The sequence below is a fragment of the Prunus avium genome, chromosome 3 (genome assembly GCF_965620075.1).
Source record: "Prunus avium chromosome 3, drPruAviu1.hap1.1, whole genome shotgun sequence".
Classification (NCBI taxonomy): domain Eukaryota; kingdom Viridiplantae; phylum Streptophyta; class Magnoliopsida; order Rosales; family Rosaceae; genus Prunus; species Prunus avium.
Window position 1 is genome coordinate 12,339,631 of NC_142286.1, and position 62,264 is coordinate 12,401,894.

Sequence of the window (62,264 nt, forward strand, 5' to 3'; positions counted from 1 at the left end):
TCTGAAGCACTTCAAGAGCGTTATGATCCTCCACAAGGCTGAAGACGCGTTAATGTGCAAAGTGTTTGCAATGACTTTGCTAGGAACAGCTCAGGATTGGTTCCACACCCTGCCATCAAGGTCGATCAGCAGCTTCAAGGAGCTTGCCTATGTCTTCACCAAAGAGTACACTTCTTACCGGACGATCAAGAAGAACCCTGACCACTTGTTCAACCTGCGCAAGAAGTCCGACGAATCCCTCCGAGACTACATCAAGAGGTTCAAGGCGGAGAGGGCAAAAATCATAGGATGTGATGACCAAGTTGCGTCCTCTGCCTTCAAGAGGGGTTTGCCAACTGAGTGTGAGCTGTATGGTGAGCTGACCATCTCTCCCTGCCAAACATTGGTAGAAGTTTTGGCAACAGCTGAGCGCTACGCACTTTGGGACGACGATCGAATTGCCGCAAAGAAGGCTGCCAAGCAAGCCGATCAACTAGCTGAGCAAGCAAGCCAAAGGAACGGCAACAACAAGGATGAAGGCAAGCGCAGATCACAGCCTGAAGGAGGTACTCTAGCAACTGAGAGCTACACCAAGTTCACTATCCCGATTCACCAGATCCTAGCCCAAGTAAGGGACATGCCTTGGTTGAAGAAACCATCGCCTTTGAAGGGAAACCCAGCCAAGAAAGATACCAGTAGATATTACGCATTCCATGAAGGGCACGGTCATTACACAAACGACTGTTCCGCCTGGAAAAGGCACCTCGAAGAGCTGGTCAGAGATGGCCACTGCACGAAGTTCATTGCAATGGGGTCTATCCAGCAAATCAAGGATTGCAATGCAGTTGCCAATGAGCCTCCACGAAAAAAGTCATACAGATCAACACGATTCTAGCCGACTCCGAGAGTCTGGGCTGACCACCAGGGAGCAGAAGAGAAAGATCAAGCAAGCGACTTTTGTCTCCCAAGCCGTCACCAGCTACCAGTCATGGAAGACGATCCTGGCATCATTTTTTAAGGGAAGGAGGTACTAAGACAATGGAATGCCCATCACCTCCAGGGGTATTATCCACGAAGCTCCTCACCTATCAGCTCGCCTTTAAGCAGGCGGCCGAGCCTCCTTCACCTTCATTAAAGCCAGGTTACTTTTGATGTTACCCGTGCAACTCATCTCTTTTGTTCAATAAAGCAATGTAGTGACATCGACATCAATACAAGTTCAAGCATTTCTTTCCAATGAAGTGTTCACAAAAGCAATCGACACGTTGTTGTTAATATTATGTTAACTCGCAATTGTACGGGGCAATTAGTAGTATAGCAAGACAAGTACGAGGTCGTACCCACGAAGACTGAGAAGTTAAAACTAGTTATGTACTTAGATTACCAAATTCAAGAAAGTAGGAGGTTATGTCTAAAACAGAATTTAAAACAAGAGTGGTTGTGATTGTTGAACAAAAGAAGCAAAATGAAATTGCAAACAAAAACAAGTAAACAAATGTAACAAAGAGTGGTTTTAAGAGTTGGAAAACAGATTTTGAGACTAGGGCATTCGAATCACCATAACAATTCAATTCTGGGTTATAAAGATTCAAGTAACAAGTCTAATTCAGATTCAAAGATTGATTCTAGCTAAAGTATGATTAGGCCATGGTGTTTGGTCCTAACCTTGTGTTCCTAATTCCCTAATTTGATCATTTGTTGTCTAACCTAAAATTAAGCATTAGGAACCCATTAAGCATAGAAGAACATTTTAAACAACCAAGTATGTATCTAATCCCTGTTGTCGAATGTCCATACATACTCTTCCTATTCATAGTTCAATTCGAATTAAAGCATGGTGTATACTCTTAATTCAAACCAAGATAGTTAACAAACAAGTTCTAATGGTGATCAATCATTCAAACAAGCATGTTAACTTATAAGCATAATGAATAAGAACATGAATCATGAATCAAACTTGAAACTCCAAACTTATAAACCCAGAATATTCATGTTAGGTTACATCGAAGCCCTAGTTATGGATTTAGCTACTCAGAATGGAAAAGAGACTTGAACAGAAATGAGAAAACATAATGAATACAATAAGAGTAGAAAAACCCTTTTTCTGAAGTTCTTGTGGTGTCCAAGGCTTCTCCAAGTGCTTCTCCACTTCTAATGCTTCTCCAAGAGCTTCCCCACTTCTAGAAAGATGTATGAAGGATATGGAGGTGATTTGGGATGAGTTTGAGTGAGTGGTGATGGCTAAGGAAGATGAAATTCGTAGGGAAATGGAAGAGAGGTTTGCTGGAGTTGTTTTGGTGATTGTTGGAGTGTTTGGGATTTTGAGAGTGTTTGAGGATGGTTGGAGTGAATTGTGGGGGTTGTGAATCTCAGGATTTGTTGTGTCTTGAATGTGGAATGGATGTGGTATTTATAGGGAGAGGGGAGTGACAAATCTGAATTCAATATGGCTAATGCATACAACACTTGCATTATAAAAGATGAATTGGTTGATGCACTTCACTAATGCATACAACACTTGCATTATAAAATCTGAATTGGTTGATGCACTTCACCAATAGATCCCACCAGCAGCCCTAGCTCATCTTCATGTCACCATGACCAAGCTTCCAACCAGAAATGATAGCTCATACCTAGCTCACCATGACCAAGCATCCAACCAGCACATGCTGAGGTCAGCATAACCAGCAACTTCAAGGGCTTACAACTTGGGCTTCTCTTAATCAAATTAGGACTTTAAGCACTCGAAATTGAAGTTCAGAATGTCTTCTTTCCAGACATATGTCATTTGGGCCAATCCAAGGTCGGAGGAGGAAGTTAAGGCCAAAACAAATTGCTAACTCATTTTGCGCGCTGATAAAATCCATCCTGAGCATGGCTCTGTGTTTGCTAGGTAACAGACTCCATATTTATCCAATGGGGCTGAATTTTGTATATGTTATAGTACACACCCATTGGAACAACTTTCATGAAGAATGCTGCCTCATCCGAGCTGTGTAGGTTGCTGAAACAAAGCTTGCAATATGACCTACGGAACTGGACTGGCAGGGGGCTGTAGCCAAAATGAGTTTGTCTTTTAAGCTCTTCTTCCATTCATCCAAATTAGGCCTTAACATGCTTGAATTGCATGAATTATGCTCTCTTGCTCTATTGGCCTACAAAACACACAAAGGGAGGGAAATAACTTAGAATTATAGGAACTAAGCAAAAGAAGTAAGTAAATTGGGCATGTATATGTATGAAATTATGAGCTTAACACACCCCCAAACTTAGATTTTGCTAGTCCTCGAGCAAAACAAAAGAGAAACAAAGATAAAAACAAAACAAGAAGTTAACTAGACCACTTTCGTAGGTAACTCGATTGCATTGAGCGTATGCAACAAGCCTTTAAACCTCTAGGCATCCCTAGTAGGAGGAGTTGTGTCTCCTGAGGGTTTAACAGATACGATACCCACAAACGTTTTTCTAACTCTACAAAACAAAATGGTTAGAAAAACAACTTTGAAATCAACTAATGAAAATGAAAGAAAGTTTTAGTCATACCTCCAACACCATAGAGTTGCCAAGATAGGTCATCAATCAGTGTGTACAAGTGGAAGCTATAGCTCAAAGGCACACAGTTTCAAAGCAAGCACACTCAAACCTTGAATAGAGAACATGCTTCGACTCTAATTCTCACAGATAACACTCAATCACTCAGAACCTATGTTTTAATTCTCTCAAGAAAGCATAAGTGAGTGTATGAAATAGAAGCACAAATTTGGTTAGATCTCATGAAAGGAATTAAATACTAAGAATAGAGATACACACATACTTACCAGCACCCATGAATACATCCTCAAAGATCAGCTAGGTCTTTCACAATGTTGTAATGAAAGGCTAAGGTTTAGGGGAAATGGAAGAATTGGAAGGAAAAACAAATAACTTAAGAACATACCAAGGTTGCATGCTTCATTAATCTGCAAGGCATCATTGATTTAGATTGGCATGGCAGCAAACTTCATGGTATCTCCTGGCATAGACTTTATTTTTCACACTTAGATCAAATCGAAACACTTTCATCTTCGTTGATTTGATCTGCATCTTCATTAACTTCATTGCACAGATTCACATCATCTTTATTTAGGTACATGGCTGCAACTTCCTTGCTTCAAACTTTATCTTGGCACACCTTGGTATATTTCTAAGCTATAGGGTATGGCTACAATAGGTCAAGTATCTCAGATTGAGATACAAAGGTAGGGAAATGATGAGGGTGATAGAAGAAAAGGCTTTAAGTGTTTGGCTTCAAGAGGGTTGATGGAACACACATATAGGTAGGGTGAAAAGAAAGCACATAGAATGGTTATGCACACATAGCCTAGCATCACTTCAATGAGTTCATTCATGAATGAGAGCAAGCACATGATATCTGCAAAAGAGAATCATCCTTAGTATTCAATCAAAATGGAATAATGAGATCAATTAGAGTGAATTGAAGAAAATAAGTATGGATGAGAAATAGAACACTTTAAACCCTCTCAAGAAAGCAATTAGGCTCGATATAGCTCACTAGGGTAGTCTCCACTATTTTCCTTCAAGAATTTGAGCGTGGTACTTTAGCCACCAGAATTCTAAGAGCAAAAGCTTTGTGAAGTGCAAAATTCTGATATGAAAACCTCAAATAGCAGCTCCATAGCATTGATTGTATGACATTCTTTAAAAAAATAATAATAATAAATAAAAATAAAATAAAAAAAAAAATTGTGACAAGAGAACGAAAATTGAAAACACAAATGGATAAGAAAATTGAAATTGAAAACCTTCCCCCCAGACCTGAATTGAACATTGTCCTCAATGTGAAAGCATACAAAAGATGATTGAGAACAAACAAATGATAAAGGGAAAAGTTTAGAAGAAGGTTTAGGAAAAATAAAAAATAAAAAAAATGAATATATAAGCAACTCATGGATGACCAGTTAAGGGCCTCAGAAAACACAGCCAGGGGATCCGGGAAGGTTGGAGGGGTCACAATGGTCCCGCTTAAAACCCAAACTTCTTAGACACCGAAGGTGTCGCCTAAAGAACTCCTAGACACTGTATTGACGGAAGTGCTCACTGGAGTTACCATAAGTTAGCTCATATGAAAAATCTTTTTAAATTTTTAAATTTTTTTATTTTTTTTAAATTTTTATAAAAAAAAAAAAAACAGAAATTTAAAATAATAACAAGTAAAGAGAAAGGATTGAAATGCTCCCCCTTGATGCGATTAGGTCGATTGCTACCAAGCACATTCTTCTTGAACACATGGGTTGCCTCCCAAGAAGCGCCTTAGTTACTGTCTTGGCAAGACATTGTGCAATCAGCTAAGTTGATGGTACGAAGGGAAGTTGATCTACCACATGGCCAGTTTGGATGCCAGCTGAAACTCCCTCATAGAATGGCTTTAAACGTTGTCCATTTACTTTGAAAGTCGAGCCATCTTTAGGGTTTTGAATCTCCACAGCTCCATAGGGAGAAACATTGACCACGGTGAATGGGCCTTGCCATCTAGACTTCAATTTTCCTGGAAAGAGACGCAAACGTGAGTTAAACAAAAGAACTGACATACCTTCGGAGAACTCTTTCCGTTGAATGTTTCTGTCATGGTAGCTCTTGGTTCGTTCTTTGTAAAGCTTTGCATTCTCATAAGACTCATGTCTAATTTCTTCCAATTCATTCAGCTGAAACTTTCTTGCATGGCCTGCCTTGTCTAGATCAAAATTTAACTTCTTGATGGCCCAAAAAGCATTGTGTTCAAGCTCCATTGGCAGGTGACAAGCTTTCCCAAACACAAGACGATAAGGGCTCATTCCAATGGGAGTCTTATATGCTGTCCTATAAGCCCATAATGCATCATTGAGCTTGGCTGCCCAATCTTTCCTTGTATTGTTCACCACCTTCTCCAGGATGTGCTTAATTTCTCTATTGCTTATTTCCACTTGACCAGAAGTTTGCGGATGATATGGTGTAGAGACTCGATGGGTGATGTTGTACTTCTTCATGAGTGCTTCGAATGGCTTGTTACAGAAGTGACTACCTCCATCACTAATGACAGCCCTTGGAGTACCAAACCTTGTGAAAATATTATCCTTCAAGAACTTCAGCACCACCTTATAATCATTGGTTTTGGTGGCTATGGCTTCCACCCATTTAGACACATAATCAACAGCAACAAGTATGTAAGTATAACCAAAGGAAGATGGGAATGGTCCCATGAAATCAATACCCCACACATCGAAGAGCTCCACAACAAGTATGTTATTCAATGGCATTTCATTCCTGCGACTTATGTTCCCCATCCTTTGGCACCTATCACACTTAACACAAAAATTAAATGCATCTTTAAATAGAGTGGGCCAAAAGAAACCAGATTGCAGAATTTTAAGTGCTGTTTTCTTAGCTCCAAAGTGACCTCCACAGGCCAATTCGTGGCTATGCCTAAGTATGCTTTCTTGCTCTTCTTCTGGAACACATCTTCTGATGAGTTGATCCGGGCAATGCTTGAATAAGAAAGGTTCATCCCATACATAATGTTTCACCATGGAAAAGAACTTCTTCTTATCCTGAGAAGTTAGATCATTTCTAAGAACACCACAAGCAAGATAATTAACAAAATCAGCATACCATGGCTCTTTGACTTGGGCAGCATATAGTTGTTCATCAGGGAATGTCTCATTCAAGGGTAGCACAGCTCCTCCTTTTTCTTCAACCACAATTCTGCTCAAATGATCAGCTACCACATTCTCACATCCCTTCTTATCTCGAATCTCCAAATCGAATTCTTGCAGCAAGAGAATCCATCTAATCAAGCGTGGTTTGGCATCCTTCTTAGTGAGCAAGTATCTAAGGGCTGCATGGTCAGAATAAACAATTACTTTAGAACCAACAAGGTAAGAACGAAATTTTTCTAAAGCAAAAACCACAGCAAGCAACTCCTTCTCTGTTGTGGAGTAGTTGATTTGAGCATCATTCAAGGTCCGGCTAGCATAATGAATCACATGGGGCAGCTTGTTCTTCTTTTGACCTAAAACTGCACCAATAGCAAAGTCAGAGGCATCACACATTATTTCAAATGGTAAAGACCAATCTGGAGCTATGATAATAGGGGCTGAAGTTAGCTCCCTCTTCAAGGTAGAAAAAGCTTCCATGCAAGCTTCATTAAACTCAAAAACAGCATCCTTAGCAAGGAGATTACACAATGGCCTTGTAATGCTTGAGAAATTTTTGATGAACCTTCTATAGAATCCAGCATGACCTAGAAAGCTTCTAATTCCTTTAACAGAGGTAGGGGGTGGAAGATTTGAGATGAGGTCGATCTTGGCTTTATCCACTTCGATTCCCTTGCTTGAAATCACATGGCCTAGTACAATGCCTTGTCTCACCATGAAGTGACACTTCTCCCAATTCAAAATCAGATTTGTTTCCTGGCATCTTTTAAGCACTAGAGACAAGTGGTGAAGACAATTATCAAAAGAGGAACCAAAAACTGAAAAATCATCCATAAATACCTCAATGAATCGTTCCACCATATCTGAAAAGATTGACATCATGCATCTTTGGAAAGTTGCTGGGGCATTGCATAAACCGAATGGCATCCTTCTATAAGCAAACGTACCAAATGGGCATGTGAATGTGGTTTTCTCTTGGTCTTCCGGAGCAATGGGAATTTGATTATAACCTGAAAAACCATCAAGAAAACAATAGTAAGCATTGCCAGATAAACGTTCAAGCATTTGATCAATAAAAGGTAAGGGGAAATGATCTTTTCTAGTGGATGTGTTCAACTTCCTGTAATCAATGCAAACTCTCCAACCAGTGACAGTTCGTGTAGGAACTAGCTCATTCTTCTCATTCTTCACAACGGTGATTCCGGACTTCTTTGGAACAACTTGCACAGGGCTCACCCACTTAGAATCTGAAATTGGGTAGATGATTCCTACATCGAGTAGCTTTAAAACTTCAGCTCTAACCACCTCTTTCATGTTGGGATTTAGCCTCCTTTGGGCATCACGAGATGGTTTGCTGTCTTCTTCCATTAAAATCCGGTGCATGCACATGCTTGGACTAATTCCTTTGATGTCTGCTATGGTCCACCCAATGGCTGTTTTATGCTCTTTTAGAACTTTAATTAAGCTCTCTTCTTCATGTGAGGAGAGACCTGCAGCAATTATAACAGGGAGAGTTTCGTTAGCACCCAAATATGTATATTTAAGATTATTGGGAAGAGGTTTAAGTTCTAGCTTTGGTGGGATGACAATGGATGGCTCCAATTTCGTGGATGATGGTCCAAGAGGCTCGATTGGTGGCCTAAAGGATGGTGGGTATGGCGGAAACACTTCTAAGGCAGCCACCACTTCTTGGAACTCCGGTTCACAAAGATCTTCCTCTTCTTGTGTTAAGACAGCTTCTAGAGCATCATTAGACTTTCTCTGCAAAATTTTGGAAGAAACCTCATGATCCACAACATCAATTGAAAAGCAAGAATCAAGAGAGATAGAAGGTTGAGATAGAGCATTAAGCATTTTAAATTCAACAGTTTCACCCAAAACAGTCATGGAGAGAGTGCTATCTTTCACTTTGATGATTGTGTCTGCAGTGGCCATGAATGGCCTGCCTAGGAGAATGGGATCAACACGATCTCCATTTGGATTGTCTTCCATGTCCATCACTACAAAATCAGCAGGGAGAATTAGTGTATTAACTTGAACTAGAATATCTTCTACAATACCTTTTGGATATTTTATAGAATGATCAGCTAGTTCAAGTCGCATTGAAGTCTTCTTCATCCCTTCTAAGCCAAGCTCTTGATAAACTGAATATGGCAAAACATTGATGCTTGCTCCCAAGTCCAACATGGCTCTTCCAACCTTCTTGCCTCCAATGTTAATGGGAATGTCAAAGCTGCCAGGATCATCTAGTTTTGGTGGAAGCTTCCTTTGCAATACAGCACTTACATTCTGGTCGAGCTTTACTCCTTCATTTGGAGCGAAATTGAGCTTGTGAGTTTTCAAGTCCTTGATGAATTTTCCATATGCAGGAATCTGTTCAATAAGATCAAGCAAAGGCAAATTGATATTAACTTTACTCAAAATATCATAAATCTCTTTAAAAGCCTTATCTTGCTTTGCTTTCTTAAGACGGCCTGGAAATGGAATCTGTGGAACATATGGAGCGGGTGGCACGTATCTATCTTCTTGAAGATGTGGTGGCACAAATTTGTCATCCCTTTTATGCAATTGGAATTGATCGGATTTCTGAGAATCTGATTTGGCCTTAGGAGCAGATTGAGAAGTTTTGAGTTGTTCTCCTTCCGTGGCCATGGTCTCCTCCTCTTCATTTTCTACAATCACAACATCATTTGAAAGATTAGAATCATCTTTATTATCAATGATCTTACCTGATCTGAGCACATGAATGGCCTTGGCTTCTGGGTTCTTTGGATTGATCTCAGTTTGGCTTGGCCATTTCCCAGGCACTCTTTGAGTTATTTCAGCAGCTATTTGGCCTAATTGGACTTCCAATTTGGAGATGGCAGCTTGTGTAGTTTGCTGAAAATTGGATTGGTTGATTGCCATCTGCTTCACTATATCTTCCAATGATGATGATGATTGTTGTGGCCTTTGGAATGAAGGGGGATTTGCTTGATTCTGGGTATTTCTCCATGAAAAGTTTGGATGATTCCTCCAACCTGGATTATAACTTTGAGAGTATGGATCATTTCTTGGACCTTGGTTGTAGGAATTTACCAACTTAGCTTGCTCTTGCACAAATTCTGGATATCCAGCCCCAAGTGGACAAGCTGTGGTAGCATGGTCATGAGATTCACAAATGCTACACACTTCCTTCGGAGGGCTTCTTGAGTTTAATGCAAGAAGAGCATCTAACTTTTGTTCCAGTTTTGAAATCTGCACACTAGAAGCATCATTAGAACCACTAATAACACGTTTACCTCTTGTATCCGTATGTTGGGTCTCCATTGCTATCTCCTCAAAGAGTTCGTACGTTTCTTCTGGAGTTTTGGTTTTAAAAGAACCACCTGCAAAATTGGTGACTATATTATGACTAGAAGGGGTTAGTCCTTTATAAAACATACGCATTTGAAGCTTCAATGGAATCCCATGATGAGGACATTGGTTGAGCAACCCATTGAATTTCTCCCATGCTTCACAAAACGATTCATCATCTTGCTGTGCAAATAACAAGATCTTGTCCCTAAGCATGTCGGTCTTTTGCGTGGAGAAGTATTTTTCCAGGAACTTCTTTTGAATGGCAGACCATGTAGTGAGTGAACCAGGCTTCAAAGAATTCAACCAATACTTCGCCTTATCCTTTAAAGTGTATGGAAACACTCTCATTCGAAGTTGATCTTCTGTCACACCTGTCAAGGGAAAAGAACTCACAACATTAAAAATATCCTTTATATGAGTCAATGGATCTTCATTAGGTAAACCATAAAAGGAAGGCAGCATATTAAGATGAGAAGATTTAAGCTCATAATTTCGAGCTACAGTGGGCAGCAAAATGCTTGAAGGAGATGCTGGAATTGTTGGGATATCAAGTTCTCCCATGAACTCAATGGCAGCCATCATTTCTTCTTCTTCTTGGTCTGAACTTGCTTCCGAATTTGAAAGTGAAGAACCGGGAAGTTCAGTGTGGAGAGCAAGACTTGTAAATGTAGCAAGAGCTTGCTCTTTTGCAGTTGACAACTCCCTTTCTAGACGATTCTGAATTTCAGAGGTCACTCGTCTGGGTTGCAATGATGGTCCTGCGTTCAAAGATCTAGAACGTTGGAACGAAGACCTCACTTGTTCAAGTAATGGATTTTTAGACATAAACTACCTGAAACAGAAAATTAGATTAATTAGAAACACTAAAAAGAATAGGGTAACCTTGGGCACATAACCAGGGAAGAACTTTCGTTCAGTCCCCGGCAACGGCGCCAAAATTTGTTGTTAATATTATGTTAACTCGCAATTGTACGGGGCAATTAGTAGTATAGCAAGACAAGTACGAGGTCGTACCCACGAAGACTGAGAAGTTAAAACTAGTTATGTACTTAGATTACCAAATTCAAGAAAGTAGAAGGTTATGTCTAAAACAGAATTTAAAACAAGAGTGGTTGTGATTGTTGAACAAAAGAAGCAAAATGAAATTGCAAACAAAAACAAGTAAACAAATGTAACAAAGAGTGGTTTTAAGAGTTGGAAAACAGATTTTGAGACTAGGGCATTCGAATCACCATAACAATTCAATTCTGGGTTATAAAGATTCAAGTAACAAGTCTAATTCAGATTCAAAGATTGATTCTAGCTAAAGTATGATTAGGCCATGGTGTTTGGTCCTAACCTTGTGTTCCTAATTCCCTAATTTGATCATTTGTTGTCTAACCTAAAATTAAGCATTAGGAACCCATTAAGCATAGAAGAACATTTTAAACAACCAAGTATGTATCTAATCCCTGTTGTCGAATGTCCATACATACTCTTCCTATTCATAGTTCAATTCGAATTAAAGCATGGTGTATACTCTTAATTCAAACCAAGATAGTTAACAAACAAGTTCTAATGGTGATCAATCATTCAAACAAGCATGTTAACTTATAAGCATAATGAATAAGAACATGAATCATGAATCAAACTTGAAACTCCAAACTTATAAACCCAGAATATTCATGTTAGGTTACATCGAAGCCCTAGTTATGGATTTAGCTACTCAGAATGGAAAAGAGACTTGAACAGAAATGAGAAAACATAATGAATACAATAAGAGTAGAAAAACCCTTTTTCTGAAGTTCTTGTGGTGTCCAAGGCTTCTCCAAGTGCTTCTCCACTTCTAATGCTTCTCCAAGAGCTTCCCCACTTCTAGAAAGATGTATGAAGGATATGGAGGTGATTTGGGATGAGTTTGAGTGAGTGGTGATGGCTAAGGAAGATGAAATTCGTAGGGAAATGGAAGAGAGGTTTGCTGGAGTTGTTTTGGTGATTGTTGGAGTGTTTGGGATTTTGAGAGTGTTTGAGGATGGTTGGAGTGAATTGTGGGGGTTGTGAATCTCAGGATTTGTTGTGTCTTGAATGTGGAATGGATGTGGTATTTATAGGGAGAGGGGAGTGACAAATCTGAATTCAATATGGCTAATGCATACAACACTTGCATTATAAAAGATGAATTGGTTGATGCACTTCACTAATGCATACAACACTTGCATTATAAAATCTGAATTGGTTGATGCACTTCACCAATAGATCCCACCAGCAGCCCTAGCTCATCTTCATGTCACCATGACCAAGCTTCCAACCAGAAATGATAGCTCATACCTAGCTCACCATGACCAAGCATCCAACCAGCACATGCTGAGGTCAGCATAACCAGCAACTTCAAGGGCTTACAACTTGGGCTTCTCTTAATCAAATTAGGACTTTAAGCACTCGAAATTGAAGTTCAGAATGTCTTCTTTCCAGACATATGTCATTTGGGCCAATCCAAGGTCGGAGGAGGAAGTTAAGGCCAAAACAAATTGCTAACTCATTTTGCGCGCTGATAAAATCCATCCTGAGCATGGCTCTGTGTTTGCTAGGTAACAGACTCCATATTTATCCAATGGGGCTGAATTTTGTATATGTTATAGTACACACCCATTGGAACAACTTTCATGAAGAATGCTGCCTCATCCGAGCTGTGTAGGTTGCTGAAACAAAGCTTGCAATATGACCTACGGAACTGGACTGGCAGGGGGCTGTAGCCAAAATGAGTTTGTCTTTTGGGCAATTGTCCTTTTCTGTTGGACTACAAACACAACTTGTCCATTAATGTCATTAACTTTAAAACTTGAAATTGTCCAGTTAAGAAAAAAAAAATAAAGTAGGAAAGCCAAATAGAATCAAACAATGTTACCGATCCCCGGCAACGGCGCCAAAAACTTGTTGCGTAGATTTAGCTCCACCAAAATGGATTAAGCTGCATCCTCAACTTGTGATACTCGCAAGTGCACGAACCGTTGGTAGTATAGCATATGTAAGTGCGAGGTCGATTCCACAGGGATTGGTGATTGAATGATCCAATTTAGTTTCCCTACACAAAATAGAAACAAAAACAAAGAACATAAAACAAGGAAGAAAGAAATAAGTAACTCAAGCAAATAAGTTCCCAAGTTCAATTTAGATTAATGGATTGATTCTAGCTAAAGTATGATTAAGCCATGGTGTGTGGTCATAACCTTGTGTTCCTAATTCCCTAATTTGATCATTTGTTGTCTAACCTAAAATTAAGCATTAGGAACCCATTAAGCATAAAAGAACATTTTAAACAACCAAGTATGTATCTAATCCCTATTGTCGAATGTCCATACATACTCTTCCTATTCATAGTTCAATTCGAATTAAAGCATGGTGTATACTCTTAATTCAAACCAAGATAGCTAACATGCAAGCCCAAATGGTGATCAATCATTCAAACTAGCATATTAACTTATAAGCATAATGAATAAGAACAAAAACCATAATTGAAACTTGGAAACTAATTCAACTTGAAAACTTAAGAAAAGAATTTACATAACAAAGAAAAATAAATTACAACTAAGAAAACATTAAGGAAACTAAGAGAACTTTGAGGAAGAAAGGAAGTGTTTGAGAACTTTGAGGAGGGAGAAGAAAGTGTTTGGGAACTTTGGAGAATTTTGGAAGAACATGTGTTTGAGAGCTTTGAGGATTTTGGAAGGGAATGTGTTTAAGACATGGGGAATTTGGAAGAGAGTGTTTGAGAACTTGGAGGATTTGGAGAAGAAAGTAGAGAGGTGTTTTGAGAGCTTTGTGGATTTTGGAAGAGAGTGTTTAGGAACTTTGAGAATTTGGAAGAGAGTGGTTGAGAACTTGGAGGATGTTTGTGAACTTGGAGAATTTGAGAACTTAGGGAAGGAAGAGAAATGTGTTTGTGAAGTGTTTGAGACATGGAGACTTTTGGAAGAGAAGGGAAGTAGAGAGATGTTTGAGAACTTTGAGGATTTTGGAAGAACATGTGTTTGAAAGCTTTAGAGAATTAGAAGAAGAGAAAGGAAAAGTGTTTGATATTTAGTACAAAGAAAATTTAATAGAATGATCTTATTACAACAATTGAGAACTACAAAGGGAAACTAAGAGAATTTGAGGGAGAGAAGAGAAGGGAGCTCTAGAGAAGTGTTTGAGAGCTCCCCCCCCTTGGGGTGTTATTACAAGCTTAGAGAACTTCCCTATTTATAGGCCTAGGGGAAGTGAAAATCAGAATTCAATAAGACTAATGCATACAACACTTGAATTATAAAATCTGAAATGGTTGATGCACTTGTATTAGAAAATCTGAAATGGGTGATGCACTTGTATTAGAAAATCTTGAATTGGTTGATGCACTTCACCACTAAATCCCACCAGCAGCCCTAGCTCATCTTCATGTCACCATGACCAAGCTTCCAACCAGAAATGATAGCTCATACCTAGCTCACCATGACCAAGCATCCAACCAGCACATGCTGAGGTCAGCATGACCAGCAACTTCAAGGGCTTACAACTTGGGCTTCTCTTAATCAAATTAGGACTTTAAGCACTCTAAATTGAAGTTCAGAATGTCTTCTTTCCAGCCATATGTTATTTGGGCCAATCCAAGGTCGGAGGAAGAAGTTAAGGCCGAAACAAATTGCTAACTCATTTTCCGCGCTGATAAGATCCATCCTGAGCATGGTTCTGTGTTTGCTAGGTAACGGACTCCAGATTTATCCAATGGGGCTGAATTTTGGATATGTTATAGTACACACCAATTGGAGCAACTTTCATGAAGAATGTGGCCTCATCCGAGCTATGTAGGTTGCTGAAACAAAGCTTGCAATATGACCTACGGAACTGGACTGGCAGGGGGCTGTAGCCATAATGAATTTGTCTTTAAGCTCTTCATCAATTCATCCAAATTAGGCCTTAACATGCTTGAATTGCATGAATTATGTTCTCCAAAGCCATCATTGTTACCTAAAGCTCAATTAACTGAAAGATAAACACAAAAAGGATTAAAAGCACAAGTTTAACTCAAAAACATAACCAAATCATAAGCTAGAAGGGTAAGAAATAATATACAATTATGAACCGATCAAATACCCCCAAACCTAGATTTTGCTAGTCCTCGAGCAAAACAACACAAAACAAAGTTAAAAACAAAACTAGAAGTTAACTAAACCACTTTCGTAGGTAACTCGATTGCATTTAGCATATGCAACAAGCCTTTAAACCTCTAGGCATCCCTAGTAGGAGGAGTTGTGTCTCCTGAGGGTTTAACAGATACGATACCCACAAACGTTTTACTGACTCTGTAAAACAAAGTAATTAGAAAACTTAAAGATTGTTAGTCCTTAAGCAAAACCAAAAACAAAAACAAACACAAAAACACAAAGAACTTAAAACAATTTTTCCGAACATTTTCTGAAGAGAAATGACTCATGCACATGACTTAAACGTTTTAACAATAAAAGTTCAATTTTTAGACATTATTTACAAAGCGGCAAAGTTCTAAACACAATATGCTCAAAGTGTAGTAGTGTGATAGCCAAATGCAACAAATTCCCCAATCTTAGTTTTCACACAATTTCAAAAATCATACAAAGCATAAGTTCAACTTCAAATCTCACCAAAGTTGTCCTCTCACAAATGAATCACTCAGAAGAGGGCTATAATGCACACTCAGTTATAAACATGAGAATAGAGTTAAACCATAAGGGACTTAACTCGCAATAGAAATATGAAGAACTTGCATTAATATGATCTCAAGAAGGATGTCAAACACTTAAAAGTAGAAAAATGAATGCAATTCAACCACATGACATTTAAGATCAATTTAGGTCTTTAACATGGGTTGTAATGGGGCCAAGGGTGTAAGGTGAGTAAGAAATGAAGGATATGGATAATACAAAGTCCAAGGAACTCGCAATGCAAGAGCATAAAATAATTGTTTACAAGACTTCGAATCATCACGATTAGATTTTTTTCTTTTACCTGATCAAAACTCCTTATACCCTTCATTTACATTGATTCACTCCTTTCCTGAACAACCACCAATTTATTTTGAAGGCCCAAAAATGAAATTTCATTCAACCACCACTTAATCACAACTTTTCTCTTTTCTTTCACCAATTGTGTGATTTTTTTTTTCTTCGAAATTCCCAAACTTAGTATGAAAAACACATCCCAATTAAAGCTCATGAGTTCTTTAGAAAGGTAAATATTTGTTTTTCAGGCTAAGGCGAGGAAATATAATTGGTTAAATGAAAGAAAATGTTTACATGTAGGCTCAAAATGGTTAACAATGGAAAATCATGCTTAAGCATGCATAAGGTTAGCTTGAAAGGCACAAACGATCCAAAGAGGGCCTTAATATCACTTCTTAAATGTCGTGAAGTCAAATTGCATAAGAATGAATGACTTTTAAGTGTTCAACCAAATCAATAAATAATGAGATCAAACAACAACTTTGATGACAAGAAAATAAGAGTATGTATATAACACTCATGAATTGAAGTACAAGGCTCAAAAGCTCACTTTATATGGTTATATAAGTCTAATTTGTGCTTGATACAATTCTTTGGGTCATGCAAATCCTTTAATTGGAAAATTATGAAACAAATGGCAAGTGTAAAGAAGGTTTCAAACATATCATGCTAGAACAATGCCAAATTTTTTTTTATTTTTTAATAAAGAAAAAAAAACACTAAAATAAAATGAAATCCAATTTTTATTTAAGTCATGCAAACATTTATCACTATCTCATCATAAGTGTTCGGAAAGTGACTCAAAACAAAAACAAAACAAAACAATACTTAAAATAAAAACAAGCAAAAAAATAAATATTTTTTTTTCTTTTCAATTATTATTATTTTTAATTTTAAGAAAAACCAAATTTACTTGCTAAACTCCAATACCCCCAAACCTAGAAATGAACATTGTCCTCAATGTTTAAAAATTAGCCACAACCAATGTCATAACAACAAATGAAGGGTATTAAAGCAAATAAAAATCACAAAACATACAAAAATAAAATAAAACAATTACAAAATAAAAATTACAAAACAAACAATCAAATAAAATAAAATAAAATAAATAAATAAAAAAACACGAAACAGTAAAACACTCAAAACAGTAAGCCCTAACAGATAGTCTTACACAAACTGAAACCCAAACAATTGAAAGCCCAACCCAAAATGAAATTAACCCAACAACGGTAAAACCCGACCCAACATGAACTCTGAATTCCACACGTTTAAATTTAATTTTTTTCTTAAAAAGATAAAACGTAAATTATGAGCGCAAAGCGGGATTTCTAAAAAGAGGGAATGTGGTCCCTGATGTCGTTTCATGGATAGTCACGGGCAGAAAGCAGGAGCCACGTGTCGACGCATAGAGGCGGCGCAGATCCACAAGCGAAAATTACGGGCTCATGGAAAGGCGCGACAACTTTGCTGAACGCGTCCGTTCAGACAAAGCAAGTCGTGACAAATGTGTTTGAAACGGTTGGAAAGTGAGAAGGTTGTGGGACTCGAGGAACGCTGGATATTCAGAAAACGCTTAGACGCTGCAACGGCTAGGGTTTGTTTGTCAAAGACTACATCTATAAGAAGGAAAAAGAAGGGAAAAAAACAAAAAACAAAAAACACACAAACTCAGAAACACAAAAGAGAAAAGAAGCAAGAAAAAGAAAAAAAAAGTGAGAAATCAAATGGCTTCTTCCTACCCCTTTTCGTTAGATCTCAACCTAGCTCCACCGACTCAGACACGAGGCCAAGTAGTAGCACCAGTATGGATGCCCTACTTTGCCTCCGCACGGGGGCCTGTGACTGTCAATGACTCAATACTCCTGGACAACGATGTTGCCATTGGAGTTTGCAGAAATTTAGTGACTCCCAAAGATATACGTGTGTTCGGGACAAGGGATGACAACCGGGTCACGAGTGATGCCCTGGCACTGAGCGTGCAGAGTACAGCATGTGTCGCAAGTTTGGGTCATCGCCTACTTGCGAAGTCCCATGAGGTAGAGGTGCTTAAAGCTCAGTTGGCGGCGGAGCGAAGTTTGGTTGAAGACTGTCAGAGTGCTATAAAAAGCTTGAAAAGGGAGAGGTCAAGGATTGTGGAGGTGAATCGACACCAGCTAGAAGTATTGCGAGACGAGAATAAAAATCTATCAAAGATGGTAGAGTTGTACTCTCGCGACATGAGAAAGCAACTGGAGGACCTAGACCGACCGGGTAAACGCAAGCAAGCGGATCGCGAGAGTAGTTACGCTCAAGCTAAGATTGCGATCTTTGGGAGCTCAAGTGATGAGCCCCAAGAGGCTGTGCGTGAAGCCCCGGAAGAGGACAGCCAGAGGGCCAAACTCAAAGCTCCTATGGTCGAGACACCGAGCGCCAAGAAGAAATGATTTCAGTTTTTATTTATTATTTAATTTTAAAGTGTATGTGTGTTTTTTTTTTCTTTAATTGGGAAATAAAAACGTTAGCTATCTCAAAGAAACGATTGACCCTAAATGTAAAGAACGACAATCAAACAAAAACACGAAGACCCAAACAAGATTTTTTTTTTTTTTTTTTTTTTTTTTTTAGTTAAGTAAATACACAAATAACTGCTTCTTCTTTTAAGAGAAAAACTTAAGGATGACCAGTTAAGGGCCTCAGAAAACACAGCCAGGGGTTCCGGGAAGGTTGGAGGGGTCACAATGGTCCCGCTTAAAACCCTAACTTCTTAGACACCGAAGGTGTCGCCTTAAAGAACTCCTAGACACTGTATAGACTGCGGTTGCTCACTGGAGTTACCAAAAATTTAGCTCCTTCAAAGAATATCCTATGAGTTTTAAATTATACTACCTAATTAAATAAAAAACAAAATAAATAAATAAATAAATAAACTGAAATAAACACGCAATTCAAACAATAATTTAAAAGAAGAGTTGGGATTCTTGCACCAGGTGTCCAAGACGCATCTTTAATTTTGTCTCTTCTTCCAACTACATTATTAAGAAACCAGTCAAACAAGAAGAAAATAATTGAAAATAAAATAAAATAAAATAAAATAAAATAAAAACTGAAAAAGCAAAAACACAAACATCAGAAAACAGGGAGGCAAAAGTAAGTGAAAGTGTAGACATGCTCCCTTTTAAAAAAAAAACGTGCTCGCAATTTGCGCCAGAAATGAAGGGATCCGAGAGAAAAGAGCACAGGATAGCACCCTCGAGATCCGAAGTGCTTTCGGCTCCCTCATCTGCATAAGTCTATTTAAACTCATCTCGGTGAAGTAGAAGAGCACCCCGCATTTCTTCCTGCAAATTTAGAGAAAACATCAAAAAATCCAAAAACAAAACAATGGCATCCTCATGCACTCACCTTGATGATCTTAGCCTTGAACTGTCCCTTGCACCACCGAATGCGCAGATAAGGGCTCCTCAAAACCATGTCTTCCCAAACTCCACATATCATCACGGTACGGCCTCAAACTTTGCTGAGGTAATACCGAACTTTTCTGAGGCAATGCCGAACAGAGCAGCGCTGCTTGGAGGCATGATTGGCAGCAAGCTCACACCGACAGATCATCTGCATGTGGCACAGAGGTCTGACAAAGCAGCGGTGGAGGAGTCCAATAATTTAACTGTTCTCCATGCGGTCTCGGCTACCAATTTGGGTATGCGATTGCTGGCGAGAACACGGGAGTGTGCCGCGATGAGCGAGGAAATAACTTCCTTGAAGGCTATGGTGGCGGACTTGCAGAAGCGGCTCTACTGTGCCAATCAGCACGTGGAAGCACTGCAGAGAAAAAATGAGGACCATGTGGAGCTGCTGCAGATTCTGCAAGTAAGAGACAATAGAGGCATGCCATGAAGATGAAGATGAAGATGAAGAAGTTGTTTTTATTTTTAATTTACTTGAATGTTTTTTTTGTTTTTTGTTTTTTTTGTTTTTTTTTTTTGTTTTACTTTTTTTTTTCTTTGTTTGTAATGTTTGAAATGAAATAAAAATGTGTTTTTAACACTCAGAAATAAACTAACTAACCACACCACGTAAATAAATAAACTAACCTAACAAAACAAAAAAAAGAACATAAAAGAAAACAAAGAACTTCCAAATTGATTTTTTTTTTAATTTATTATTATTTACAACTAACTGACCACACAAAGAAAAAAAAAACAACAAAGAAGTTCCAAATTGCAATTTACAAGGAAAATTAAATAAAAACTCAAATTTCAATTTTTTTTTAAACTTTTTAATTTTTTAATTTTTTAATTTTTGTTTTGTTTTGTTTTGTTTTTTTTGAAAAAAAACACACAAATATACAAGCAACTCATGGATGACCAGTTAAGGGCCTTAGAAAACACAGCCAGGGGATCCGGGAAGGTTGGAGGGGTCACAAAGGTCCCACTTAAAACCCAAACTTCTTAGACACCGAAGGTGTCGCCTAAAGAACTCCTAGACACTGTATTGACGGAGACGCTCACTGGAGTTACCACGAGTCAGCTAATATAAAAAATCTTTTTTAATTTTTTTTTTTAATAAAAGAAATAGAAAATTAAAATTACTGAAGTAATAACAAAACAACTAAAGAGAAAGGATTGGAATACTCCCCCTTGAAGCGATTAGGTCGAGCATGATGCATTTGGAGGTCGCGACTTCTCCCACTGCTCCACACTCCCCATTCTTATGATTGAGGTTGCCATCTCTCTCCATTTTTATTAAGCTATCATAAATTGCTAAAACGAACACAAAAAACTTGAAACAGAATTAAAGGATTACGAAATATAAAAAAAAAACTAAAAATGAAAAGGAAAAATCAACACATGTCCAATTCCATGCTTCAAAGCAACAAGCACCAATGGGTTGTGTAAGCTGGGACTTAAACCCAGTTCTCTTGCTTGTTGGGCAATTGTCCTTTTCTGTTGGACTACAAACACAACTTGTCCATTAATGTCATTAACTTTAAAACTTGAAATTGTCCAGTTAAGAAAAAAAAAATAAAGTAGGAAAGCCAAATAGAATCAAACAATGTTACCGATCCCCGGCAACGGCGCCAAAAACTTGTTGCGTAGATTTAGCTCCACCAAAATGGATTAAGCTGCATCCTCAACTTGTGATACTCGCAAGTGCACGAACCGTTGGTAGTATAGCATATGTAAGTGCGAGGTCGATTCCACAGGGATTGGTGATTGAATGATCCAATTTAGTTTCCCTACACAAAATAGAAACAAAAACAAAGAACATAAAACAAGGAAGAAAGAAATAAGTAACTCAAGCAAATAAGTTCCCAAGTTCAATTTAGATTAATGGATTGATTCTAGCTAAAGTATGATTAAGCCATGGTGTGTGGTCATAACCTTGTGTTCCTAATTCCCTAATTTGATCATTTGTTGTCTAACCTAAAATTAAGCATTAGGAACCCATTAAGCATAAAAGAACATTTTAAACAACCAAGTATGTATCTAATCCCTATTGTCGAATGTCCATACATACTCTTCCTATTCATAGTTCAATTCGAATTAAAGCATGGTGTATACTCTTAATTCAAACCAAGATAGCTAACATGCAAGCCCAAATGGTGATCAATCATTCAAACTAGCATATTAACTTATAAGCATAATGAATAAGAACAAAAACCATAATTGAAACTTGGAAACTAATTCAACTTGAAAACTTAAGAAAAGAATTTACATAACAAAGAAAAATAAATTACAACTAAGAAAACATTAAGGAAACTAAGAGAACTTTGAGGAAGAAAGGAAGTGTTTGAGAACTTTGAGGAGGGAGAAGAAAGTGTTTGGGAACTTTGGAGAATTTTGGAAGAACATGTGTTTGAGAGCTTTGAGGATTTTGGAAGGGAATGTGTTTAAGACATGGGGAATTTGGAAGAGAGTGTTTGAGAACTTGGAGGATTTGGAGAAGAAAGTAGAGAGGTGTTTTGAGAGCTTTGTGGATTTTGGAAGAGAGTGTTTAGGAACTTTGAGAATTTGGAAGAGAGTGGTTGAGAACTTGGAGGATGTTTGTGAACTTGGAGAATTTGAGAACTTAGGGAAGGAAGAGAAATGTGTTTGTGAAGTGTTTGAGACATGGAGACTTTTGGAAGAGAAGGGAAGTAGAGAGATGTTTGAGAACTTTGAGGATTTTGGAAGAACATGTGTTTGAAAGCTTTAGAGAATTAGAAGAAGAGAAAGGAAAAGTGTTTGATATTTAGTACAAAGAAAATTTAATAGAATGATCTTATTACAACAATTGAGAACTACAAAGGGAAACTAAGAGAATTTGAGGGAGAGAAGAGAAGGGAGCTCTAGAGAAGTGTTTGAGAGCTCCCCCCCCTTGGGGTGTTATTACAAGCTTAGAGAACTTCCCTATTTATAGGCCTAGGGGAAGTGAAAATCAGAATTCAATAAGACTAATGCATACAACACTTGAATTATAAAATCTGAAATGGTTGATGCACTTGTATTAGAAAATCTGAAATGGGTGATGCACTTGTATTAGAAAATCTTGAATTGGTTGATGCACTTCACCACTAAATCCCACCAGCAGCCCTAGCTCATCTTCATGTCACCATGACCAAGCTTCCAACCAGAAATGATAGCTCATACCTAGCTCACCATGACCAAGCATCCAACCAGCACATGCTGAGGTCAGCATGACCAGCAACTTCAAGGGCTTACAACTTGGGCTTCTCTTAATCAAATTAGGACTTTAAGCACTCTAAATTGAAGTTCAGAATGTCTTCTTTCCAGCCATATGTTATTTGGGCCAATCCAAGGTCGGAGGAAGAAGTTAAGGCCGAAACAAATTGCTAACTCATTTTCCGCGCTGATAAGATCCATCCTGAGCATGGTTCTGTGTTTGCTAGGTAACGGACTCCAGATTTATCCAATGGGGCTGAATTTTGGATATGTTATAGTACACACCAATTGGAGCAACTTTCATGAAGAATGTGGCCTCATCCGAGCTATGTAGGTTGCTGAAACAAAGCTTGCAATATGAGCCTTGTCTCACCATGAAGTGACACTTCTCCCAATTCAAAATCAGATTTGTTTCCTGGCATCTTTTAAGCACTAGAGACAAGTGGTGAAGACAATTATCAAAAGAGGAACCAAAAACTGAAAAATCATCCATAAATACCTCAATGAATCGTTCCACCATATCTGAAAAGATTGACATCATGCATCTTTGGAAAGTTGCTGGGGCATTGCATAAACCGAATGGCATCCTTCTATAAGCAAACGTACCAAATGGGCATGTGAATGTGGTTTTCTCTTGGTCTTCCGGAGCAATGGGAATTTGATTATAACCTGAAAAACCATCAAGAAAACAATAGTAAGCATGGCCAGATAAACGTTCAAGCATTTGATCAATAAAAGGTAAGGGGAAATGATCTTTTCTAGTGGATGTGTTCAACTTCCTGTAATCAATGCAAACTCTCCAACCAGTGACAGTTCGTGTAGGAACTAGCTCATTCTTCTCATTCTTCACAACGGTGATTCCGGACTTCTTTGGAACAACTTGCACAGGGCTCACCCACTTAGAATCTGAAATTGGGTAGATGATTCCTACATCGAGTAGCTTTAAAACTTCAGCTCTAACCACCTCTTTCATGTTGGGATTTAGCCTCCTTTGGGCATCACGAGATGGTTTGCTGTCTTCTTCCATTAAAATCCGGTGCATGCACATGCTTGGACTAATTCCTTTGATGTCTGCTATGGTCCACCCAATGGCTGTTTTATGCTCTTTTAGAACTTTAATTAAGCTCTCTTCTTCATGTGAGGAGAGACCTGCAGCAATTATAACAGGGAGAGTTTCGTTAGCACCCAAATATGTATATTTAAGATTATTGGGAAGAGGTTTAAGTTCTAGCTTTGGTGGGATGACAATGGATGGCTCCAATTTCGTGGATGATGGTCCAAGAGGCTCGATTGGTGGCCTAAAGGATGGTGGGTATGGCGGAAACACTTCTAAGGCAGCCACCACTTCTTGGAACTCCGGTTCACAAAGATCTTCCTCTTCTTGTGTTAAGACAGCTTCTAGAGCATCATTAGACTTTCTCTGCAAAATTTTGGAAGAAACCTCATGATCCACAACATCAATTGAAAAGCAAGAATCAAGAGAGATAGAAGGTTGAGATAGAGCATTAAGCATTTTAAATTCAACAGTTTCACCCAAAACAGTCATGGAGAGAGTGCTATCTTTCACTTTGATGATTGTGTCTGCAGTGGCCATGAATGGCCTGCCTAGGAGAATGGGATCAACACGATCTCCATTTGGATTGTCTTCCATGTCCATCACTACAAAATCAGCAGGGAGAATTAGTGTATTAACTTGAACTAGAATATCTTCTACAATACCTTTTGGATATTTTATAGAATGATCAGCTAGTTCAAGTCGCATTGAAGTCTTCTTCATCCCTTCTAAGCCAAGCTCTTGATAAACTGAATATGGCAAAACATTGATGCTTGCTCCCAAGTCCAACATGGCTCTTCCAACCTTCTTGCCTCCAATGTTAATGGGAATGTCAAAGCTGCCAGGATCATCTAGTTTTGGTGGAAGCTTCCTTTGCAATACAGCACTTACATTCTGGTCGAGCTTTACTCCTTCATTTGGAGCGAAATTGAGCTTGTGAGTTTTCAAGTCCTTGATGAATTTTCCATATGCAGGAATCTGTTCAATAAGATCAAGCAAAGGCAAATTGATATTAACTTTACTCAAAATATCATAAATCTCTTTAAAAGCCTTATCTTGCTTTGCTTTCTTAAGACGGCCTGGAAATGGAATCTGTGGAACATATGGAGCGGGTGGCACGTATCTATCTTCTTGAAGATGTGGTGGCACAAATTTGTCATCCCTTTTATGCAATTGGAATTGATCGGATTTCTGAGAATCTGATTTGGCCTTAGGAGCAGATTGAGAAGTTTTGAGTTGTTCTCCTTCCGTGGCCATGGTCTCCTCCTCTTCATTTTCTACAATCACAACATCATTTGAAAGATTAGAATCATCTTTATTATCAATGATCTTACCTGATCTGAGCACATGAATGGCCTTGGCTTCTGGGTTCTTTGGATTGATCTCAGTTTGGCTTGGCCATTTCCCAGGCACTCTTTGAGTTATTTCAGCAGCTATTTGGCCTAATTGGACTTCCAATTTGGAGATGGCAGCTTGTGTAGTTTGCTGAAAATTGGATTGGTTGATTGCCATCTGCTTCACTATATCTTCCAATGATGATGATGATTGTTGTGGCCTTTGGAATGAAGGGGGATTTGCTTGATTCTGGGTATTTCTCCATGAAAAGTTTGGATGATTCCTCCAACCTGGATTATAACTTTGAGAGTATGGATCATTTCTTGGACCTTGGTTGTAGGAATTTACCAACTTAGCTTGCTCTTGCACAAATTCTGGATATCCAGTTTCTTTTGGCCCACTCTATTTAAAGATGCATTTAATTTTTGTGTTAAGTGTGATAGGTGCCAAAGGATGGGGAACATAAGTCGCAGGAATGAAATGCCATTGAATAACATACTTGTTGTGGAGCTCTTCGATGTGTGGGGTATTGATTTCATGGGACCATTCCCATCTTCCTTTGGTTATACTTACATACTTGTTGCTGTTGATTATGTGTCTAAATGGGTGGAAGCCATAGCCACCAAAACCAATGATTATAAGGTGGTGCTGAAGTTCTTGAAGGATAATATTTTCACAAGGTTTGGTACTCCAAGGGCTGTCATTAGTGATGGAGGTAGTCACTTCTGTAACAAGCCATTCGAAGCACTCATGAAGAAGTACAACATCACCCATCGAGTCTCTACACCATATCATCCGCAAACTTCTGGTCAAGTGGAAATAAGCAATAGAGAAATTAAGCACATCCTGGAGAAGGTGGTGAACAATACAAGGAAAGATTGGGCAGCCAAGCTCAATGATGCATTATGGGCTTATAGGACAGCATATAAGACTCCCATTGGAATGAGCCCTTATCGTCTTGTGTTTGGGAAAGCTTGTCACCTGCCAATGGAGCTTGAACACAATGCTTTTTGGGCCATCAAGAAGTTAAATTTTGATCTAGACAAGGCAGGCCATGCAAGAAAGTTTCAGCTGAATGAATTGGAAGAAATTAGACATGAGTCTTATGAGAATGCAAAGCTTTACAAAGAACGAACCAAGAGCTACCATGACAGAAACATTCAACGGAAAGAGTTCTCCGAAGGTATGTCAGTTCTTTTGTTTAACTCACGTTTGCGTCTCTTTCCAGGAAAATTGAAGTCTAGATGGCAAGGCCCATTCACCGTGGTCAATGTTTCTCCCTATGGAGCTGTGGAGATTCAAAACCCTAAAGATGGCTCGACTTTCAAAGTAAATGGACAACGTTTAAAGCCATTCTATGAGGGAGTTTCAGCTGGCATCCAAACTGGCCATGTGGTAGATCAACTTCCCTTCGTACCATCAACTTAGCTGATTGCACAATGTCTTGCCAAGACAGTAACTAAGGCGCTTCTTGGGAGGCAACCCATGTGTTCAAGAAGAATGTGCTTGGTAGCAATCGACCTAATCGCATCAAGGGGGAGCATTTCAATCCTTTCTCTTTACTTGTTATTATTTTAAATTTCTGTTTTTTTTTTTTTTATAAAAATTTAAAAAAAATAAAAAAAATTTAAAAATTTAAAAAGATTTTTCATATGAGCTAACTTATGGTAACTCCAGTGAGCACTTCCGTCAATACAGTGTCTAGGAGTTCTTTAGGCGACACCTTCGGTGTCTAAGAAGTTTGGGTTTTAAGCGGGACCATTGTGACCCCTCCAACCTTCCCGGATCCCCTGGCTGTGTTTTCTGAGGCCCTTAACTGGTCATCCATGAGTTGCTTATATATTCATTTTTTTTATTTTTTATTTTTCCTAAACCTTCTTCTAAACTTTTCCCTTTATCATTTGTTTGTTCTCAATCATCTTTTGTATGCTTTCACATTGAGGACAATGTTCAATTCAGGTCTGGGGGGAAGGTTTTCAATTTCAATTTTCTTATCCATTTGTGTTTTCAATTTTCGTTCTCTTGTCACAATTTTTTTTTTTATTTTATTTTTATTTATTATTATTATTTTTTTAAAGAATGTCATACAATCAATGCTATGGAGCTGCTATTTGAGGTTTTCATATCAGAATTTTGCACTTCACAAAGCTTTTGCTCTTAGAATTCTGGTGGCTAAAGTACCACGCTCAAATTCTTGAAGGAAAATAGTGGAGACTACCCTAGTGAGCTATATCGAGCCTAATTGCTTTCTTGAGAGGGTTTAAAGTGTTCTATTTCTCATCCATACTTATTTTCTTCAATTCACTCTAATTGATCTCATTATTCCATTTTGATTGAATACTAAGGATGATTCTCTTTTGCAGATATCATGTGCTTGCTCTCATTCATGAATGAACTCATTGAAGTGATGCTAGGCTATGTGTGCATAACCATTCTATGTGCTTTCTTTTCACCCTACCTATATGTGTGTTCCATCAACCCTCTTGAAGCCAAACACTTAAAGCCTTTTCTTCTATCACCCTCATCATTTCCCTACCTTTGTATCTCAATCTGAGATACTTGACCTATTGTAGCCATACCCTATAGCTTAGAAATATACCAAGGTGTGCCAAGATAAAGTTTGAAGCAAGGAAGTTGCAGCCATGTACCTAAATAAAGATGATGTGAATCTGTGCAATGAAGTTAATGAAGATGCAGATCAAATCAACGAAGATGAAAGTGTTTCGATTTGATCTAAGTGTGAAAAATAAAGTCTATGCCAGGAGATACCATGAAGTTTGCTGCCATGCCAATCTAAATCAATGATGCCTTGCAGATTAATGAAGCATGCAACCTTGGTATGTTCTTAAGTTATTTGTTTTTCCTTCCAATTCTTCCATTTCCCCTAAACCTTAGCCTTTCATTACAACATTGTGAAAGACCTAGCTGATCTTTGAGGATGTATTCATGGGTGCTGGTAAGTATGTGTGTATCTCTATTCTTAGTATTTAATTCCTTTCATGAGATCTAACCAAATTTGTGCTTCTATTTCATACACTCACTTATGCTTTCTTGAGAGAATTAAAACATAGGTTCTGAGTGATTGAGTGTTATCTGTGAGAATTAGAGTCGAAGCATGTTCTCTATTCAAGGTTTGAGTGTGCTTGCTTTGAAACTGTGTGCCTTTGAGCTATAGCTTCCACTTGTACACACTGATTGATGACCTATCTTGGCAACTCTATGGTGTTGGAGGTATGACTAAAACTTTCTTTCATTTTCATTAGTTGATTTCAAAGTTGTTTTTCTAACCATTTTGTTTTGTAGAGTTAGAAAAACGTTTGTGGGTATCGTATCTGTTAAACCCTCAGGAGACACAACTCCTCCTACTAGGGATGCCTAGAGGTTTAAAGGCTTGTTGCATACGCTCAATGCAATCGAGTTACCTACGAAAGTGGTCTAGTTAACTTCTTGTTTTGTTTTTATCTTTGTTTCTCTTTTGTTTTGCTCGAGGACTAGCAAAATCTAAGTTTGGGGGTGTGTTAAGCTCATAATTTCATACATATACATGCCCAATTTACTTACTTCTTTTGCTTAGTTCCTATAATTCTAAGTTATTTCCCTCCCTTTGTGTGTTTTGTAGGCCAATAGAGCAAGAGAGCATAATTCATGCAATTCAAGCATGTTAAGGCCTAATTTGGATGAATGGAAGAAGAGCTTAAAAGACAAACTCATTTTGGCTACAGCCCCCTGCCAGTCCAGTTCCGTAGGTCATATTGCAAGCTTTGTTTCAGCAACCTACACAGCTCGGATGAGGCAGCATTCTTCATGAAAGTTGTTCCAATGGGTGTGTACTATAACATATACAAAATTCAGCCCCATTGGATAAATATGGAGTCTGTTACCTAGCAAACACAGAGCCATGCTCAGGATGGATTTTATCAGCGCGCAAAATGAGTTAGCAATTTGTTTTGGCCTTAACTTCCTCCTCCGACCTTGGATTGGCCCAAATGACATATGTCTGGAAAGAAGACATTCTGAACTTCAATTTCGAGTGCTTAAAGTCCTAATTTGATTAAGAGAAGCCCAAGTTGTAAGCCCTTGAAGTTGCTGGTTATGCTGACCTCAGCATGTGCTGGTTGGATGCTTGGTCATGGTGAGCTAGGTATGAGCTATCATTTCTGGTTGGAAGCTTGGTCATGGTGACATGAAGATGAGCTAGGGCTGCTGGTGGGATCTATTGGTGAAGTGCATCAACCAATTCAGATTTTATAATGCAAGTGTTGTATGCATTAGTGAAGTGCATCAACCAATTCATCTTTTATAATGCAAGTGTTGTATGCATTAGCCATATTGAATTCAGATTTGTCACTCCCCTCTCCCTATAAATACCACATCCATTCCACATTCAAGACACAACAAATCCTGAGATTCACAACCCCCACAATTCACTCCAACCATCCTCAAACACTCTCAAAATCCCAAACACTCCAACAATCACCAAAACAACTCCAGCAAACCTCTCTTCCATTTCCCTACGAATTTCATCTTCCTTAGCCATCACCACTCACTCAAACTCATCCCAAATCACCTCCATATCCTTCATACATCTTTCTAGAAGTGGGGAAGCTCTTGGAGAAGCATTAGAAGTGGAGAAGCACTTGGAGAAGCCTTGGACACCACAAGAACTTCAGAAAAAGGGTTTTTCTACTCTTATTGTATTCATTATGTTTTCTCATTTCTGTTCAAGTCTCTTTTCCATTCTGAGTAGCTAAATCCATAACTAGGGCTTCGATGTAACCTAACATGAATATTCTGGGTTTATAAGTTTGGAGTTTCAAGTTTGATTCATGATTCATGTTCTTATTCATTATGCTTATAAGTTAACATGCTTGTTTGAATGATTGATCACCATTAGAACTTGTTTGTTAACTATCTTGGTTTGAATTAAGAGTATACACCATGCTTTAATTCGAATTGAACTATGAATAGGAAGAGTATGTATGGACATTCGACAACAGGGATTAGATACATACTTGGTTGTTTAAAATGTTCTTCTATGCTTAATGGGTTCCTAATGCTTAATTTTAGGTTAGACAACAAATGATCAAATTAGGGAATTAGGAACACAAGGTTAGGACCAAACACCATGGCCTAATCATACTTTAGCTAGAATCAATCTTTGAATCTGAATTAGACTTGTTACTTGAATCTTTATAACCCAGAATTGAATTGTTATGGTGATTCGAATGCCCTAGTCTCAAATTCTCCAAGTTCACAAACATCCTCCAAGTTCTCAACCACTCTCTTCCAAATTCTCAAAGTTCCTAAACACTCTCTTCCAAAATCCACAAAGCTCTCAAAACACCTCTCTACTTTCTTCTCCAAATCCTCCAAGTTCTCAAACACTCTCTTCCAAATTCCCCATGTCTTAAACACATTCCCTTCCAAAATCCTCAAAGCTCTCAAACACATGTTCTTCCAAAATTCTCCAAAGTTCCCAAACACTTTCTTCTCCCTCCTCAAAGTTCTCAAACACTTCCTTTCTTCCTCAAAGTTCTCTTAGTTTCCTTAATGTTTTCTTAGTTGTAATTTATTTTTCTTTGTTATGTAAATTCTTTTCTTAAGTTTTCAAGTTGAATTAGTTTCCAAGTTTCAATTATGGTTTTTGTTCTTATTCATTATGCTTATAAGTTAATATGCTAGTTTGAATGATTGATCACCATTTGGGCTTGCATGTTAGCTATCTTGGTTTGAATTAAGAGTATACACCATGCTTTAATTCGAATTGAACTATGAATAGGAAGAGTATGTATGGACATTCGACAATAGGGATTAGATACATACTTGGTTGTTTAAAATGTTCTTTTATGCTTAATGGGTTCCTAATGCTTAATTTTAGGTTAGACAACAAATGATCAAATTAGGGAATTAGGAACACAAGGTTATGACCACACACCTTCGATTCCCTTGCTTGAAATCACATGGCCTAGTACAATGCCTTGTCTCACCATGAAGTGACACTTCTCCCAATTCAAAATCAGATTTGTTTCCTGGCATCTTTTAAGCACTAGAGACAAGTGGTGAAGACAATTATCAAAAGAGGAACCAAAAACTGAAAAATCATCCATAAATACCTCAATGAATCGTTCCACCATATCTGAAAAGATTGACATCATGCATCTTTGGAAAGTTGCTGGGGCATTGCATAAACCGAATGGCATCCTTCTATAAGCAAACGTACCAAATGGGCATGTGAATGTGGTTTTCTCTTGGTCTTCCGGAGCAATGGGAATTTGATTATAACCTGAAAAACCATCAAGAAAACAATAGTAAGCATGGCCAGATAAACGTTCAAGCATTTGATCAATAAAAGGTAAGGGGAAATGATCTTTTCTAGTGGATGTGTTCAACTTCCTGTAATCAATGCAAACTCTCCAACCAGTGACAGTTCGTGTAGGAACTAGCTCATTCTTCTCATTCTTCACAACGGTGATTCCGGACTTCTTTGGAACAACTTGCACAGGGCTCACCCACTTAGAATCTGAAATTGGGTAGATGATTCCTACATCGAGTAGCTTTAAAACTTCAGCTCTAACCACCTCTTTCATGTTGGGATTTAGCCTCCTTTGGGCATCACGAGATGGTTTGCTGTCTTCTTCCATTAAAATCCGGTGCATGCACATGCTTGGACTAATTCCTTTGATGTCTGCTATGGTCCACCCAATGGCTGTTTTATGCTCTTTTAGAACTTTAATTAAGCTCTCTTCTTCATGTGAGGAGAGACCTGCAGCAATTATAACAGGGAGAGTTTCGTTAGCACCCAAATATGTATATTTAAGATTATTGGGAAGAGGTTTAAGTTCTAGCTTTGGTGGGATGACAATGGATGGCTCCAATTTCGTGGATGATGGTCCAAGAGGCTCGATTGGTGGCCTAAAGGATGGTGGGTATGGCGGAAACACTTCTAAGGCAGCCACCACTTCTTGGAACTCCGGTTCACAAAGATCTTCCTCTTCTTGTGTTAAGACAGCTTCTAGAGCATCATTAGACTTTCTCTGCAAAATTTTGGAAGAAACCTCATGATCCACAACATCAATTGAAAAGCAAGAATCAAGAGAGATAGAAGGTTGAGATAGAGCATTAAGCATTTTAAATTCAACAGTTTCACCCAAAACAGTCATGGAGAGAGTGCTATCTTTCACTTTGATGATTGTGTCTGCAGTGGCCATGAATGGCCTGCCTAGGAGAATGGGATCAACACGATCTCCATTTGGATTGTCTTCCATGTCCATCACTACAAAATCAGCAGGGAGAATTAGTGTATTAACTTGAACTAGAATATCTTCTACAATACCTTTTGGATATTTTATAGAATGATCAGCTAGTTCAAGTCGCATTGAAGTCTTCTTCATCCCTTCTAAGCCAAGCTCTTGATAAACTGAATATGGCAAAACATTGATGCTTGCTCCCAAGTCCAACATGGCTCTTCCAACCTTCTTGCCTCCAATGTTAATGGGAATGTCAAAGCTGCCAGGATCATCTAGTTTTGGTGGAAGCTTCCTTTGCAATACAGCACTTACATTCTGGTCGAGCTTTACTCCTTCATTTGGAGCGAAATTGAGCTTGTGAGTTTTCAAGTCCTTGATGAATTTTCCATATGCAGGAATCTGTTCAATAAGATCAAGCAAAGGCAAATTGATATTAACTTTACTCAAAATATCATAAATCTCTTTAAAAGCCTTATCTTGCTTTGCTTTCTTAAGACGGCCTGGAAATGGAATCTGTGGAACATATGGAGCGGGTGGCACGTATCTATCTTCTTGAAGATGTGGTGGCACAAATTTGTCATCCCTTTTATGCAATTGGAATTGATCGGATTTCTGAGAATCTGATTTGGCCTTAGGAGCAGATTGAGAAGTTTTGAGTTGTTCTCCTTCCGTGGCCATGGTCTCCTCCTCTTCATTTTCTACAATCACAACATCATTTGAAAGATTAGAATCATCTTTATTATCAATGATCTTACCTGATCTGAGCACATGAATGGCCTTGGCTTCTGGGTTCTTTGGATTGATCTCAGTTTGGCTTGGCCATTTCCCAGGCACTCTTTGAGTTATTTCAGCAGCTATTTGGCCTAATTGGACTTCCAATTTGGAGATGGCAGCTTGTGTAGTTTGCTGAAAATTGGATTGGTTGATTGCCATCTGCTTCACTATATCTTCCAATGATGATGATGATTGTTGTGGCCTTTGGAATGAAGGGGGATTTGCTTGATTCTGGGTATTTCTCCATGAAAAGTTTGGATGATTCCTCCAACCTGGATTATAACTTTGAGAGTATGGATCATTTCTTGGACCTTGGTTGTAGGAATTTACCAACTTAGCTTGCTCTTGCACAAATTCTGGATATCCAGCCCCAAGTGGACAAGCTGTGGTAGCATGGTCATGAGATTCACAAATGCTACACACTTCCTTCGGAGGGCTTCTTGAGTTTAATGCAAGAAGAGCATCTAACTTTTGTTCCAGTTTTGAAATCTGCACACTAGAAGCATCATTAGAACCACTAATAACACGTTTACCTCTTGTATCCGTATGTTGGGTCTCCATTGCTATCTCCTCAAAGAGTTCGTACGTTTCTTCTGGAGTTTTGGTTTTAAAAGAACCACCTGCAAAATTGGTGACTATATTATGACTAGAAGGGGTTAGTCCTTTATAAAACATACGCATTTGAAGCTTCAATGGAATCCCATGATGAGGACATTGGTTGAGCAACCCATTGAATTTCTCCCATGCTTCACAAAACGATTCATCATCTTGCTGTGCAAATAACAAGATCTTGTCCCTAAGCATGTCGGTCTTTTGCGTGGAGAAGTATTTTTCCAGGAACTTCTTTTGAATGGCAGACCATGTAGTGAGTGAACCAGGCTTCAAAGAATTCAACCAATACTTCGCCTTATCCTTTAAAGTGTATGGAAACACTCTCATTCGAAGTTGATCTTCTGTCACACCTGTCAAGGGAAAAGAACTCACAACATTAAAAATATCCTTTATATGAGTCAATGGATCTTCATTAGGTAAACCATAAAAGGAAGGCAGCATATTAAGATGAGAAGATTTAAGCTCATAATTTCGAGCTACAGTGGGCAGCAAAATGCTTGAAGGAGATGCTGGAATTGTTGGGATATCAAGTTCTCCCATGAACTCAATGGCAGCCATCATTTCTTCTTCTTCTTGGTCTGAACTTGCTTCCGAATTTGAAAGTGAAGAACCGGGAAGTTCAGTGTGGAGAGCAAGACTTGTAAATGTAGCAAGAGCTTGCTCTTTTGCAGTTGACAACTCCCTTTCTAGACGATTCTGAATTTCAGAGGTCACTCGTCTGGGTTGCAATGATGGTCCTGCGTTCAAAGATCTAGAACGTTGGAACGAAGACCTCACTTGTTCAAGTAATGGATTTTTAGACATAAACTACCTGAAACAGAAAATTAGATTAATTAGAAACACTAAAAAGAATAGGGTAACCTTGGGCACATAACCAGGGAAGAACTTTCGTTCAGTCCCCGGCAACGGCGCCAAAATTTGTTGTTAATATTATGTTAACTCGCAATTGTACGGGGCAATTAGTAGTATAGCAAGACAAGTACGAGGTCGTACCCACGAAGACTGAGAAGTTAAAACTAGTTATGTACTTAGATTACCAAATTCAAGAAAGTAGGAGGTTATGTCTAAAACAGAATTTAAAACAAGAGTGGTTGTGATTGTTGAACAAAAGAAGCAAAATGAAATTGCAAACAAAAACAAGTAAACAAATGTAACAAAGAGTGGTTTTAAGAGTTGGAAAACAGATTTTGAGACTAGGGCATTCGAATCACCATAACAATTCAATTCTGGGTTATAAAGATTCAAGTAACAAGTCTAATTCAGATTCAAAGATTGATTCTAGCTAAAGTATGATTAGGCCATGGTGTTTGGTCCTAACCTTGTGTTCCTAATTCCCTAATTTGATCATTTGTTGTCTAACCTAAAATTAAGCATTAGGAACCCATTAAGCATAGAAGAACATTTTAAACAACCAAGTATGTATCTAATCCCTGTTGTCGAATGTCCATACATACTCTTCCTATTCATAGTTCAATTCGAATTAAAGCATGGTGTATACTCTTAATTCAAACCAAGATAGTTAACAAACAAGTTCTAATGGTGATCAATCATTCAAACAAGCATGTTAACTTATAAGCATAATGAATAAGAACATGAATCATGAATCAAACTTGAAACTCCAAACTTATAAACCCAGAATATTCATGTTAGGTTACATCGAAGCCCTAGTTATGGATTTAGCTACTCAGAATGGAAAAGAGACTTGAACAGAAATGAGAAAACATAATGAATACAATAAGAGTAGAAAAACCCTTTTTCTGAAGTTCTTGTGGTGTCCAAGGCTTCTCCAAGTGCTTCTCCACTTCTAATGCTTCTCCAAGAGCTTCCCCACTTCTAGAAAGATGTATGAAGGATATGGAGGTGATTTGGGATGAGTTTGAGTGAGTGGTGATGGCTAAGGAAGATGAAATTCGTAGGGAAATGGAAGAGAGGTTTGCTGGAGTTGTTTTGGTGATTGTTGGAGTGTTTGGGATTTTGAGAGTGTTTGAGGATGGTTGGAGTGAATTGTGGGGGTTGTGAATCTCAGGATTTGTTGTGTCTTGAATGTGGAATGGATGTGGTATTTATAGGGAGAGGGGAGTGACAAATCTGAATTCAATATGGCTAATGCATACAACACTTGCATTATAAAAGATGAATTGGTTGATGCACTTCACTAATGCATACAACACTTGCATTATAAAATCTGAATTGGTTGATGCACTTCACCAATAGATCCCACCAGCAGCCCTAGCTCATCTTCATGTCACCATGACCAAGCTTCCAACCAGAAATGATAGCTCATACCTAGCTCACCATGACCAAGCATCCAACCAGCACATGCTGAGGTCAGCATAACCAGCAACTTCAAGGGCTTACAACTTGGGCTTCTCTTAATCAAATTAGGACTTTAAGCACTCGAAATTGAAGTTCAGAATGTCTTCTTTCCAGACATATGTCATTTGGGCCAATCCAAGGTCGGAGGAGGAAGTTAAGGCCAAAACAAATTGCTAACTCATTTTGCGCGCTGATAAAATCCATCCTGAGCATGGCTCTGTGTTTGCTAGGTAACAGACTCCATATTTATCCAATGGGGCTGAATTTTGTATATGTTATAGTACACACCCATTGGAACAACTTTCATGAAGAATGCTGCCTCATCCGAGCTGTGTAGGTTGCTGAAACAAAGCTTGCAATATGACCTACGGAACTGGACTGGCAGGGGGCTGTAGCCAAAATGAGTTTGTCTTTTAAGCTCTTCTTCCATTCATCCAAATTAGGCCTTAACATGCTTGAATTGCATGAATTATGCTCTCTTGCTCTATTGGCCTACAAAACACACAAAGGGAGGGAAATAACTTAGAATTATAGGAACTAAGCAAAAGAAGTAAGTAAATTGGGCATGTATATGTATGAAATTATGAGCTTAACACACGTCTCCGGACGTAGGCGAAACGGGCCACACACATCGACACGTCTCCGGACGTAGGCCAAACGGGCCACTCTCATCGACACGTCTCCGGACGTAGGCCAAACGGGCCACACTCATCGACACGTCTCCGGACGTAGGCTAAACGGGCCACTCTCTTCGACACGTTTCCGGACGTCGGCCAAACGGGCTACACACTCATCGACACGTCTCCGGACGTCGGCCAAACGGGCTACACACTCATCGACACGTTTCCAGACGTCGGCCAAACGGGCCACTCTCATCGACACGTCTCCGGACGTCGGCCAAACGGGCCACTCTCATCGACACGTCTCCGGACGTAGGCCAAACGGGCCACTCTCATTGACACATCTCCGGACGTAGGCCAAACGGGCCACTCTCATCGACAAGTCTCCGGACGTCGGCCAAACGGGCCACTCTCATCGACACGTCTCCGGACGTAGGCCAAACGGGCACTCTCATTGACACGTCTCCGGACGTCGGCCAAACGGGCTACTCTCATCGACACGTCTCCGGATGTAGGCCAAACGAGCCACACTCATCGACACGTCTCCGAACGTAGGCCAAACGGGCCACTCTCATCGACACGTCTCCGGACGTCGGCCAAATGGACAAACATCATCGACAAGTCTCCAAACGTAGGCCAAACAGGCCCCACACACTCATTGACACGTCTCCGGATGTAGGTCAAACATGCCACTCTCATCTGCATGTCTCCGGATGTATGCCAAATATGCCACAACCCAGAGATACTCAAGCAGTTCACAAGACACTATGCAGATTGATGTTAGAAAGAAGAAAGAAAAAAAAAAACTGAAATTTCCATTGCAAACTGACCAACTGGCAGAGTTCAACAAAAATAAGATGGTCAAACCAGACCAATTATTCTAAACAAGAAAGCAGACTATAAAAGCTGAAGAGAAATAAATGAGTCTTCATCTACTCCGAGACGCCAGCAGGGGATCCCTGATCCGCAGCTTGTTTAGCATCCACATGATCAGCTACAATCTCAGCAGCTCCACATGCCTGATCCATGACGTTTAACACCATCGCCAGCCTGACGTATTTGATCAACTAGCTCAACATAAGTGGTTGGTCTTGACAGAAAGCTTGTCTTCAGCAGATCAGACACGCCTACATCCCTTGCAGGCGATGACGTTGTAGAAGAACCCTTTGATCAGCCGATGACGTTGTAGAAGAACCCTTCACCCGAGCAGATGACGAGGGACCAACTCTTACTTGAGTCTTCTCAGTAAACGGGATCCTTGGCCTCTTCATCAACGGGGGATTCGGCAGAACACTCATCCTGCCCAACAAGCAGATCATCAGAGTCTAGACTATTCTGCTTCCATCTCTCAACATCTTGGGCAGGGGGCAGACCACCAACTTCCTCCCGATACTCGCTTAACAGCCACCAATGGCCACCGCCTCTCCAACCGTCTTCGGCCACCAGTCACGACGACAACCAGCCTAGTCCTACCTAGCTGGTCCTTGCGACGAAAAAGAGAAGACGAAGAAAAAATATACGTGCTTGACTTACCTTGGGATGCACGGCAACTCCTCTCTTCGACAAGCAGTACAAATTCTCCAAGATCTTTCTCAAGCTAAAAAGTAGAGAAGTTAAGTTTGCGATATGAGAGAGAGTGAAGAGAAGCCCTGTATTTATACAAGTTGGACAACCCGGGTCAAGAAGGAATCGCAAGCTCATTCCTACTGGGAATCCAACTCCAAGAATAGTCAGAAGCCTACTCCAATTGGAAAACCGATCTGCAAAAGGAGTCCAACTCGCAAAAGAAAGCCCAGATACAGTTGGAGAGCCCGAAAAATAATTTCATCTCCTACATGCCACGCAAGCGCCATGCAAAAGCTGGGGGGCATTTGTGGGAGCAAATATTTTCGTCTCCAATCAGAGCATGCCACGTGGAAAAGAAGATTATCCCTTAAATTAATTAATTAAACCATTTATTGGGATAATTAATTAATTTGGATAATATCTTAATTATATGGTATTATCTCATAATTAATAAAGATAATATCATTAATTGAGATATTATCATAATAAAGGGGTATTATCTTATAATTAATGAGATAATATCAATAATTCGGGTATTATCTTATCAAAGGGATAATATCCTAATTATAGGATATTATCTTATAATTAACGAGATAATTCAGATATTATCAAAGTCCGACTCGATCTCTTCGAAACCCTAGCCCCGAGGCTACGAAACCCTAGCCCCGAGGCTCCTATAAATAGATGACTTCAGTCATCATTCAAGGTACTTAAAAAACCCTACATCTAAACCTACTCCTGATACCTGAGAAAATACCTGAAGCTCTCTCTCCCTCTCCACTCTCCTTATTTTCTCCACACGGCTCCGGCCACCACACACGGCTCCGGCCGCCCGGTTCACACCATACATACAACTCCGTACCCTTTGCTTAGTTATTGTTTTCCTACAAACACTCGAACTAACTTAGGCATCGGAGGGCCTTTGGCCAACACCCCCCGGGTGTGGTCTATTGACTCCAATATTTTTTACAGGAATCGAGAAGGAGAGAGAAGGAAGATCGAAGGTCGAAGGATCCAGAAGCGAATATTCTCCCGTGAGATTATTTGCACAAACATTTTCTTTAATAAGAACTCTGGCCAATCCCCTTTCTCAGTGTCTCAGGCCCCTTTCTTTCATAAGACGCTCGATTGGTTTCAATATTTAATTCCAACTTGTTTTCTCTGATTTTGGTTCAATTTGCGATGGATTTGGGGTTCAATTTTGACTGGGTTAGGGTTTCTCTCTCAGATAAAGGGTTAGGGTATCCATGTGTGTTCAGATTTGTTCCGTTGGGTATCCATGTGAATCAAATCGTAATGCCTGAGTGAGGTTAATGCTCTGATTTGTTAAAGGTAAAAGCTCCAGCGTTCTTGTTGAAAATGGTCTTTATGTAGTTGTAACTTATTTTGTCTTTAGATTTAACGTGGTATTCTTTGTTCCTTTAGCTGGTATTTACGTCACTGGATGATGGTTATTATCCATTTGTTAAGGTTTTTGAATTTTTATTCTTGCAAATCTTAGATGCAGGCATCTATTAATCAGGACAGAGCTGCAATCTTCATTCCCCGGTTATTGGATGCTCTGATTGAGAGTGGTAGAGAGTGATTCTGCAGCCATGTCTGCGACCAAGACTCTCAGACAAGTGGCTTCTCCCCGCAACTTTGCATCTGCAAACTCATCTCAAATCCCCGGACTCAAGCATGACCCTAATGGCACAATGTTTATTTCATCTGGGATACCAGACCTTGATAGTAATCTTCTATCACAAATAGTTCTATGGAATTAGTTAAACTGATTTGGAGAGATTAAATTGGAAATGTTTTATCTTTTTGTTTGACTCATTTTTGCAGCTAATGCAAGGAAATGAAATTATCACTCCTTTTTATTTATCTAACAACTATGTTTATAAGTTATAACCTCTTTGATCTTAAAAACTCATGAGGTTGCCGCCAGTTTTTTTGCTAGTTTCATTCAGTTTTAATGGCTTCTTGTTGATTTCTTAAAAAATCTAAATTTGAGTCGTTAAGAGTTCTCATTAAAAACGCACTAGTTGGCTTGTAATGAAACTATTGATAAGGCATTTTAGATGGTCATGGCCATATGTATATTTTTTAGGTTTTTGGTGTTTGGGGTCGAATCTATCTTGGTATTTGGCAGAAATTTAGGTTTTTTAAACTAACTAAATGAGAATTTCAATTCTATATATGTTTCATATTGATTGCTGTTTATTTTTAGTTTTAGATTTGATCTTTGGTTCATGGTTATTTATGATGAGTTATTCGCTGAAGATCAGCAAGTAGTTGGTTGAGTCCTTCTTTATTTGGTTACAGGTATGGTTTCTTATGAAAAAACATCTTGCAATTTGAAGATGACACAAACAGGGAAACACAGCTTCGTTATCAATCTGATTTCTGTGTAGTGTGTTTCCTTGAACATAAGTGAGGCTACTTTCTAAGGTTAAGTATAGAAACCTTGCAGGTCTGGATGAATTTTGTGAAGAACCATCTGTCATGTAGATTCATTGTCCCGTGAAATTTATGTGTACATTATGATTTAATGTAATTATGGCAGATTGCAGGTAGACAAATGTGGTATGCATGATGTCAACTGCCCAGAACGTCCACTATTTCTTCATGATCAGTTTGTCAAATGCAGGAAATTATCTCCAATATGAATTTGAACCAACATTTAATTGTCTTGTTTTTATATTTTAGTATTCTAATTGCTGGCTATTCTGGTGTAGATGTTGAAATTTATTGTATCTGGGATCACATAAAGTTTATATACTTAGTATGATTGCAGACCTTTGCTTTTAATTATTTTCTTGTCTGTTCTTGTTTTAGGTTGGGTTAAGTAGAGCTCTTGTGACCCTTTGCGGAGAAGGGTTTGGTGCAAAGTTGTGTAAAAAAATAAGCTGGTTCTACACAGAAACAACTTGGGCAGAAACAACTTCACTGATTGTAATGTAGTAAGCTTCAATATAATCTTTTTTTTCCCTTCTCTTTTTCTAAAGCTTCAAATTAGTCTTCTTTGACTTTTTCATTTTAGCTCCTCAGTGTGAATACAGAAGCAATTGCATACATGATTATATATGGCCTCTGCTGGTGCAAGGTTGGTAGAACAACAATCCAGCTTGTATATTGCTCCAAGTTTTTCGATATCAGTGTTTCCCCGTCGTCTATTGTCATTTTTGTAGCAGTGATTATTGAATTTGAACCATGTATAGAAGTTTTGTGTATGTTTAGATGCCTTATTATTTACTATTGCACAAACAGTAATTATGTATTTGGAATTGGTATAGTTATCAATGAAATGGTTGTTGATTTAAAGTTTGGTTGCTATACTTCTTTTCTTTTTGCGACATCATGTGTGTCCAGGTTAATAATTGATATAAGTATATTTGTTAATAAGAAATCAGGGTAGTCAAGGAATTAATTATTTTTTATAAACAAAATGCAGGTGGCAGATTGTGTGAGTGGGCAGATTGTGTGATGACCAATTCTGTGTAGCTCAGACCTCAAAGTGAACAAGGTTTTTTGGCTCAGAATAGTAGACAAGGTTATCAACCATTGTTTTGGTTTCTTTTGAACATGATTACGTGGCAATCACTTTGATTGTCATTTTGTGAATGGTAGAATTTTCACATAGAATGTACAATGTTTTAGATTATGTGGTTGGTAGCTTTGGGATGTATGTACTAAATTCAAAGCTTTAGATTGCCTGTAGACCTCAAATTGTTGTAATTGAACAGGTTCGAATACTTTTCATATTGAAATATGAATACATCATGGTTCTGCCTATAGTCGTTAATTTTGGAATGCAACAATATTAATTTTTTTAAAAATCATATTCAGTACTGAAGGAATATAATTAACTACAAAAGTTACCCATTCAAACCGTTGTAGAAATCCTCTTATTACAACGGTTAGAACCAATAGCCATTGTATAATAAGAATATTTACAACGGTTATTCTGAAAACCGTTGTGCAAAGTTATCAATAAAAATTGTGGAAAGAACCATATTACAACGGTTATTGAACAAAACCGTTGTTGAAAGTGACTTACTACAACGGTTAGTATAAAAACCGTTGTTAAAAGTTCAATTTTACAACGGTTATTTTGAACAACCGTTGTAGTAAGCATAATACTACAACGGTTTTTCTCAATAACCGTTGTAGTAAGTCACTTTCAACAACGGTTTTGTTTAATAACCGTTGTTGAAAGGGCCATATTACAGCGGTCACTCTTGTATACATGTTTTATATGTGAGAATTGACAACGGTTTTTCTTAAAAACCGTTGTTGAAAGTGACATATTACAACGGTTTTTGACCGTTGTCATAAATAGGTAGAAAAGACGACACTCCTAACCTCAACGGTTTTAGAAGACTTTCAACAACGGCTAAAAACCGTTGTCTATTAACTTAATTGTAGTAGTGGGATTTCTAGAATTACCTCATGCATACTGATATCACTATGGTTCCAATCTCAACCATGGAACCAAACTGCAAAATATCTTCAGCGAAGAGGAAGGTATCATGCTCAAAGCCAAACACTTCCTTGGGCATGTGAATTGTCAGAGCCTCGTTAGAAGGCAACAACTTGGTCTGGACAAGTTGGCATAAGGCTAACAGAGGAGGTGGCATGTCTAGCTTTGAGAGATCCTATTACAAGAAATAAATAAAGAAATATAAGTTAGTTTGTGTGTGAACTAAAATAAACGACTCTAACTAAACCTAAAAAACAGACGTGGTATATAATATAAACGACGGTTTCTAGTACATATTGACGGAGGAAAGGTTATAGACGTCGGTAAATACAGAACCGTCGTTGTGTAAACTTTATAACGTCGCTACACTAAAGAAAGGTCATCTAATTAAAATGAAGTTAATGCTTTCATGAAATAGACGACGGTTTATAAAAGAATTAGACAATGGCAAAAAAGACAGTCGTTATTTTCAATGCCCAATAAATTGCAAAACAAGGAAAAGCGTCGTGGTATTTAACTCAAAACGACAGTCGTTATTGTTTTCCAACGTCGGTAAATATATACTGTCGTTGTTTCAAATGTTAATGTCAGATATTTAAAAGAGTGACGTCTATTTACAATTTAAAAGGCAGAAAAAGAAAATATCAGAGATTTTACCGTGTCCTCTTGCTGTTTTCCAGCAGTATCAGCATCAGGCTTTGGATCGTCTAATCACAAAGCTAGGGGTCTGATACCAGTGGCCCCAGAGCAGCTTGCCTTATCAGACATTGGATTTTTTGGGCTTTGATCTTGAGGGGGTAAAGTAATTGCAGTAATTGGGGTTTTGAGCATGTTGGGATCAAAACTAGGAACTAGTTGACGGAAATGTGCAAATATAACCTCCCTCTCTGCTCTGACTGCTTCCATTATACTTTCCCTTGACCTCGCCTCAATCCTCAAGGTCTCTTCTCTGACTGCCTCCATCAGACTTTCCTTCAATTTGTCAGAAAATTTTACTCTATGCTGTCTCGGCAAATTGAAGAATTGAGTTGGGAAAACGCCAGCACCAACTCCTCTGACTCTCCCACCATGCTCGGGGGTTCCCAAAGCAAGAGTCAAGATATCATTGCTCCCGGAGACAGTCAGAGTGCCTTCGGAGACTTGCTTTTGCAAATCATCCTAAAAGAGAGAAAGAGAGATTGTTCGAAACTGAGCAGTGTAAAACAGATAAATAAACCGACGTAATATATCATTTACAATGACGGTTTTATTAAATAACTGACGTAGTATTAATTTAACACGTCGGTAGTTAAATACCGTCGTTGTTTATAATTTACAACATCGGGAGAAAAAACCCGTCGTATATTCAAAATCAAACAAATTAAAACATAAATCAAAGACCGTCATAGTATTTAAAGTAAGACGACGGACTTTTGAACAAACAGACGTAGGACTTAATTTCATACGGCGGCATAAAAGTACCATCGTTGTATAAACATTCTAACGTCTAGATGAGATAAAACCGTAGTAAATTTTAATGAAGAAGTGAAAAAACTAGATTGAAATATGCATTATTTTCCAGAAATTGTGCACCACAAATTTCAGTGAAATAGACAGAGAGAGGGAGAGTGTGTGCGTGAGTAAACTTAACACAAAACCGCCGTCTCCGGATTTTAGCCGTCGTATTAATTCTATCTAGACGTCTGATTTATTCAAAAACCGAGGTGCTATTCAGTTTGAAACGGCGGTAAATAAAAACTGTCGTGGTGTTTATTTTATAACGTCGGTTATTTAAACGTGCAACGTCTATACCAAAATAAAACACTCTGTTTTTCAAATTTAGAACAGAGTTAGTGAAACTTACGATTAATTTTTCCTTCTCTGCAACCTTTGGATCAGGAATGTTTCCTGTTTTATCTTCTCTTGCCTTCTTCCATAGAAGAGCTCGATCGATTTCTTCACCGGGCATGTTTTCTTCTAATTCATCCTTCAAACCTACATACCCTTTTCGAGACAACTTATGGTTGTACTCCAATTTCTCCCTCCTCTGTTTCTGCCCAGAATGCACAGCCTCAAAATATGGGGATAACCTTGAAGCTACAAAGGCATCCCATTGCGATTTCTCTATGAACTTATAAAGCTCAGGGGGTTTTTTTAACTTCTCCTTGTCATGTGCGAATGGAAGGATATACTGCCTAGTTACGTTATACTTGAAATCCTTCCATGTTTTGGAGGCAGACGACATGACCATCTTCTTGCACCCATTCCTAATAACATAGGCCATTTGAACAGCTTCCCAAATCTGCTCCTTCACGTCCTTGGGCAATTGAGTCCATTTCTTGTCCACAAGAGGGACTCTGGTGCGTGCCAAAACACCAATGTAAGACTGCATCTCAATAGCAGCCTTGCCATGTGGTCTGCCCCTTTTATTGAACTCAACCACATGCTTAATCTTCTGAATTTTTCCTCTTCACAACACGGCTCATTGTGTTGATACCGCGGGTGGATTTTGGCTCCTCAACAAATGTGGCGGTGCTGGGGTCTTTATCGGAAGTTGAAGAAAATCTCATCCTCTTCGAGGGTTTTGAACTGATTTGGCTTCATCCATTTCAGCCTTTGAAACTGATTTGGCTTCATCCCTTTGAGCCTTTGAAACTAATTTGGCTTCATCCCTTTGAGCCTTTGACACTTGAGCTTCCTTGTTTTGAGATTTCGAAACCATTTTTAATTAATCTGCTAAAAAAAACATCGGTTATTTAAAAATAACGACGTAATAATAAAGAAACGACGTCCGAAAAAATACAGCCGTGATATTTAATTTAGGACAACGGTTATAAAACAACACCGTCGTTGTAAATACAACACCACGACGGTAACACGAAAACAGCGACGTCCTATTAAATAGTTTATCAGACTATGTATGGAAATAAGACGACGGTTTTATCTCGTTCATGACGTAAATGTGTATACACCACGTCGGTTATTCAGCCTAAGAACTGACGTGGTTTAAACATTACAACGTCAAACACAAAATACAACCGTCGTCTTATTGAGATGTGATACAGGAAAAACGACAGTTCTTTCACCCATGAGACAACGGTTTTATCTTGTTTTCGACGTATTAATTGTCACACCATGACGAATTTAACGACCGTCGTGGTGTGTCGATTCTATCGTCGCAAACAAGATAGAACTGTCCTATTTTGACGTCGTGAGAGTAATGGACTAATGAATTTAATCAAACCAGTGAAAGATTTCCTCAATTTGACAAAATCTTGTTTCCAGACTCGTTCTTTCAAATGAAATGTAAAAAAAGGGAAGAGATTGAGAAAAAACCTTTGGTGTGCAAAGAAAGTTTTCTTCCGACGTAAGGAAATGGTGATTTGGAGACGAAGACGAAGATGATGACGAGATTCAGACGATGATGCTTACGAAGCTGCTTTTGGGAAATGAGAGGGAAACTGAGATATTTTATCGGTGAGAGAGAAAGTAGAACACTAGGTCAGGTGACGAAAAGTTTATATATTTTCCCATAGTTCAATACAACGATGGTTTTATTAAAAACCGCCCTATTATTTAATTATAATGACAGAAAATAAGTAGGAACCGACGTGGTTATCACTACAGTGTGGTTATGACAGCGCTTGTTTATCTAAACTGACGTTGTCCTTCAACATTCAACGACTAATTATTTTAAGAAACCGACGTGGTTACTTTAGGGTTCTAAAAACGACGTCGTTCTCTTGTTAATACACGACAAAAGTTTACTTTGCAGAAGTGGAATTACATGTTACCCCTTATGCATAACCGACGTTGTTGATTTTAAAAGTTGTTGACCTTAGTTTACGGGATGACGTGGTTAATTACATTTATACATCTCCAATTGTTAAAAAACGAAGTCGATTAGTTAAATATGACGTCGCTATTTGTAATAGAACCGACGTGGATATTTACGATAATTTGTATAAATATGATTTTTTTCATGAGTTTTTAAACTCTCAGTTTTCAATTAGGGTTTCAACTTCTTCTTTCTCAAAGAACATTTCAGATTTCAATTAGGGTATCTGAAAGACAAATGTGGACACAAGAACTGTTTGTTGGGCAAGCTTTCATCTGATTCCTGTACTTACAAATAGTCACTAATGAATTTATCTGTGGCTGTGCAGGACCTTGAGAACAAGAGAAAGGAGAGGGCCCAGCTTGCATATGAGAGGAAGAAACAGTTGAACAAGCTGAGGGTGAAGGCAGACGTATAAATAGAGATTTTCCTTTTAAGACGAAAATGTTGTTGAGGATTGACTTGAGAATTAAATTTTGTTTTGTGTTAAGATACTTGGTTGTTCCTTGGTAGTTCTTTCTGATAGATATTAAGAAGAATATTACCAAAATAAATAAATAAAATTAATTTTAAAATAAGACGGCAGTTTACAGAGAAAGCAGACGTATAAATAGAAAAAATACGACGGTAATTTGAACTTAGGATGTGGTAAATAAATACGACAGTAGTGTTGTAGGTACCGTCATAGTACACTCCAAAATAATAAGTCGATAAATTAATCTCTCGCGTCATGGTACATTGATTTAACACGTCATTTTTTTGTAATACACTGACGTGGATTCCACCATATTATACGACGCGGACTAAGAACAGTTGGTCGTGTTTAGTTAGGAGTTAATATGGCAGGTTTTTTGGTGAACTGTCGTCTTTATTTTCTACGTCGGTGGATTCATACCTACTGTCGTTGTTTTTTGGTCAGATTTTAACTCTGAAGAAAACCTTTTTAAAAAGACGACGCTTTTTTATTTGTGTGCGTTGTTATAAAAAAAATATTCAACAGTACCTCCATTTTTTAGTTGTTTAAGTCACTTATCCACGACGGTTTTTTGTTACCGTCGTCTTTTTAAACACAACTACGGTTTTTTGTTCTACCTTCGTCTTTTTCTGGTCGTCTTTTTCACTTTTTGTAGTAGTGTTTTGACAACTTGGACAAGTCTTGCAAAATTCATACACATCTTTGAAAAGTCTTTTTGGAAGAAAAGTGACATCCACAAGCCTTAGAATGACAAAAAAAATATGACACTAAATATTTCATCATCATGAACACATCTACGAATTACCTGGTCGAGACAATCTTTGAAGAGATCCGGATCATCCCAAAAGAATTTTCTAACCTCAACCATAAATTTCTTTTTCTCTTGTGAGGTCCAATGAGGTGGGATAAGACCTATAGCAAGAAAATTCACAATGTTAGCAAACCATGGTAATTTAGAAACACCAAACAATTGTTCATCAGGAAATGAGTCTTTTATAAGCAAATATTTATAAGGTTCCTCAAAAGATATCCTAGAAAGATGGTCTACAACAACATTATCCACTCCTTCCTTGTCCTTGATTGTAAGATCAAATTCTTGGAGAAGCAAAATCCATCTAATCAATTGTGCTTTGGCTTCCATCTTTGTCAACAAATACTTTAAGGCCAAATGATCTGTAAAAACAACAATTTGTGAGCCCAAAATATATGGTCTAAACTTTTCCAATGCAAAAACCACAGCAAGTAATTCTTATTCAGTTGTAGTGTAATTTTTCTATGGCACTATTCAAAGTTTTGCTTGCGTAGGAGATAACAACAGGCTTCTTGTCTTTTCTATGGCCTAGCACTAGCCTAATAGCACCATCACTAGCATCACACATTATTTCAATGGGCATGGACTAATCTGGGGGTTGCATTATAGGAGTTGATGTTAGCATTTTAATTAATTTCTAAAATGCTTCTTGGCATGCATAAATCCAATCAAATTTAGCATCTTTTTCCAAGAGATTATTCAATGGTCTTGCAATTGCACTAAAATTTTGTATGAATCTCCAGTAGAAACTTGCATGTCCAAAAAAGATCTAATATCTTTAACAGTTTTAGGAATAGGCAAATTAGCAATTAAATCAATTTTTGACTTATCCACTTCAATTTCTTTGTGAGAAACAATGTGTCCAAGCACTATGTTAGATGTGACCATGAATTGGCATTTCTCCCAGTTAAGCACCAAATTTTTCTCCTTACACCTGATAAGAACATTTTCACGGTTCGATAAACAATCAGAAAATGAATAATCAAACATAGTAATATCATCCATTGAAAACTTCTAAATATTTTTCTACCATGTCACTAAAAATGTTTATCATGCAACGTTGGAATGTAGCGGATGCATTGCAAAGACCAAAAGACATTTTTTCTAAAAGCAAAAGTTCCAAATGGGCAAGTAAAAGTTGTTTTTTCTTGATTTTCCAATGAAATCTCAATTTGATAATATCCTGAATAACCATATAAAAAACAATAATACATATGCCCTACAACTCTTTCCAAATTTTGGTCAAGAAATGGTAAAGGAAAATGATCCTTTCTTGTGTCTGAGTTCAATTTGTGGTAATTAATACACATTCTCCATCCAATAATGACCCTTGTTGATACCATTTCTCCATTATCATTTTCAACTACTATGACTCTTGATTTCTTAGGAACAACATGTGTAGACTTACCCATTTGCTGTCAGAAATTGGATATATGATACCTGCATCCCAAAGTTTAAGTACTTTTTGCACAACTTCTTTCATTGTTGGGTTAAGTCTAGATTGAGCCTACCTAACTGGTTTAACATCTTCTTGAAGAAAAATTTGGCGTGTGCAAACCAAAGGGCTAATACCTTTAATATCAGATAAAGTCCAGCCAATAGTAGTCCTATGATCTTTCAAAACTTTAAGTAACATACCTTCATGGAGAAGCTCTATTTTAGAAGATATTCCCACATGATATGTCTCATATTCTCCTAAAAAAACATATTTAAGTCTAGCAGGAAGAGGCTTCAATTCACACTTTGAGAATCCAACAAAAAACAACAATATTGTACTTCAAAATCTTGTGCAAAATTACAATGCCCATTTACCAAACAAATTTGCAATGGATCAGAAGAAAAATAAGAATTAAAGCAATTTTGAACAATTGTCTCGATCATGTAAACTTCTTTCTCATTTTCATTGTTTGTGGGCTGCTTGCATATGTTGAATATGTTGAGCTCCAATGTCATGTTCCCAAATGATAGTTGCATAAGTACATTCCTGCAATTTATATGAGCATTAGACGTAGCAAAAAATGGTCTTCCAAGAACAACAGGAATTTGAGAACTAGAATGCACAACTAGTTCAATATCCAAAACTATAAACTCAACTGGAAAATAAAATTTTTCTATATGAACCAACACATCTTCCACCATACCTCTTAGGATTTGGACTGAACGGTCAGCCAATTGCAATGTGATTGAGGTGGGTTTTAATTCACCAAGACCTAATTGCTTATAAACCGAGTAAGGCAACAATTAACACTAGCACCCAAATCCAATAAAGCTTGCTCAATGCTAAAATTCCCAATAATACAAGAAATTATAGGACAACCTGGATCTTTGTACTTGGGTGAAAAAATAGTTTGAAGAATTGCACTTACATTTTCAGTTAAAATGCGATCTAATCAACATTGTGCTTTCTTTTGATAGTGCATAAATCCTTTAAAAATTTTGAATATGAAGGAATTTGTTTTCTAGCATTCAAAAGAGGTATATTGATTTTCACTTGTTTAAAAACCTCCAAAATTTCAGGATTTTGATTTTTCTTTATAGCTTTAAGTGCTTGTGGGAATGAATAGGAAAAGGGCACTTAACAATTTCAGAATCATTATTTTCTTTTTCATTATTTTTGGATTTTTCTGAATTCTTTTTATTTTCAACTGTTTCTGAATCCTCTTTCCCAATTATTTTTCCACTATGAAGAGTAGTGACAGCCTTCGCATGTTCATGCTTATTTTCATTCAAAGAAGAAGAAGGGGTAGTTATCTCTAACTGTGCATGTGGATTGGGTAGGACTTGAGAGGGAAATTTACCCTTTTCTTGAATTGACAGTGAAGAAGTGAGTTTGGAAAGAGTGCTCTTAATCTCACCAATCTCTTGTGCATTCTTGATTTGTGGCAATTTGGCTTTGCATGAATTGCTTCATAACATCTTCCAAATTTGATGACGATGATTGTCCTTCCACCGGCGGAGAATAATAAAAAGAATTAGATTTTTGTTGAGGCACATTATTATTAGTATTATTTCTCCAACTGAAATTTGGGCGGTTTCTCCATCCTAGATTATATGTTTCAGAAAAAGTGGAGGGTTTTTAAAATTGATTCACAAAGTTTGCTTGATCATGCAATATTTCTCTGAAAGCTGCGAGTGTTAGACACTTGTTTGTAACATGTCCCATAACCCCACAAATTTCACGAATCTCAAAAATTTCTTGACTTGCAATTGAATTAAATTTTTTAGGCAATTTTGATTTTGGAGTTTCAAATTCCCTAGCCATTGTTGCCAATTGAGGTTTGAAACTATCTTCCTCCTTAAAGTGATAAATACCACCACTGGAAGGATTAGTAGAAGATTTTGCCTTTTCGGAATTAGGCTCAAATGTGTTGGGAGTGCTCTAAATACGAGATATCTCTGCAATTTCATCAAGAAAGTCAAAAGCATCTTCAAGATCTTTATACATAAAATTCCCATTTCAATAAATTGTCGATCTTTACGTGTTAAGCCATCATAAAAATGACTTACCATCCTCAATCTTTGAAAACCATGGTGAGGACATAACATTAACAAATATTTAAATTTTCGCTTGACGTAAAGACTCAATGTATTTTTGAGCAAATGTGGTAATATATTTTTTCAAAGAATTTGTCTTTTGAATTGGGAAAAATTTCTTGAAAAATTTAGTTTGCATTTCAAGCCACGTTCCAATTATTCTTGGCCTTAGAGAATAAAGCCACGTTTTCGCTTTATATTTCAATGAAAATGGAAAAAGTTTTATCAAAATAGTATCAGGCTTACACCCTTGTGTTGGAAAAGTTCCACAAACTTCCTCAAACTCACGCACATGTGAATATGAATTTTCATATTCCATTCCATGAAAAGTTGGTAAAAGTTGTATCATGCCCGGTTTAAAATCAAAAGTTTGACCATTTAACGGAAAAATTATGCAAGATGGCACAATTGTACGAGCATGATGCAAATAATCATATAATGTCCTAACAAGTGGATTCTCATCATTACGAACACTATGATTATCTTCATCATTTTGGGGCACTTCCAATTCATTATTATTATTGTTCTCATCCATTTGTGATGAAGTTTGGTCAAATTGAGGTCTCTTTGCAAATCTACCAAACCAATCACGATATCTCATAAACAAAATAAAGAAGCAACAGATAAAAAGATAAAGAAAACAAATTTTTTTTTTTTTTTTTGAAAAGCTAAGACAAAAGCAAACGAAAAACAAAATAATTAAAAAAAAAATTAAAAAAAATTAACATAAATGAAAAAACCGAGTTTGATAAGCCTTACCGGATTAGCTTTGGAAACAAAAACTGCAAACCTTAACAATCAATTTCATTGTGCTACTTTTCGCTTCACCACTCCCCGGCAACGGCGCCAAAAACTTGTTGTGTCTACTCAAGTGCAAGTAGTCACACATAGTAATTATCTTGGAAGTCCAAGTATTGTATTGCTGTTGTCGGATCAGCTGCACCAAAATTGATTCAACTACATCCTCAACTTGTGATACTCGCCAGTACATGAGCCATTCGGTAGTATAGCATATGATAGTGCGAGGTCGATCCCACGAGAATTTATGATAGATTGATTCAATTCAGCTCCATGTACAAAATAGAAATTGGGTGTTTTGATTAGGTAAGGAAAACATAATCTAAATTTAAACGATGAAAGTAAACACGTAAATAAAAGACAAAAATAACTAACTCAAGCAAATCAGTTAACAAGTTCAATTCAGATTCACGGATTAGTTCTATGTAACATCCCGATCTAAAATAATTATTAAATTAAAAATTTAACTGTGAAATTACATTTTTACCCTCGAGCCGTGAAGAGACTGGAACGAGAAGAAAAATCATGGTTTTTCCGAAGAGTAAGGTGTTTAGGCTCCAACTAGCCAGCAGGCGGGACCCCCACTGGGCCACACCAGCTTGGACTTTCTGTGAGTAGACTTTGTTTTAAATAAGCATTTTTACTTGGAAGTATGAACTTTCATGCATAAAAAGGGATCTTTAAATTTATGTTTGTTTCTACTTGGATATAGGAAATATGGAAATTATACATGATTCCATGCGGGAATGATAAGGGGGGTTTGTGGCACTATATGGAAGTAAAAAGGAATTTCAATATTGAAATGTGCATGCGATGTGTGTATATATATATATGTTTATATTGATGGTGGTTTGAATTGTGTTTATGCTTACCATAGTGTGTACCTCCCCATTACTGCTATACTGGATATTTATTTTGACACGCGGTAACTCTTTCGAGGTATGTCGGGAACCAGGCACCCCTGATTGGGTGTACCAAAGGCCATGACGGGCTATCAGCGCATATGACATATTTCAGCCGCATGTGTATTGAGGATTCTATCATGTGTGTCTGGGGAGCAATAGTCCCCCGGTTCGACTTCTCATTCCCTAGCCACTTGCGCATTGAGAATTCTGCCATGTGGTCTAGTAAAACAATCCCCTCGTTGGATTGTTTACCCCTGGTACATAGCTATTGATGTGCATGTGTTTATTTCTATAAAAGGGATTTTTTTTTATAGATCAAACAAGTTTTCAAATCAAGCACGTATTAAAAGGTTTTTGGGCCTCAACACATGGCTTTTGGGCTAATGTTTTCAAAAAGGCGGGGTTAGTATGTTTGTTTTACTTATGTTCAAACTTACTTTTCGTCCACTCACATATTTTATGGTTTTGCGCCCCCCCAGGCCGTGACTTGAAGAGACTAACAACCGAGACCAGAAACTCCTTCTCCGCACGACCGTCGCCATCGTAGGAATTTCGTTTCGTGACTTTCCTTTCGTTTTCGGCCTGTAAACTAACGAAATTCTTAGTATGCTTTGAATACACCCATGTATGGTTGGTTTTGTGGCCAGAGGCCTTTTGTAAACTGTGTGTGCTGGGGTTTGGATACTTTATATGTGCTCTTTTTACCGGTTTAAAAATTTGGGAATGTTCGTTTTACAGGGGAGACTCTGCCGAAATTTCGGTAGAAGTCTTGACCCTTTTATGTTTCTAAAGAGGGAAAAAAGGGGTTATTTTAGTAAATGGGCCCGGCATCCTATGGGTGTCGGAAGGTTAACAAGATTTGGCACGGATTTCGAGGATAGGGTCCTGTCATTCTAGCTAAAGTATGATTAAGCTATGGTGTCTGGTCCTAACCTTGTATTCCTAATTCCCTAATTTGATCATCTGTTGTCGAACCCAAATTAAGTATTAGAAATCCATTAAGCATAGAAGAATTTTTTAAACAACCAAGCATGGATCTAATCCCTGTTGTGGAATGTCCATACATACTGCTATTCATAGTTCAATTCGAATTAAAGCATATGGTGTCTACTCTTAATTCCAACCAAGATAGATAACATACAAATTTTAATGGTGATCAATCATTCGAACAAGTATATTAACTTATAAGCATAATGAATAAGAACAAGAACCATAATTGAAACTTGGAAACTAATCAAACTCGAAAACTTAAAATAAGGAATTACATTACAATGAAAAATAAAGTAAAACTAAGAAAAAAAAAAAAAAAAAGAAGGGAAAATTTAGCAAAAGAGTTTTGTTACAACAATTGAGAACTAAAAGGAAAACTAAGAGAATTTGAGGGAGAGAAGGGAGAGGAGCTCTAGAGAGATGTTTGAGAGAGAAGTGAGAGGAGCTCTAGAGAGGTGTTTGGGAGCACCCCCCCTTGGGGTGTGTTTGAAAACTTAGAGAACTTCACTATTTATAGGCTTAAGGGAAGTCAAAATCTGATTTGAGTATTGCCTCTACTAACAACACCCACTTCACTAACTTTACCTAACTTCCCCACCAAAAACAATTAGCTCATGCATATGTCATGCATGACAATGCACTGCAGTCAACTTGTAGGCTCATTTGGGGCCTGTTCCTCCATTCTGCAAAATCTAGAAAAATATGAATCTTGAATCTCTTTGTCTTATCTTTCTAACCATATGTAGCCCAGCGCAAGGAAAAATCGAAAAGGCCAAAATATCCTTTTTGGCACAGTAACGCAGATGCTGCCAAATTTCACCTTAAATTGTCAAAACTTGCATAACTTCCTTTAGAAGACTCGGAATCATGAATCGTAAAATGCCCCAGAAACTAGACTTCCACATATTTCCAATGATGTAAGGCTCATTAGCTGGTTCTTCCTGAGCACGTACAGTTCAATCTGTGAAGTTGACTAATCTACAGACACAGTTTTGAGCTAACTTGACTCCAAAATGCATTAAATGAATCCTAAAACTTGATACACTAAAATAAACACAAAAAATATTAAAAGCATAAGTTTAACTCAAAAACATAACAAAATCATAAGCTAGAAGGGTACAAAACTGTATACAATTATGCACTGATCACGTGTCCTCAAGGAGCAGGTTGGCAAATGTCTACACACAAAGAAATAATTAAACATACCAAAATAAAAGTGACAAGAATGGAAAAGTAATTTGATTTGAGTGTTGTAGAGATTGAGTATAAAAATAAAATATCAATAATGGAAATGCTTAGACATCAAGGTTCAATTCTTTAAGCAAAATATGTTTCATGCTCTTTAATCCAAATTGTAACTCGATTAAAATTATCATTGAGAAACTTTAACCGGAAGATAAAGAAATTAAAACTAATTTAATTTTTCAATGTTATGTTTTATTAATGATTGTTCAGAAAATGGAATTGTTTAATATCTAATCTTTTAATTTGAAAGCATGTTAAGTCAATTCATAACACTGAGAAAAATATAATTGAACTTATGAAAAGATAGTAGCATTTAACATCAATCAAAATAAAAGGACAAGAAAATATTGAACAACCAAAAATAAAAGAATTTAGCAATTCATACCATATATTGAATTAAAGAAAAATTCAAAAACTTACTCAAAGGACATTCCCTTTAGCCTTAGCTAGAGTTCTAGCAACTCATTACAAAGGAAAACATAACTAAATTTTGAATGTAATGGATAAAGAAATTTGTCATAGTCGTCTCCTTGCCAAATAAGTTGATGGGTGATTTATAGTAGTCAATGAGGTGGGTGGAAAGTTAATACATTCATGGTGGGTAAAGAAGGGTTTAAGTGAGGGATTAATTGGATTAAACATGTGTTGATGGTGGAGAGTTAGTGGAAAAAGAAATAATGGTGAGGCAGTGGGCGTTAAATGGCTATGAATGACATGAAATTGGCTCTTTAGCTTCAATGGTTTTGTCTTCTCTTCTCCATCTTTACTTCTCTTAATAATCACAATAATCCCACGATCAATTCTTCAATAAAATCCGCCACAATTCTCTTCACACTTGGCTTGAACTTGGACAAATATATATCTTCATATTTTGGCTTTCCAACTTCCTACAAAAGATAAATTGACCTAATAAGTTCACCAAATTAAATACAAAAAATTCATAAATCCAATTGGTGAGAGTGAAATGTAACATCAAGTGAAATTTTTTTTTTTTACTAAGCCAAATTTATATCATAAAGTCTCCAAAATAATATTAAAAATATGTAATTTGAGACTCATCACAAATATTCTCCCATGAGAATGTTTGCACAAACACATATGCCCGAGTATCTCCTTGGGGATGTGACTTGCACTTGGTGTTGCTCTTGTTGGCGAACCTGTCGCTTCTCTGACCTGCTTGTTTGGTTGATTAGTCGACCTGCCTGGTTTACTTTTTCGCGGCGATTCAATGGTCATCCCAGAGCGCGTTGCCTTCCACGATCGAGAAGACCTCTACCAGACTCTGGCTAGGAGCGATAGTCAGTTTGAGGTATAAGTCGTGCTCGGTTGGCAAGCCCTTCTTGAAGGCAGAGGATGCGATCCGGTCATCGCAACCTATGATTTTTGCCTTTTCTGCTTTGAATCTCTTGATGTAATCCCGGAGGGACTCATCATGCTTCTTATGCAGGTTGAACAGGTGGTCAGGGTTCTTCTTAATCGTCGATAAGAAGTGTACTCTTTGGTGAAGACAAATGCTAGCTGCTTGAAGCTACTGATCGACCCGGATGGCAAGATATGGAACCAATCGTTGGCTGCCCCTCATAAGGTCATTGCAAACACCTTAAACATCAGCGTCTCTTCGGGCTTGTAGAGAATCATAACACTTTTGAAGTGCTTTAGATGGCTCTTGGGATCGGAATCCCCTTCGAAGTGTGTGAAAGAAGGCATTGAGAATCGCTTTGGGGGGCAGCCTACTCGATTTCAGCGATGAATGGTGAGGAGTTTTCTTAGTCCACCTCCCTACGCAGAGCATCATCGAAATCTTCTCCGATCTTCAAGTCACGAATTCAGTTATTCACAAGCTTCTCAACATTTGTTGCGTGCATTGCCTGCGGGTCATGCTAGTGACCTTCATGATTTGGGCGCAGTTGGTTGACTTCCTCGTTAGCTTGCAAGGGCTGACCTCCTTAGTTTTCCCACCTGTGCGGCGTATTGGTGGATTGCCCTTGTGAGGGATTCCCTATGGCTTGTCGATGGGAATAGGTTCTTCGGGAGTGGGCTGCGGAGCGCCTTTCTTTACGAACCTCATTACGAGGGTCGATGGATTGACCCCTCAAGATTGGTCTCCTCCTGTTCATCAATTTTAGTAAAACACAATCATCATCTCCCAGCTACACCTACGCGAGCATTCTCGTAGATACTCTCATCATTATTCTCTTCCATTCTCTTCCTCTTACCAAAGAGCTCACATACCCCACTCAAGAAACAAATCTCATAATCCAATTTGGTGCACAAATATTTCGTATGTCCAAGTTGTCAAGAGTTGTAGAACACTCTTCTAGAGACTGTCTTAATGAAAGTAAGAATATCACCAAGTTGGTTTTTAAACTTCACAAATGGTAAATCAAGCACTTCATCCTCCAACTTCTCCTTAATGAAATGTTGGTCACTCTCCATATGTTTAGTTTGCTCATGTTGTACATGATTGTGCTCAATATCAATATATAGTAGCCTTATTATCACAAGGAATCTCGTACATACTTCTCTTAGGTTTGGACCCCAAGTCTGTCATAAAGTTTTTAACCCAAAGTATTTCACAAACACCACTAGACAAGCCTTTATACTCAGCCTCAACACTAGATCTTGGAACGATATTTTGTTTCCTGTTTCTCCAAGTGAAAAGATTATCACCAAAGAATATAAGTACCTAGAGGCTAGAGGTGGGACGCCTATATACAAAGGAAACCTTCCCCATCTTCATCAATGTCACCACCCACTCTTCAAGCCCAAAACAAATCTTACTCGGCGATAGCCAAACTAGGCTTGCTTCACTGGAGTTTCGACTTAAATGACATTTGAATAATACTGCAATCGGCAGAAATATATTTAGAGCATCTTGGTGCCTGATTTTCTAGCCCTCTCCAAACCCTAGCAAACTTTCAAACACTGCCTCCATGTCAAGCAACGAATCACCAGCCGTACAACCAAAAACACAAAATACAAACAATCATTCCAATTCCAACTCCAACTCCAACTCCAACTCCGATATGGATTTCATCAAATCCATATTTTTTTCATCATTCAGATCATCCTGGTCATATGCTCGTTCCAGAAAAATTAAACGGTTCCAATTATTCATCATGGAGTCAATCAATGATTCATGCCCTCATAGCCAAGAACAAGTTAGGATTCGTCGATGGATCCATTCAACGTCCTTTAGAAAAAGAACAACCAAAAGAGTACGCTCTTTGGAATCAACGCAACAGTATGGTTCTGACATGGCTTTCACACTCTGTGGAGCCTAGTCTCACCAAAGGAGTCATTCATGCGAAAATTGCACACCAAGTATGGAAGGATTTTAAAGATCAATTTTCACAAAAGAATGCACCAACAGTATACCAAATTCAAAAATCCATCGCCTCTCTTTCACAAGGCACCATGACAGTCCAAGTTTATTTCTCAAAACTCAAAGACCTTTGGGATGAGTTGGAGGCATATCGACCTCCCCTCATGTGTAACGAGGAGAAGACACACCGAGAATGTAAAGAAGAAGTGTTTGTGCCTAATAAATCACGGCCATAAATTGGCCGAAAGGACCTTCCTCGGCCTTAGCACCTATTCATGAATTAAACGTGGCGTTTCGTCAGATGTTTGGTCTTCCTAAAAACAAAGGAAAAGCTGCGAAGGCATAAACATCTCGGCCTCGACCGCGGCATTATGGGCCGAGGTCGAAGGACGAAGGAGTCACGACTGAAGGGATTAGAGTCAAATCGCCACGTGGCAGCCGGGTCCCACGCTTCATTTAATGAAGTAATGCCTCTGACTAGCAAACCCACTAGCCGCAAAAGGGCATTTAATGCACGAGGGAAGAAGGGAAGTGACTAAAGTCAGGATTTGGTGACAGAGATCAGAGTGGTTAGGCGCAAACATACTTACAAATATTCTTACAACATAAGGTCAGATCACCAACCACCAGACCAGGGCATTTAATGCGTCCCCACGGCCAGAAGCACAGAACCCACGATCAAGGCGGCGGCCGAGATTTACCAGGATTCAGGGGGTCACACCAACATGCTTCACGATCCCAAATGTCAATTGGACTACCCACTTGCTCTGATCAGGCTCCACCATGCAGATTTTCAGCCTCGATTACTCCTCCAAGAGCTCTTCCTATAAATATCTAACTCAAGCTACATTCAAAGGGTTCAAACACCAAACCAAAAGCCTCCCACGGAGCAAATTATATTTTCCTGTAATGTACTTTCAATATCTTTACTTGCTTTCCTAGGAGTAGTGTTAGGTTATAAGGAAAATCCATTTATCCATATATCATACGACCCTTGATTTTCAAGGTGCCGGAGCACCATTTCTGTTACTCTTTCATTCATCCCATATATCATACGACCGTCGCTCCCTGAGCAGCGCGCTAGGGCAACGCCCAAAATCCACCATCAACACCACCATTAAACGGCCTTGTAGCTCAGGCCGTGAACTTGACGGCCGTGAACTTGACGGCCGAGATCAGTTCCTCTCTCGGCCACAATCGTTTGATTAGGAGTCGAACTCAAACAGGCGCACCACTTAACCATTTCACCCATATCACCATCTTGACGCACGGTAGACCGTGCTGGCACGCCCGCGCACAACCGCACCGCATCCAAAAGAAGGAAGCCACATGTTAACGCATATCCCCTCGGCTCGGAGCTCCAGGCCGTGAGATTTGCACAGCCAACAAGAAGATCAGATGATGCAATTTCTCATGGGCCTGAACGACACCTTTAATCATGTTCGCACCAATATTCTCATGATGACGCCATTGCCTAACATTCATCAAGCCTATTCACTCGTCATTCAAGATGAGACTCAACGACAAATGACCTCAAGTGCAATTGAAAATGTCTCCCTTGCTGCTGCAATCCAAAGCCGCCCAAACAATTTTTCTAATGATTCCAAGCAAAAGAAGTGTGAGCATTGCGATCGAGATGGCCATTCAATTGCAACCTGTCGAAAATTGAAATACTATTGTAAATTTTGTGACACAAAAGGCCACAGAGGAAAGATGCAATTACAAGAATGGAATATGGGCCCCCAAGCAAGGAAAATCCTTCCAGCAAGGACAATCCTCACAACAACAGCGTGGTTCTCAAGGCCATTTTTCTCAAAACTCACGTGGGAGCTTCCCTTCTTCAAATACACGCCCATCAACCAACACAGCTTCCCAAGCTGCCCCAGCCGTCCAGCCAACTACTTTCAGTCCATGCCCAAGTCAATCTTCCACTCTACAAGCCCCACAACAGAATCTTTTAAGTGGACTTTCTGCCGCAGAACTTCAACAACTGGCCCATGCCGTATACATGATGCAATCAAACAGTGGATCTGGTAATAGCAATGCTTATGCAAATGCTGCAGATCTATCTCCTTTTGCCATTCCCTCACTTAATTCTGTATTCACTCAACCTTGGATTTTGGATAGCAGAGCTACTGATCACATCACTTCTGATTCTACCTTTTTCACTAAAACAGAATCCTCACCAATACCTAATGTTAACTTGTCCACTGGGTCTTCTACCCCAATCACTTCTATTGGCACTGTACCATTCAATTCCGACATCACTTTAGACAAAGTTTTATGTGTTCCTTCTTTTCGCTTAAATCTTATGTCCGCTAGTAAAGTCACTAATTCTCTAAATTGTTGTGCTATTTTGTTTCCCACTTTTTGTGTCTTACATGACTTGGCTACAGGGAAGATGATTGGCTCGGGTAAACAACGTGGTGGTCTCTATTACATGTCTCCGTTGCGAGGGGCACCTGTCACCTGTCAAGTATCCCATTCCTCAAACCTGTGGCATATGCGACTTGGACATCCATCACCTTCTCGTCTTAAATTACTTTCTCCATTATTTTCTTCCAGTACTCTTTCCTTTGATAATATTTGTACTGTTTGTCCTTTGGCCAAGCAAACCAGACTTCCATTTCCTTCAAGTTCAATATCAACTCATCCACCATTTGATTTATTACATTGCGATATTTGGGGTCCACAAAAAGTTTCCACACATTTAGGGGCACGTTTCTTTCTTACCATTGTGGATGATTTTACCAGATGTACATGGATTTTTTTGATGCAGCATAAGTCTAATACACAGCACCTTTTAAAATCTTTTGTTGTTTTTGCTCATAATCAATTTCATGCCCACATTAAAGCCATTCGAGTAGACAATGGGTTCAAATTTAGATTTTTTTCAAACCACTGGCATTGAATATCAACCAACTTGTGTTTACACTCCACAACAAAATGGTGTTGTGGAACGTAAACATCGTCATATTCTCACCGTTGCACGTGCACTCCGTTTCCAATCCCAATTACCTCTTACTTTTTGGGGTGAATGTGTCTTGACTTCTGTCTACCTTATTAATCGCCTACCATCACCACTCCTATCCAACAAATCACCTTATGAATTATTATACAAACATCCACCATCTTTTGACCACTTGAAAGTCTTTGGTTGTCTGTGTTATGCGACTATTGTTCATCCTACCACTAAATTTGATCCCTGTGCAAAATCTTGTGTCTTTGTTGGCTACCCTACTAGTCAAAAAGGTTACAAACTTTACGATATGGAGACTAATAATTATTTCGTAAGTCGTGATGCCAAATTTTATGAGAACCATTTCCCATTCTCATCTCCCACTGGTACCCCACCTTCCAGTTTTGTTTTACCCCAACTCTTCCCTGACACAAATGACAGCCGAACCCCACCTATCACCTTTCCTGACCCACGTGACATTCATACATCCACACAGCCGCAACATATCGACTCTACATCTCCCCGTGCTGTTTTTTCACCCCCTACGACATCACCAAGTTCTCTCCCTACCAACCACATGCCCCATCCCGCTGACCTTACCCCTGACTTACCCGACACCACTACACCTCATACCCCACCCGTGTCACTACTACAAAAAGGGCAAAAGACGACCAGTAAACAACGACGGTAGATCAAAAAACCGTCGTTGTTTTTTAAAAGACGACGGTAATAGAAACCCGTCGTAGAAACATACTTTAAACACCTAAAAAACGGC

The 62,264-nt window shown here is 38.4% G+C and overlaps 1 protein-coding gene, 2 non-coding genes and 1 pseudogene across 3 annotated transcripts in view; all 4 read left to right on the forward strand.

Moving 5' to 3' along the window:
• LOC148295645 (uncharacterized) overlaps positions 1 to 874 on the forward strand; it is a 1,080-nt gene extending 206 nt beyond the window's left edge. Inside the window, exons 1-2 of the mRNA XM_088250553.1 lie at positions 1 to 61; positions 227 to 874. The exon at positions 1 to 61 is cut by the window's left edge and continues 206 nt beyond it. Of these exons, the coding sequence (XP_088106679.1) occupies positions 1 to 61; positions 227 to 874 (709 nt within the window). The remainder of the gene's footprint in view (positions 62 to 226) is intronic.
• A 9,239-nt stretch (positions 875 to 10,113) lies between these two features.
• Positions 10,114 to 10,220, forward strand: LOC148295646 (small nucleolar RNA R71). The gene has a single exon (XR_015834849.1). It is a non-coding gene; the product is annotated as a small nucleolar RNA R71 (small nucleolar RNA).
• Positions 10,221 to 33,745: 23,525 nt separating this feature from the next.
• On the forward strand, positions 33,746 to 33,852 carry LOC148295647 (small nucleolar RNA R71). Its single transcript, XR_015834850.1, has one exon. It is a non-coding gene; the product is annotated as a small nucleolar RNA R71 (small nucleolar RNA).
• Positions 33,853 to 58,138: 24,286 nt separating this feature from the next.
• Positions 58,139 to 62,264, forward strand: part of LOC148295648 (uncharacterized) — a 19,984-nt pseudogene continuing 15,858 nt past the window's right edge.